Below are 72,089 nucleotides of genomic sequence, written 5' to 3'. Positions count from 1 at the left end.
GGCTTATTAAGTCATCGACATCACATGACAATGACAGGTAGTGGGGGAGGAGCCCGCCCGGTTTGCCGTGCGGTCTAACGCGCTGCTTTCCAGAGGAGAAGGTGTGGCGGTAGCGAACACGAATCCAGCGGGCTGACTCGTATCGAGGTCCGTTGTATTGGCCAGTCTGTGGATGCTTTTTAAGGCGGTTTTCTATCTGCCTCGGCGAATGCTGGCTGGTGCCCCTTATTCCGCCTCAGTTACACTATGGCGGCGATTTCTGTGCAAACACTGTCTCCACGTACGCATACACCATAATTACTCTACCACGCAAACGTTGGGGTTACACTCGTCTGGAATGAGACGTTTCCGGGTAGTCCACCGGGGGCGGAACAGCACAATAGCCCTGGGTTCGGTGTGGGGCTGCGGTGGGGTGAGTGGACTGCTGTAGTCTCTCTTGTGGTTGTTTACCACTGAGGGCTACAGCGGGGACGAAGCCTCTCCGTCGTTTCTAGGTCTCCAGTTCAATACAGTACAATACAATGGGGGAGGACGATGACATGACAGGAGAAGTAACATCAAACTGAGAATTTAGTGTTAATTTTGTTGCCAGAGAAGACTTGAGAGAAATTCTTTTAGAAGAGACAGAGGGTGGTGGAGTACCATTTGCGAATCCAGTTATACTTCTGTTGGCTCATTGTCCTTGTGTTATGTCTTTGACATGGGAAGTCCCTTCTCAGTTGTTAGTGAAAGCGCGTTTCAGCAGTGTGAAAAAGCAGAAGCCTGGTCAGTATTGCAAGGTCAAGGAATTAAAGTGAAGGGTACAATCTTTGGTAGAAGCATAAAAGTGAAGAGCAAACGCAGATAATTTGTAAGTATCAAGGTGTCAAATTAGAAGCGAATATATAGATTGTACCGTCCCTGAATACAGAGATGATTTTAAGTACTAATCTTTTAGTCTCCTAACAGGTGATCTAGAACTTGGGTGGCAGAGAGGAGTGCTCAACATAATGGGTGCAGCGCCGTCGACTGTCGACACTAACAGCAAAAAGTCGACCACAGCAAAGATGCTGCAAGTCAGCACAGCATCCACGAGAGGCCAAATCAAGCGGACCTCAGGTCACACCCCTTGGAGCACCCAGGTGCCATTGCCACTTGGCCTTTTCAAAACAGTCACAGCAAACAAGGCAGTTCTAGTTTTTACGGAATCGGCTCACATAGTGTATCTCTGAATGTTATTGTTGTCGAGTTAGTTCAGCGACTGTTCTCAGGCTGACAAGTGGAATATTTAGTCGTGCACCGACATACAGTTATTAGCAGTATTCACCGTACTACCGTGCGTTACAGGACTGTGTACCTATTCATCCACATCAGTGGGTTGAACTTGTCAGACCACCGTTACCGAGCAGCACAGTTGTTGTTTGGTTGCTACCTTTCCACCATCAAGTATTAAACAACCAAGTACAATTGTAAACTGTCAAACCATGGACGATCCATGAAAATCAAGCTGTACTTCATTTAATAAAGTGTTTGTGTTCCATTTAATTGTGTGTTGATTTCTCTCCTTGGACTATGCACAGCAGTGGCACCAAAGCTGGGCGTCCCCTTCGTTCGCCGTGGCAGTGTTACTCCTTATTTTTTCAGCTTTAATTTTCTGTATTGGTTACAAAAGTGCATAGCCCTGTCTGTCCTTGTTCAAATTTCGGATCTATCATTATCACATATTTTTCAGTTACAGAGGCAATGTATTGATCATCTGCAGGTAACCATGCAATGCATGTTCGCCGATACAGCTCCACAACAATCACAATCTCAACCTTCCCAGTTCAGGCAATGCAACAAGTGGCCCATGTACCAAAGTTTCGTGAGTTTTCAGGCTGAAGACTGGACTGAGTACTTGGCCCACCTTACTGCTCGTTTCCACGCCTAGAATGTTTCGGATAATCAACGTCTTTGCCATTTCTTGTCTACCGTAGATGTGAAACTTTACGAGCTTGCCACAAAACTCCTTCCGGATGTATGTATAGCCGAAGTTGCCCATGATGATTTGTTGGTAAGAATTAGTGAGCATTTTAACTCCCACGTGCATGAGGCAGCTGCAAGATGTAAGTTTTGACGGCTCAAACGCCAGTCAATTCCACCATACAAGGAACTGAATGGTTTTACCAGACCGTGTAAATTTAAGTTTTCATGTGAGTTAAGCTGTAGTGAAAAGATGCGTATAGATGCCATAACTCAAAATACAAGAGACACACGCATTCGTACTGCTATTCTCAAGTTGCCAATTCCATACTTACAAACTGTGTTGCCTGTTATGGAATTTTAGGACAATGTTGATGTTAGCGAACCTGATATGCATGCTCCAGCCACTTTGGTCGTAAAGAGTGCACAAGGTAAGCAATCAGTCCCCCTTCCCATCTCCCCCCCTCCCCCCCCCCCCCTCACGTCACCCCCTGCACAATTCTGGAGTGTGCAGCCTGCCTTTCACTTTTAAAGACACAACAAAAACAATAATTTTTCAAGTGTTGTGTTTGTATGACAGTCCCAACATTTTTGGTATGGACAATTTCGGTTTGCTTGGTTTATCTATACAAGGCAATGTGTTACAAGTGAATGCGGCTCTGCCTCAGGCTAGCATCGATGCATTGTGTTCAAAATACAGCCAGTTGTTTGACAACCGTTTAAGAAAGGCGTCAGGGTTGATGGCGTATGTAACTTTTAAAGAAAATGCATAGCCAAAGTTTTTTTCTTGCACGGCCTGTCCCTCATTCTCTTCAGGACTAGGTTACTAGGAAATTACAGCAACGATGAGATTGTGATGTTAAAAGACCTATTTCCACTAGTCGGTGGGCGTTCCCCACGGTCATTATTACGAAGCAGTCAGGTGAGTTAAGACTATGTGCAGACCACTCTGAATCCATAAACTGTCACTTAATCTTCTCCGTTGCCATACCCGGACGAAATCATGGACAAATGGACAAACTGTGACAAGATCATTGTTTTCCAAAAACTGATTTGCAAGAAGCGTATTTGCTACAGCCATTGTCACTGTGATATGCATCAGGGTCTTTTGCCTTTCCTGCGATCTTTCAGAGGTTTTAGGAGCACCTTGCGTCGAAAGTTTCCTACTGTGCCAATCACTTGGATAATATCACAGTATCTGGCCGGATACCAGCTCTACACTTGCAGAATTTAGAATCGTTGTTCAAAGTGTTGTCAGAAATAGCCTTAAAGTCCAATAGGTCAAAGTGTTCTCTTCTCAATACTGAAATAGACTGTCTTGGATATGTCATTACTGTGCAAGGCCTTCATCCTTCATAGTCTGATTTTTGTGCTATTCGGGAGTTGCTCGCAACCAAGAATTTCAAAAAATTGCAAGCAGTGATGGTCAAATTATCTTACTATATTCACCTTAGTCCTCATGCCGCACAGGTCGCGGCTCCTTTGAATCGATTGTATCGACAAGGAGTTCCTTTTGTATGGTCTAAAGACTGTCAGAACACTTTTCAGCAACTGAAGGATGGCCTATTGAGTGATCATTGCCTCATCGGCTTCGACCCTAATAAACCATTCGTTCTTTTGTGGATGCCTCATCGTAATGTATTGGTGCTCTGTTGTCTCACAAGATATGATCCTCAGACAGGCCAACTGATTTCGCGCCCAAGACTCTGAATAAGGCACAAGACAGTTATAGCGAATTAGAAAAGGAGCTCAGCATTAATCTATGGGGTCACCAAATTTCACTAATATCTTTATGGGAGACGTTTCTATTTGATCGTAAACCATAAGCCATTGACAGCCCTGTTTAGCCCATCAAAGCCTGTTCCACTTCAGGCAGCTCAGAAGTTGCAGTGTTGGGCCCTGTTTTCAAATTATCAATATGAATTAATGAACCAGCCCATGGACAAACATTCAAATGCTGATCTTCTATAGAGGCTACCGTTGAGTTTTGATGCTCCTTTTGACTCGTCTGAAGACTCCTGCTGTCAAGTGGATTCCCAGGGTCTGAACGCTTTGGGGGACTTTCCTGCGAACTTTCGTCGGGTAGCAAGAGGAACTGCATCTGAGTGTGGTTTTGGAATATGTTTGTCAAGGAGCAGTATTAAAGAGATCCAAAACCCACCTCAAGCCGCTTCTATGAGCATCGTATTGCCATCTCTGCACAGATGAGTGTACTGCTTCTCTGTACGAAAATGGCGATGCCTGTGTCATGGTCCCACAGTCCCTGCATTGGGGAGAGTTCAAACTTCTACATCAAGGTCATTTGGGCGTTGTTTGTACTAAACGATTGGTAAAGTGGCAGTGTATATGGCCAGGTATGGACAATCACACTGAACAGACAACTTCTCGGGGTGCATCTTGAGCAGAGGATCCGGCTGCTTCACCTTAATGTAATTCTGACTGGCCCTACCCAGCCTGGCCGTGACAGAATTTGCATTTAGGCTTTTCTGGTCCGTTCTGGACCACAAAAGGGTTGTTTTGTTTGTAGTATCAATGAACTCCATCAAATCAGCAAGCACGGTGTCGGTCGTTACTTCCATATTCTGCATTGAAGTGCTGGAACAGTTCCAACAGTTTCAGTGACAATGGTGTTTAGAAATTTCTTACGGCCTCCTCCCACACACAATCAAATGGCAAGGCATAAAAGCTTGTTTGGACCTTCAAATCTCAGATAGTCAAGATGCTATCTACCCACTCAAGGGACCAAGCCTTCAAGCTGTTCGTGTAGTCATATCTGTCTTTGCCAAGGGATGGCAAATCTCCGGCGGAGCTTCTCCATTGTCGCCGTCATCAAACATTGTTGTTGCATCTGATGCGTCCGCCTCAGTAGAGCTGGGCTCCGCCACATGTATCCAAGCAGTTTATTTTCGAGTGTTTGGCAAGGGTCGTTGGTGGGAGAGCAGTGTGGTCACTGAAGTGCTTTCCCGTTCCACTTACACCGTCCAGAGTCCGACTGGGTTGCACGGGCGACAACAAAAGCAGCTTAATCTTGTTTGTTCTCAAAATTCTGCCGCCCCCTATTTGCTTGCAAGCCCAGTTCGTCGCCAGCGCCTGCAGCAGCCCCTGTCGCCATTATAGTCGTCTCCTCCCGCAGCGCGGTCGACTCCCCTATGGAGATCGGCTTGGAGCCGCCTTCAGCGTCGTAACCGGTCTGGCAGCCAGCAGCACCTGGCCAGGCGCTTCGGAGATCCCTCTTGCTGTCTTCGACGTCCCATCTGCTTCAGCAATACTGCCAGCCTCTACGAACGTCGACTTGTACCTTTTGGCCAGTTTTGCAGTCGGTGTTCCCTACCACGCGCAGGATGAATGCCGGTACGAAGCCAGGAGCATCGCGCTGACTTCAGTATCGGCTCCTATCCCCGGAACTGCATCAGCGTTCCGTCCTCCTCCCCACCGCCGTTCCCAACTTCCATATGCGTGGCCGGTACCTTGGTTGGGGGGGGGGGGGGGGGGCGGCAGCTGAGGGGAGGGGAGCAATACTGTGTCGTCGTTCACAGCAAGCGGTCGACCACTGAAGAGATGCTGCAAATCAGCGGAAAGTCCATAGTGGGGCCAATACGAGCCGGTCTGGGGCCACACCGCTTGCAGTTCCCAGGAATCAACGCCGAGCTTCCTTGTCACAAGACGGCCACAGCAAACGGTGCAGTTCGAGTAGCCTCGCAAAGTGTGTCTGTGCGTCTCAGAGTGTTACCGTCGTCTAGTGTATTCATAGTACTGTTCTCAGGCTGGCAAGTGGAATAGTTAGTTGCGCACCGACATACATTTCTTAGCAGTGTTCATTGTACTACCGTACGTTACAGTACTATGTACTCATTCATCCACAGTAGTGGGGGTGGAATTGTCAGACCACCGTTACTGAGCAGCACAGTTGTTACTTGGCTGCTGCCTTTCGACCACCAAGTATTAAGGGACCAAGTACAATTGTAAACTGACACTGTGGGAGCGATCCATGAAAGTTAAGTTTTTTTATTTAATGGGTGTCTGTGTTTTACTTAATTGTGTACTGATTCGGCTCTTTAGTTCGTACATAATAAGGCGAGTGAAAGAGAGGATCCGGATCCAGTTTGTGCTTTGTGATATGAGAGAAGATTTAGAAACGTATTGTCTAAAGGTTATTACTGAAATTAGATGGCAAACAGGACGGAAAAGAATTGACAGTCGTATGCAGGACCAGGATTCATTACTATCCGAACAGCAACGAGGCAAAACTGTTTCCAATATTGTGAGGGATAATGTTTTTCGTGTTCGAGATGTATCTGAAGCTGAGCTAGCAATGTTGTGCCAAGTATAACTGAAGCATTATAAGGAATTTTCTGAGGCACAAGGCGCAATTCAGAATTTCAATAATAAATTTCGAGTAAAATATTGTCAAAGTTTTTGCAAGCGTTATTCTGTTCATTTAGTGTGCAAGGAAAGGACAGAGGGGAAATCAAAGATATACTAGGAGAAGGGATAAATGGAAGAGCCATAAGATCTCACAATAGTCCTTTACTGGTACTGCCAAAGAGAGATGGTGGATTCCACTTAATTTATCAGAAAAAGATACACCAAAGAGTTTGGACGAACTGTTACAGAAGTTTTACGGGGTAAGAGTGCTATCCTCTATTCATTTGTCAGCTATTTAGTGGAAAATCATGTTATATACTAGATGCAGGCAGTACACAACGTTCCTCTGCTATGGAACGTGCTACCAGTTCAGACGACTTCCTTTCGAGCTCAACGTATCTGTCGCAGCAATTGTTCGTGGTCTTGACACCGTCATTATGGATGAGTTGAAATCGAAAGTCGTTCTGCACATCGATGACATTCTAATGGTAGAGAAGTCACAGTACGTACAGAATGAAGTTCTGTATCGATTGCTAAGCGTCGCTGAACGAGCAGATTTATCAGTCATTTTGGAGAAGACACAGTTTGTAAGGAAAAGTATCGAGTTTTTGGGCCTATAATTTCGTCTGACAGGATCCAACCCAACCCAGATAAGATCGAAGCTGTTAGAGAGTACCCACAGATTAACACTAAGAAAGAGGTGAGAGCTTTCTAAGGGTTAGTAAATTTTTGGAAGCAATTTTTATCTATCTGAGAATTTTGTCGACTCCACAGTTATGTAGACTGACAGCAAAAGGCGAGGCCTGGAATAGGAACGAAGAGGCAGAATCAGAATTTGACAATAATGAGAAAGAATTGATTAACGGGCTAATTTTGGCACACCCAGACCTTATTAATCCGTTCTGTATTATCATTGGATCTTCATGAACCCGTCTCTGAGAAGTGTTGTTCCAAAAATCCGAAGAAGATTAGCCTATGTCCTGGAAGACTGTTTCATTTTCTGTTCACCTCTTCTCCAGGTACGAGTGTACGAGGGTTATTCGGAAAGGAATGTTCGGTTTGTTATGAAACATAAACAATCATGTTGTTGTTGTTGTGGTCTTCAGTCCAGAGACTGGTTTGATGCAGCTCTCCATGGTGCTCTATACTGTGCAAGCTTCTTCATCTCCCAGTACCTACTGCAGCCTACATCCTTCTGAATCTGCTTAGTGTATTCATCTCTTGGTCTCCCTCTACGATTTTTACCCTCCACGCTGCCCTCCGATACTAAATTGGTGATCCCTCGATGTCTCAGAACATGTCCTACCAACCGATCCCTTCTTCTAGTCAAGTTGTGCCACAAGCTCCTCTTCTCCCCAGTTCTATTCAATACCTCCTCATTAGTTATGTGATCTACCCATATAATCTTCAGCATTCTTCTGTAGCACCACATTTCGATATATTTTTAAAAAAACTCTTTTTATCTAATTCCTTAAATATTTATGTATTGTTCTATATATTTTCCATATTTGATCAAACATTTATCACAACTTTCTACAAGCTTTTGTATCCGTAAGTCACAGACGCCTGGTGTCTGTGAGGATAACCAGTCTTTAGCTGCCTCTTTCACCTCGTCACGTGTTACGAAGCACTTGCCGTTGAAGAGCTCCTTTAGGTAGCGGGACAAGTGAAAATCGCTCGGCAGCAAATCTGGACTGTGCGGTGGGTGGTCAGTCTGTTCACACCCAAAAGGATCAGATTTCGGGTGTGAATGGCGGAATGGGTTCTGGTACCGTCATGCAACAATAAAACTCCAGACGACGGAATGCCACATCACTTATTCTGCATTGCACATCGAAATGTAATAGGGGTAGTGCAGTAAGGGGCTGCGTTTATTGTTGTACTTTGCTGCATAAACTCGACTAACAAGGCTCCATGTCTATTCCAAAACACGGTTACCATAACTTTGCGTGTTGAGTTTGTCTGCTTGGCCTTGACTTTGACTGGTGATCTCATGTGATGCCATTTCATGACTAACGTCTACACTCTGAGGTCATTTGAGAAACCCACAACTCTTCCCCTGTGACAATGTTCTCTAAAAATTGATCACCTGCGTTATGATATTGATAGAAGAACAAGAGCACAAACCATTCTTTCCATTTAGCTCTTCTCAGTAAGCAGTCTAGGACCGCAACATTTCAGAGACAATTTTGTGCAAAGTTGTTCTACCCACATTCGGACATTTCAATGGTTAAATTGAAGCTGTATTAAAACTTTTCGTGTACAGCTTTGACCAAATCTTCTGAGATCACTGATGGTTGGCGTGATAGCTATTCATCATGGACTTTTCCCGCCCACCCTTGAGGGCTCTCGCCCATTTACGCACTTCACTGTCAGTCATCGCATTAGAGCCACACACCTCATTTATCTGTCGATGAATTTCTGCTGCTGCAACGTTCCTTTCTGTCAAAAACCTAATCTCTGATCGTATTTCACAGTCGGTGGGCTGATCAGTTGTTTTAAAGATTTTGAACTGCCACTGTAAACAGCACACTGCGACAGACCCAACGTAGATGGCATCATTTGACGAGCTAGGTAGCTAGGTATGCTGGGAGTCTGTGTGCATGTGCATTTCAATGTTCATGTGACATTCGATAAGCTACAGAGATTCTAACCTTACTTTCCGAATAACCATCGTAACTATTCAGGTATTGAGGGAGAAATCTTGGGCATGCCCTTTATTGGATTTTACTTGTTTGGAAGAACAACAAAAGTGTATATGAAGTACCGAGCATAGCGATTCTTCATGATTGCCAAACTCAGTCATGGGAGGTTTGCTCACTGGACGTTCTATTTAGAAGAATTCCGATTTAGTATTGAACATATCCCTGGTAAACAGAACATAATGGCGGATGCAATGTCACGGGCACCCAACAGTTTATAACATTGTAACTAAGGCAATAGACTAAATAATAAGTTCAGTCTTCTTTATCTGAAAAGTGTAGCTTTCCAGAATTTTGTGACAAAATCCCTTGAAAATATTTATCAAGAACAATATAAGTAGTAACATAAATAATAAGACATGTAGTAAGCCCTTTAGCAAGGACATTAAAATGAAGTTGTCTGGAGGAAACCGAACTGGTTTGCGGCAATACTGTTTAGCTAAAGCTGACATGTTGTTGAAGTGACGGGACCTGGGGACTCTAGGTTGTCAGTAGTTATCCCCAAGGAAATAATTGATATGTTAATTAGTATTGCTATTTTATGATACGTACGTCTTGGGGCATACAAATGCCTTTTCTAATTGAGGAAGGCTGTTTATTTTAATGCTATGCTGAAGAGAAGCAGGAACTTACTCATTCTGCAGGGCCTGCCAAAACCATTACCGAAGTGCATTAAAAGGTGCAAGATGCTTGTGACAGTCTATAACAGGATGCTATTGGGCACCTTTATGATCGTTGGCATGCGAGCATACACGCTTGTGTTCCAGCTATATGGGGGTACAGTGTGTATTGATGCGACTGTCGAGGCAGAATTTACAGTGGCATGTCTGCTTCATTTGGTCTAAATTTCTTATCATATGCTCCTACAACGATGAACTAATGAACTCGTCAATAAAATGATTTTATCCTTGAGAATGTTGTATTTTTTCTGCAGTGTATTTAATTTTTGTAATGTAATTTCAGACATCTAAAATGCTTGGCATGATTGAATGAATGGGTGAAAATAGCGATTAGGTATTGATAAATAAAACAATCACGTAATGTGGGACAGTACTCTGTAGCCCAATTACCAACCAGATTAAGTGGGAAATACAAACTGACCATAGTCTACAATAGAGTAATGATAGAGCTACATAAAGGGAAATTATTGCGTGTTTTGCATTATATTATCTCTTAGTGAAACAAGCACTGGCAAATTTATTCATTTGATGAGGGAAGTAGTGAAAGGCTCTTTCTAATCACTAGCTGGGTCGTTACATTGAGATGAACCTCAACTTAAATTGTTTGTTTAAGTTCCTCATCTCTAACAGGATGGGAGTTTGCAAGACAATGAACGTTATCAGAAGGAACTGTGGGAGATCAGCAAGCAAAGTACGAGCATTCTTTATTGCACACTGTGAGAGGAAGAATTCCTAACTTGGAGCTGGCTTTCAGCAGCAGCCCTGAGCTAACCCATGCTGGGGCGAGTCTTTGTGAAGGGAGTTTTGTGTAGGCAGGGACACAACTCTAGTGATGGCCCACACTATGGGTAGGTCACTCCCTGACAATAGAAGATAGTTGCGTATTCCTGTGGTGGTGTGAGGCGACTTCCACAAGGTGCCGAGATATATTCAAATGGCAAGACTAGATGCGAACTTAGATATGTCTCTTTCGCTTGTCTTATAATGAGACATTTTGGATGGGCCAACCTGGTAGCGCTTGGACAGGCGGGGCTGAACGAATCTGTGTTCTCGGTAGATGCTCAGACACGTCTCGGGTTAGATAGTTGAAAGAGAGGCACTCTTTGTAGTTATGAAAAAAGGAAATTCTCTAAGAGAATACAAACTCCATAACAAGCAGGGAACATGCGAGTAGGTTTTGCAAACCGCACCATCACTCTTTCTCCTCGACTTTCTCCAGTAAACGTTCGTGAAAAATTTCCATGTGATCTCAGTACGAGGGGATGAAAGAAAGTTGGCTCCTCCCTGTCCCATAGGCTCGTCTCAGAAATTTAACTTAGAGAGGTACAAACGGAAACAGTGTCTCACCTGATTGACAGATAAACTGCTGTTTATAGGTGATTGGCTAGCAATCTAGCTTACGCATTTTCTTTCTCAGAGACGAAGTGCATCTCATAAAGGAACTAGCAGATTCAATCAGACCCATGAGAGAAATGAGACCCCAGACCATCATTCCTTGTTGGCGGGCGGAGTGGTGGGTGATAATCATGTTGGAAACCCACAGCTATCGGGTCGTCTCAAGACATTTCTTCGTTGGTCATCGGGGCTCAGTTCTAAGGGGGACTCGTCACTTAAGACAATTCTGGTCCAGTCAGTGAGACTCCAGGCCGAAGACGTGTATGGAGAGACCTGGACAGCGGTGGGATACCAAACAGACTGACGCCTACCATCCGGCGCGACGTCCAGGAGTGATGGTCTGGGGTGCCGTTTCTTTTCGTAGCAGGACCCCTTTCGTTGACATCTGCGGCACACTTACAGCATAGCAGTACGTCGACGATATTCTATGCCCAGTTCTGTTTCCCTTCATGATAAGCCATTCTGGGTTTACACTTCAGCAAGATAATGCCCACCCTCACACGTTGAGAGTTTCTACTGCTTATCTTTGTGCTTGCCAAACCCTACCTCGGCCAGCAAGGTCACTGGATCTCTCCCCAACTGAGAACGCTTGGAGCATTGTGGGTTCCGGATTTTGACGACCTAATACTCCAATTGGAGAAATATGGCACGACATCCCTCAAGACGGCATCCAGAAACTCTATTAATACGAAGCCGAATAAATGCTTGCATAATGTCCTGAGGTGGACCAATGCGGTACTGACTTCCTCAATTTGTGAAGCCATTTCTGTTGAGTAAATCATCAAATTTTTCTGTTTATCTGTACAGGTATGTCACATCCATCGATTTTCTTCCCATTCGTATAATACTTTCACGGTGCGTCTGTTTTTATTTATTTTTGTCCGAGAGTGGTATAAGGGTGGGTCAAATGGACAGATGAGAAATAAACATAAAAAACGGACAAGTGCGAGTAGGACTGGCACTCTGAGGGTTCCGTATAAACTTAATTATGTTTATAGATAATAATAATAATAATAACTTTGTGGGCTCGCTGGCCTGGTGCAGGTCGTTCTACTGGACGCCACTTCGGCGATTTACTTGTTCCTAAATTACCCCAGTTATCCAAGTTTTGTGCCTGACGACTCATCACATCGTTGAGAGGTAAAGGCTAAGTTAAAACGAAGACTTAAAAATTCGTGGCCCGACGTAGATTCGCTCCGGGGATCCCTCGGTTTCCAGGAACCCGCTGTACCACTAAACCACCGGGGCCGACATGTACAGGTTTTATACAGGTTTTGATGAGTGATTTTGCGAGTATCAAAATGTGTGACATATATGACTGTATCTTTTGATTGCACTGACTTAGAACATTAGATTTATTAGAGCGTCAAGGAACCGTACACCTTAGTATTTGACATAAATTTCAATTTGATACCTATTTTCTTTCCTGAGGAAAATAAATCTTAACAGACAGATTACAAACGCCAAAAAATATTTTATGTGATATAATTAAAAAATAAACCCTATTCGGTTTTTTCTTTTACTTGTACTGTGAAACCTTACTTCTTGTCAAATTACATGATTCTAGGTCAAAGAGAAGTACATTAAGGGTTTTGGTGAGAGAGTTTGCGAGTATAGAAATGTGTGACATAAGAGAATATATCTTTTGATTGCGCTGACTTAGAAACTTATATTTTCCACACTACCAAGGGACCGTATACCTTAATATGTGACATAAATTTTAACTTCATACATCGTTCTGTTGCAAGACGCTCGCTCACGTGGTGCCAAGGTTGTTTCGACTACGCTGCAGAAGTCTCGCTGAGAAGCTCTTACACATCCACCATAGAGTTGCGATCTCTCCCCAAGTAATTTACATACTTTTGGAGCTCGAAGAAAGATATTCGTGCCCGCCGATTGGCTTCGGACAAAGAGGTGCACGCATGGGTACAATCATGCTTCCATAGGCAACCGCAAACGTTTTCCCATGTAGACATTAGCCGTCTTGTCTCACAGTGGGACAAATTTATGAAGTTATGGGGATTACTTTTGAAATAATGAACAGTTTACTTATTTTTATTCCATCTGTCTTGTTTTCATTTGACTGCTTCTTATACACAAAAGTCGCAACACCAAAAAATAATTAAAGTACAGTACTGGAATTTTCCAAATACCTTTATCTAGGTAACATTCATTTGGTTGAAAACAGAGTTATGACATCATAAGCGGTTCAAGAGATATCTGAAGTGAACACTTTAGCTTAACAGTTCATATATTTCATAGCGATAAAACTGTCTGCATCCCATGAATGCTCATATGTTCTTGTCCAGAACTGAAATGGTGAATTACTTGCTGTGCAGTGGCCAATCAGTCTGCTGTTGTAATGTAAGAAAGCGATTTTGATCATTACCGCCCACACTATGTTTGAAAATCGCAGGCGAACCTAAGTCCTCGTAGTGAACGCCTGACGTGGTGTCCTGTGAAAAGCGCCGTTCCTTGACTACAAGACGAAGGAGTACCTTATGACGCTGGCCCCGGATATATGTACACCGTCATCCGAGTCTTACCCATCCTAGGCCCGACTTTCATTCGACCAATAAATGGTCGTATGTGAGGCTGTACTACTCCAGTCAAGGAGACGACAGAAACGCTTGTTTACCAACCTGACTGGTTCCACTAATTGTGTTGCTTGCCATTTACATTTATAACACTGTAACTGAACTCGCTCCATTATACGTGCCGCGCGGGTTAGCCGTGTGGTCTTAGGCATCTTGCCACGGTTCGCGCGGTTCCCCCCGTCGGAGGTTCGAGTCCTCTCTCGAGCATGGATGTATGTGTGTATGTTGACCTTAGCGTAAGTTAGATTAAGTAGTGTGTAAGCCTAGGGACTGATAACCTCAGCCGGCCGCGGTGGTCTCGCGGTTGTAGGCGCTCAGTCCGGAACCGCGCGACTGCTACGGTCGCAGGTTCAAATCCTGCCTCGGGCATGGATGTGTGTGATGTCCTTAGGTTAGTTAGGTTTAAGTAGTTCTATGTTCTAGGGGACTGATGACCACAGATGTTAAGTCCCATAGTGCTCAGAGCCATTTGAACCATTTGATAACCTCAGCAGTTTCGTCCCATAGGAACTTATCGCAAATTTCTAAATTTTCCCATTATACATACTAATCGAAGCTAATGACCACGCTGTTAAGCTGTCTAATCAAAAATAATTTTCATTCATTCAATAATTATCGCTACATATTACATCCAATAAGCCGAATATTAGAGACGTCGAATATTGTAAACGTGTGTCACAAACTACAGATACGAATCAAAATTAGAAGACATTATCTGAACAGGAAAGATAAGCCACGCTAGACATAAAAAATTTTGGTACCCTGCCAAATAGTTATCTTCATGAACTAGATTATCGGTGCAAAAAAAACTCTTTTTGGTTAAAAAGCGCTAAGAAGAATATGAGTGCAATTTAATACAGGCTTCTGAAAACACCAGCACGTGCAATTGATTGAATCAAAGGACTTCGGGTTTGTATTAATTTCTCGAAGCCAAAATTATCCATTTGAACCTGGTTTGAAAGCCAAATACAGTTTAGCCTCATAATGTGATGAACTCAGTTCGTTGCAAGACTAAGTTTTATCCGAAGGCTGAGTTTGTTGGCAGTTATTCCGCAACTAGTTCATTCGAGTACTCTCACACGTTTTGCCGATTAAATTATGGGAACGAGACGTGCGCGTATGGAAGCGAGGAATGTTAATTGCATGATTAAATTATTCCTTTCATTCGGATACGTTAATAACGAACTGTTTTTTCTAGCCGTTCATGTTAGAACAAACAATTCCGGCTGACAGTCAATGATATGAGACAAAGCCCCCGTGTTAAATAGTGGAAAGAATGTTAATTCATAACGACACGAGTATATTGAGGTTATGAGAGACAGAGCGGTGCTTTTATGAGGCATCATTTTAAATCACACTCAATCAAAGCTACATCTCAAATTAATGAAAGACGCATGAGGTTAAAAGAGTTACAGAAGATCTCACATCATCGGGCAACGGCTAATGAATAGTACAGTGAGAAGCAATGTTATTTGCAATACACTTAACAGCCACGCGTTTAGGATAGGAGGAGAGAATTCAAAATAGCCCTGATCTCATTTCATACTGGACGGTACACGAAAAAGGCGTGTGGTTATGGGATGCCTACATGATCTCAAGCCCCAACGTGACCGCAGGATGCAGCCTCACGTTAACGTATCCAACACTATCTGGCTCTTCGTCGACCAGAGTCGCCTCTAGGGAGCATAAGGATTTCCACAAGCCTCGTATTTTTCTCTTTAAGTATGGTTTTCTTTGAAAGTCTATCCCCACACACCTGAAGACTTGTGGCCAGAGGGAAACCGCATGCCTTTGCATAAATCGGCAAAAGTAACATACACTGCTGGCGACTAGAATTACAACAACGCGAAGGATATGCAAACGATTAGCGTTTCAGCGAAACTGCACAAGATGGGTAGGATTATTGTCACCTAAATTCTGTATATATGAGAAGGTTACACAACGGGTTCCGCATTCAGAAGTCACACTGGATTTTTTTTTTGGTGAGAAGACTGTGTTATGTCTTCGATAAACATCTACCAGCACGTGTCGCAATTCTTCAGCGGCAAGTTCGTGGCGGATCGAGATTGCAGTTTATCGTTCTACGCTGTCGCTCGCATTGGTCGAGATCCCACGAGTGTCGTGTGAATATGGAATAGATGCGGTCAGGAGGGCCATACTCTAGGTCATGCGGAATCTCAACAGGTATGTACTACTAGCGTCTAGGGGACTGATGACCATAGATGTTAAGTCCCATAGTGCTCAGAGCCGTTTGAACCAACCAACTACTGGCGTCTGAGATGACGGACACATCGTTCGCGCGGTCGTCCAGGATACTACAGCCACATCACATACCTTGAGTCAGGAAATGGGTTTGTTCGCAAAAAGACAAGTAACCACACAGACAGTGCGGCGACATTTGGAGCACCAAAGGATGTCAGCGTGACGATCATTGCTGCGGCTTCCTTTGAGGCAGCAACAGAGAGGAGCGCGCCGCCGTTGGTTTCCCTACGAACAGTGGACACAGTAGTGACTCCACGTCGTCTTTACAGACGAATTGCAGGTCTGCTCACAGCAAAACGATGGACGTATCTGTATGTGACGTCTCTAAGGGGAAGGAACGTTGCCAGATTGCTTTCGTCATTGTCATATGCACTGAACATCTGGTATGTTCGTGTGTGCTGCCATTTGGAACGTAACATGACCACCTCTGATCCACAAAGCCAGTACTTTGAACAGCAGGCGTTACAACTCTGTCGTGTTAAGGCCGGTGGCTGTGTATTTTCTTAAGAGTTTCCATGACGTTATTTTCAACAAGTTAACACAGGACCGCATATTGGCCATGCTGCCCTGACATATCGCAATACCGAGATTGTTCCACCGTTTCCTTGGCCAGTATGTTCTTCAGATCTCCCACCCACTGATAACGTCTGGTTATGGGCTGCCGAGAATCTGTGATGCCACCATTCGCCATCCACTACTACTGAAGAACTTTGGTGTAGATTTGCAGGAGCGTGGAATGACACACTTGGATCTGTCATCCGAGCTCGAGTCTAGTCCAGCCGTGTCTAAGTTATTGTTGCTGCCAGAGGTCACAGCTCTGAGTATTAATTTTCGCATCCTGTATAGCTTAAAATCATCTACAAATTTAATCATATTTTCTTCCTACTATACTGCATACGCACAATGAGTAGAGTTTCGCTATTTGCTATCCTTCCTGGTGTTGGTACGTTAATGATAAACAGTGTATAATTACGAGGGTTATTCCAAAAGTAAGGTCCGATTGATTGCCAAATTGAAACCACAGTGAACATCAGAAATGTTTTACTTGTAACAATTAGCTACACCTTTCAGCTACTTCTCTACGTAGTCGCCGTTCTGACTTAGACTTTTGTCATAGCGTTGTACCAACTTTTCAATAGCCTCATCATAGAAGGCAGCCGCCAGTGCTTTCCGCCAATTCTCCACGCTGGCCTACACCTCGTTGTCTGGGTCAAAATGTTGTCTTCAAAGACAGCGGTTCATGTGACCAGAGATGAAACTCAGGGGGAGACAATTGCGGACTGTATTGTGGGTAATCTCACATTTCCATTTGAAAACGATGCAGGAGCATCTTCATTGCCCCTGCAGAATGCGGCTGAGAATTGTCGTGAAGACGAAACAGCACGACAGTTATGTAATGTTGGCTGCATAGCTTCAGGCGAAATTTCTCACCAGGCCCTCGTACTTGGCGGCAGACACTATTTTCTAGACATCTTTACGCACTCACTGCGAGCTCAGAAATGAGAAGAGCGACGTGATGCTAACTGGGGTTATACTAGAGACACTACCCAACACATCTGTGCAAAGCTTTATCGGATTTTCATAGTCGTTTCCATTTCGCGACCGATCGGACCTTACTTTTGGAATAACCCTCGTATAAGGTGCTTGGCTACTTATGTAACTTTGTGCTTTGTTGTAAAAGAATTATAAGGGTATAAATGTGTGCTTAACTATTCACTACGTGTATTTTTCTATTATTTCAGATAGTTGTGTGTGATGCATGATTTTAAAATATCCGACGATATTCTTTGATTCATTGCTGAATTCTCCGTAGTTAATTTCTGAAAGCAGGCTTTTACTATCGTTCGTATTATGATACTTTTTTTTTCCATGTGTGTAAACCGCAAATCACCTTACAGCGAGTGGTGGTGAATCATTTATGTATATGGCGCGACGCGATAAAAAAGTTTCCGTCTGAAGGCGTTGGAGCAGGGTATATGCAACGTAGCTCTGTTCCCATCCGGGTATAGGTATAGGCACCGACACGTATGTAAGGGATTCGTGTAGCATTCATGTCGTATCGACGTGCATGCAGTAGATGCAGAAACATGAATGACGGCGACCGTATTATCAAATGCTCCCAAACAGTGCCTTTGTGCTGTTATTCTTTTCTTGGCTGCCGAAGGGCAAGCATTCATCAGAGAATGGAGAATGTGTATGGGGCAGCATGTCTGTCGATAACCACTTTTATGGGAAGGTTGGCTGGTTGATTTGGGGGAGGGGACCAAACAGCGAGGTCATCGGTCCCATCGGATTACGGAAAGATGGTGAAGGAAGTCAGCCGTGCCTTTTGAAAGGAACCATCCCGGAATTTACGTGAAGCGATTTAGGCTAATCACGGAAAACTTAAATCTGCATGGCCGGACGCGGGTTTGAACCGTCGACCTCCAGAATGCGAGTCCAGTGTGCTTACCACTGCGCCATCTCGCTGGGTTGTGCAATGGTGCGACAAGGACTGCTGCTGCGTGATAATACACATCCTTATATCCCAAATTTCGTAACCCAAAAGTTACGTCAACTGTAATGGGAGACACTCGTGCACCCGCCCTATAGTCCTGATTTTTTGTCAGCGATCATCCCGCCTTCGGACCCTTACAAAAGACCTTGAAAGGTCGACGATTCCTTTCGGACGAGGATGTGCAACTGGCAGGTATGGAATTCTTCGTGGAGCACGACGCAGTTATTTTACCAAACGGGTATTTTCAACCTAGTGCGTTGATGGGATGATTCCCTAAAGGCTTATGGATATTTTGCCTGATTGGCATACCATTTCTGGACTATCCGGACTTCGACCAGAAACTTTTTAATCACGCCTTATATTTGATATTCTATTGGTATTATTTATTCAGAAGATTCTCCAATTCTTCTTTAGACATTTTAATGACTTTCTTGAAGCATTTTACCGAGAGGGAACTATGATGCAGATCTTTAAAACGCAGTGATATTTGTCATTTAAGTTACCTGTGATGTAGACTCTTGCAAAGCATGGCATATGAGATTCCATGCATTGAACTGTTATGTCATTGAGTAGCAAGCAGTAGGAAATTAGAAATTGTTTCAAAACTTATTAACGTCACCATAGACAAAAATCAAGTCATGCCAGAGACAGATACGGAAGCAGGAAGTGACCTGGTATGTCGCAAGTGGATCAGGTTGTTGACACATCACGGCACCTCTGTCGAGTAAGAAAAGCAGACTGCCACAAGAAACCAAAGGAAGTGTGACAAGCATATCCGTTAGCTTGTTCGACATGCTCCAAGAAACTCTATCTCTCCCACAAGAGCACGTAGCAAGGAAATGACACAGCAGTTAACAGTCTGTTAAGTTAATACAGCAGAATAAGGAGGACATGTGCAGTCATTATTAATCGAGGCATGACACAATAGCCTCTTGCTAGTTCCCTTTAAATACTGCAACATTCCAACTCTCGTTATGGATTGATCACTGGGATCGATGGGCTCCACAGTAATAGCACTCCATTCCACGATTGCGATACTGTAGTGAATCTGTGTCCCAGATGCTCCAGCACTTTCTATGAAGTAGCTGATGATGTATTTGAGATGACAGTCATCGCCTGGTGAACTTCATGCTGTTTGCTGCCTACCATCTACTGATGGAGAAACTGACTGTCTTCTGACAATATCACATCACAGGATACTGTCAGCACTGAGTTTCAACACAGAAGCCAGCAACAAGGCTTCTTGGGGTCCATGTTCCTGTTTAACACCCAAGCACCTCCAGGTGCTGAAACCTACCAGGCAATAGAGAGAAGATCAAATGGTTCAAATGGCTCTGAGCACTAAGGGACTTAACATCTGAGGTCATCAGTCTCCTAGAACTTAGAACTACTTAAACCTAACTAACATAAGGACGGCATACACATCCATGCCCAAGACAGGATTCGAACCTGCGACCAAAGCAGTCGCGCGGGTCCAGACTGAAGCGCCTAGAACCGCTCGGCCACACCGGCCGGCAGAGAAGATCAACTGACCCAGATAGTCATTGAGGGTCATTATAGAATTCGCAGTGGGACTGAGGACGCTCCAGCATCCAATGCGATTTCACACTGGGCCTCAGCTGTGTCTGTTCACTGGCAACTAACTGTGGCGCCATGGAAGCTGTCAACTTCCCCTGGTCGTACAGATGCTGAGCTGACTGGCGGGTATCAGCTAGAATCCAACACGCAGCTGAGACTGGTGCAGAAGAACGACGAATTGTAAACATTGTGAATGAATGATTCAACTCTAGTAATGTTTTAATAGCGTGGAAGATGCTTCACAGGTTCCCAACAGCTATGCTTAGTTCTCGCAGAGGTGTCGCCACTCGGCCCCTCTGTAAATTGGTGTCAGAAGTGTGTACTCTAACGCCATCATCATTGGAAGTGTTCGAATCCAACATCTAGAATTCAGAGGCAGTGGTCTGCATTTTCAGTGTTCACACATCGCAGCAGTAACTGCACTGCAGTACGTACAAAAGACATTTGTCTTTCCTTTAGTTGTGATATGGCAGACTTTAGGCGTACTGGTGGAAGTGCTGTGTCCATAGTATTTTTTGTGAAACCTAAGGGACCTGTTGATTTATCAGACTTCATAGAAAACTTGAAAGAAACATATTTGGTACCAGCGATATTTACTATTTGTGGTTTAGCAGGTCATGGTGAACCATGCACTAAATTTGTACACCTACAGTCTTAGACATAAAAACTGACCGCCGGCCGGCCGCCATAGAGACTAATGGCCGAGTGCACCAATCTCGATTAACAGTTAACCGCAGTTAAGTCTATATATAATCCTGTTCAGCGCAATATTCCGGTGCACCAAAATCGATCTAAGTTAAACGAGGGAATCGACCGCCGTTAAATTTAACCGGGGCTCTTTCCCGGTTTTCTCGACATAGCCGCGGTTTTAGAAGCATACGCTATTAAGATGGCGACGCGTTTTGATGTTATGGATGGCATTGAGGAAGATTTGTTATACCTTGACCATTTAAATCGTGACCGAAATCGTGTTGGAGTGATTGTGGAAAGGGGAAACCCTTTTGAAGATTATGGTGACAGGAAGTTTCAAGAGAGATTTCGTCTGTCAAAAGAAACAGTGTGGTGGTTATTAAATCAAGTTAATGATAGGTTAGAATTTCCTATTGATCGGAATAACCCTGTTTCTCCGATAAAAAGACTTTTGATTACTTTAAGGGCATATGCAACAGGTGCATTCAACATTCTTATTGGGGACAACGGTAATGTACATCGTACAACAGCACAATGAATCATCAGTGATGTATCAGACATCATAGCATCACTGCCTCCTCGCTTTATAAAATTTCCTAAAAGAGAAGAAGTGCGCTCTGTGATGTATGGTTTTAGTCAATTGGACCCATTTCCAGGCGTTCTTGGTACCTTTGATTGTACCTATATAAGAATTCAGTCTCCTGGGGGACATAATGCAGAACTTTTCCGCAATAGGAAATCATATTTTTCCTTTAACTGTCAAACCATTTGTGATCACAATTTGTTAATAAGAGATATTGTCGCTCGATGGCCGGGTTCTGTGCACTACAGTACCATATTTCTCAACTGCGCTCGCAGAGCTCAATTTGAAAATGGAGAAATACCACAAGGTCACTTTTTGGGAGATAGTGGTTATGCATGTAGATCCTACTTGTTAACTCCACTTTTAAATCCGCAAAATGAAGCAGAGCATCGATATAACAGGTCTCATATTAAAACTAGAAACACTGTTGAGAGAAAATATGGTATGTGGAAGAGAAGATTTCCCATATTATCTGTAGGAATAAGATGTAATCCACAGAAAGCAAACCGAGCGAGGTGGCGCAGTGGTTAGCACACTGGACTCGCATTCGGGAGGACGACGGTTCAATCCCGTCTCCGGCCATCCTGATTTAGGTTTTCCGTGATTTCCCTAAATCGTTTCAGGCAAATTCCGGGATGGTTCCATTGAAAGGGCACGGCCGATTTCCTTCCCAATCCTTCCCTAACCCGAGCTTGCGCTCCGTCTCTAATGACCTCGTTGTCGACGAGACGTTAAACACTAACCACCACCACCACAGAAAGCAATGTCAATAATTGTGGATACGGCTGTCTTGCATAATATTGCGAGGAGTACAAGCAGTGAAGAACCACCAGAAGATCCTAAAATTTCTCGACTTTTAAATAAGTTACGTGATGAGAGAGGCCCCAACATTGAAGACAACGAACCAGTGCTACCTGGACAGCAGATGTATCGTGATGATACATTACCTGGAAGAGCAGTTCGCCATGCCATAATTAATGAACATTTCCGATAATCTAACATAAATTCAGACATTGTTCGTAATGAAAAATTATGATTATAGTTATGGGATTTCGCCGTATTTTCAATTTTTCAGATTATTTCAGCATGTAATCTATTTTGTTTCTGCTATCTAGCGGACATAAAAGTACTCACTGAACTGAGTGTGTGATGCGAAATTTGAGGTTTTGGCGTGCCCGGGACAGGATGTGCTGCCTACAGACAATTACCCAGCTGCTGCTTTTCTGAGATATTTTTTTAGTGTGGAACTGTGGATAATTCATTATTAAAGATATATTTCTTGCATCACATTGGTTGTGAAAGCAATGCAGTACTCTGTTATTTATATACTTGTTCAGTTTCTGGGTATGTACTTAAATTTGAGAACAAATGACTCCATTACATTTAGAAAGTGTGAGAGTAAAAGCGAGTGGAATAAAATATATTGGATATTTCTGTATTATGTTCACTATAGATCCTAAACATCTCTTAAATTTTCTACTGTAACAACAAATATGCGAATGTCCAACAGTTTTGCAGTATTAAAAGAGCACATTCTTTATTATTAGAACCTTTCAGTTTAGAGATTATTTTACTGCACTTCTGCTCAGTATTAATGCAGTCTTATCAACTAGATTAGCTTAAACTTATGAATATGCAGTAAACACATAGACACAAAATAAATAATCATTTGTGTAATAACATAAAATGTCAGTTTGGGATTGTTTATTTGTTAAATTGTTTCCATATTAATCACTACTCTTTGTTTACAATATGATTTTCTTCAAACATAGGTGTGTGTGTGGCTATAAGGTTGTGCAAAGAATTGAATTACGTTGTTAATTCTAGTCAGTCATGCGTGTAGCAGCACTTTACACAATATTATGTACAACTGCATGGTATAAAAAAATACATGAAATTGAAGACAAATTTGTGTTTAGAAATTGCCACCAAAAACAAGTTCTCATTGCTACAAAAGGCAATGGAATTTTGTCAGCAATGTCTAATACTTTGGGGATCAGTGCAAGAGCAATAATTAGTTTAGGAGTGTGCTACTTCAGAAGATATGAAAGCAGAACCGTAATGCTGTGGGTTGACAGTACGAAGAGTCATACTTTAAGTTATTACTGAGGAAAACTCCCTCCCTCACTCTGTCACTGATACTGATGCATTTTTTTCACATATTTAATGCTCACCTGCACAGAAGGGAATTCCTTGTCATTGCATAGTGCCACAGAAAAATGCCTCGCTACAAATACAGTTGTGGCAGAAGTTATGGGTTGCCATGATAAACATTAGCAGGTGCAGAGTATTGCTAAGAAAGCCACACAAGCTATGATTACTATAGCAGAAAACAGCGACCCATCATAGGAATGCATTTCTGAAAATATCTTGCTACAAATTTTGTTATGATAAAAGTTATGGGCTGACATTATAAACATTAACAGGTGCAGAGTATTGCATGAAAAATGGCACACACAAAATTATGATTTGGAGCACTTTCCCTCATAATTTAATATGTTAGGATATTTCTGAAATAAATATTGCAAAACATGATAACATTGGGTCTCATGTATATAACTGTTACAGCACATATGTTCATTCCAAAGTTAGAGTAACAAGTATGCTTTATTACTATTATTTTGTTTCACTAACAGTCTACCTCATTGTTAAGTCATTTAAGTAGAAACTGGTACCTGACGTTATGGCTGCAGGCCTGCAACTGACATGTAGCTTACTTGTGTAAACCGCAGTGTTGCTAATCTGTTTTTATATATGAAGTAATTCAAAATTTAAGTGATTGGATGAAACTTAGTCCAGACCAAATAAGCTGTAAGCAGATATTAGACAGACAACAACTAGGATAGTAGCAGTATCACTAACAGGACAAACACAGAGAAACAATTTGAACTGTGAGACAACTTTAATACATTAGACAGAATACAACACAGCACAAAAAATTACAAAAATTCACTGTCACAGGAAAAAAAGTCACGTGTCACTGGCATTTTTCTTCTTCCAGTATTTTAGTTTTTCTTTCAGGGCCAGAGTCTTTAAATTTTTAATCCTCAGCTCCTTTTGGTGCTCTGCCTTCATCATGTGTAATTGGGCCTCCAGTAGTTCCACTCTCTTCTTGCACACATTTTCGATTACTGTCCCCGAACCTAATGGCTTTGGTTTTGCAGGCATCCTGCGACGATGCCATGTATTTTTCGGCGTGCAAATGATTTCATTGGGTTGATCAGGAGACTGTGGAACAGATTGCAGCTGGGTGACATCCACCAGAACATTCTTTGGTGTCTCTTTACTTTGTAGTACGACAGGTGTGTGGGAAGTGCTAGGTTGTGTGCACTCTGCTAACTCGACAACTGAAGCAGGTGGCGTGTTCTCACTGCACTGCACTGCACTGCACTCCATGTTGACAACATCCACAATCATGCTAACCTGTGCATCGGAATCGTATGCATTTGTTAACGGTTTCATTGAGGAACCAACAATTTCTAATAGTTCAGCCCGATCATGGATCTTGGTTTTTTGGGTAGGCTTCCCCCACCTGTTTTATACACTTCCACCTTTTCTTCTGCAAGGTCTTTTCGAAGTCTTCTTTTCATGTTTTCACAACAGGTTTTCAGCTTGTCACAGGATCTTTTTGTCACACCTGAAATTAAATAAATGTTGTAGTTTGTAGTACCATAAATTAATTCTTATATTATTTACATTCATATGTCGATTTTTCATTCTGAGGCTCTTAACTTATAACTGCAATAAAAATCTAAGATCTGTATATGGCTTTTGTTTACATATTAGTTCATTAAAAAGAAAGTGGTATAGGCATATATGAAGAATACGGCAGAGGGCTAAGTGAGAAACGTATGTTCACAATTTTCAACATAAAAGCTTCCGTTAGTCACATAATATTTAGTTAACAGTAGCACGGCATTGGATTTTAAATTTAAAACTAACAAAACAATTCCAACCGTAAATGTACATAGTACTATCACGTATTTCAGTGGTACGCCAGTAACAGTTTCAAATTTCAAACTAAAAGCCAGTGTGCCGTATCCTACGCTTACGATGACCCTAGAAAAGTTATTTATTTATGAGTAAACTTACCAGGAGTAGAATTAAATTGCGCCTCCACATGGGACCACTTTGCCTGTTTTTCTTTTAAGCTGCAGCCGTCGGTTTTTGTTATTTTCAAGAACGGATGCAATTTCACCTACCAGTTCAAGAAGTACATCTATCTCGAACTTCGAGAAATTCGATGTTCTTCTTTTAATCTCCATTATTCTCCAAAAAAGAAACCAACAGATCAGAAATAGGTACCGAGGTACGTACACACACTTCTGCTTGTCGACGGAAAAAAAACAGCAAAGATAGAATGTGGCACCAGCGATTATCTGTGCAATTTCATGTTTACTAACATCTTTGCGTCGCCAGGGCACGTTCCATTACAATGTAGAGAGTTTACCGCGGTCAAATGCACAGTTGGCTGACGACGGTTTGCTGACCAGCGATTAACGTAGGTGCACTGCAGAAACATTTTAAACGCGATTTACTTTTAACCACGATTGCGGGACCTTGGTTATCATGCTTTTTGACCGGGGTTGGTGCACTCGGCCATAAGTCCGAGTCGTTCACTTAAGGTGGCCAATAAAACTGACCGCCCGTGACAACTCTAAGTCGGGCCATCTGCACAATCTGGCAACACTGTAAGACGCGGAAGCGTTAGGAGGACGTGTTGTCTACTTCCGAGATGTTGTCGGGTTGTGTGAGCCTGTGGTCTAGTGGTAATCGTCATGCATTCTAAACTTATAGTCACCTGTTCGTTCCAACTGTGTTTAATTTTTTTACCACATTTCGGCCCTAGTCTGATTTAACATCGAAGATAATTCGCTTCACATTCTACCCACCGGCAATAACAAGTACTTCCAGAAACAATTCCGCAGGACAGCTCGTGGCTGCGTCGCGATCATAACAGCTTACGCTCGAGCGTTTCCTCGCGTTCCAAGCAGCTACCGGCCACCGGCCAGACGCCACCCGCCGCCTGAAATCCGGCGCCGCCCATGTGAAAGCAGCGCGACGCTGTCAGTGTATATATCAACTGTCATTATCGAATTTGAAGTGCTAGTTATCATCTTGCAGCTAAGCATTGGATTTTTCGTACTTGAAAATCATGAACTACGGTTAAGCATTGTAAAATTGAGTTGCAAGTGGAAATAGGTGTAACATCTGCAACACAGTATTTACTTTTGGTATAACAGAGGGGTGAATGTAGAGGAGGCAGCTAGGAAGATCTCAACTGTGTGTGGAGTGAGTGCTTTTGGGAAAAATACGCCAGATCGTTCTGGCATGAATGATTTTCCACATTAAGGACGTCTCGACTACTGATATATGTGTGGGATGACCATTTAACCATCATATGACATTTGCATTCAACAGGCAAAGGTCAGAAGTCTGGTGTAGAAGTACTGCATGCTCTAATTCGAAACAACAAAATCAACGGAGTGACTACTACTGAACGTTATCAGGTCGCTCATTGAGCATTGCTATGCAGTACTGTTACTGGTGACGTGTTATGATGCCTTTATCGTTAACTTCCTAAGAAGAAATGAAAGGCTGAGCCCCACTAAAAGACGTAAACTCGAGCAAAGGGTAGTGTGAACATAATATTTTACATCTTATAGCTCTAAAAGTGTGTTTTGGGCTACGAAATCTGTCCCAAGGAGTGTGTGCATCACAGCTGGAATTTGTTGCCAACAGCTGAGACACGTTTCGGTCGCAGTGTAAGAAAATCGAACAACAAAACTACACCACCTGTGCTACTGCATGATAACGCACTCTGTTGATTTGAGAAACAAAACTATCCAGGAGATTGATAGGAAAGTCGTTTCTCAGGCACTTGTATTGATAGGGAAGTCCTTTCTCAAGCACTTGTCCCTCTAGTCATATACCCGTAAAATTTTACCTTTGCCACTCTTGATCGATCAACCGTAAAGGCAATTCATTTCTAGATGAAAATACTTTTAAAACTACACTGATTTAATGACATCGTTAGAACCAGTAGGTTTTTACGGGCGTAGAATTTGTAAACTACTTTAGCATTGTCAGATTGTTTTAGATATCGTGAAAGAAAATTCTGCTACTGATTAATTTCTCCTTGATGATTACTGTTGCGTTCAGTAAACTAATGAAAAACGCAATTAAAATATTCACTATACTAATACAATTTAAATTCAGCTTACTACAGACACATCACGACGGTAGTCTATCTTAATAAAGCATTAAGTATCTGTAAGTCGATTGAGCCTATTTTAACACGATTTAGTTGGATATTACCGTCTTTTGACTTCGAAAAGTTCTGTATTTACTTCATTTCCTGTATCATTCGCAAGTATTATGAAAATGTGGCAGTTCATAGACAAAATTATGTATTCACACCAACAAAAAATATGTCGGCAGAAAACAAAGTTGGCATTATGAATTTGGCAGTACCGTAAGGTTTTCGCTCTGACACTAAGGGTTACTGAAAGTAGCAAGACGAATTTTGCTCGAGCGTTGTCTTTCGATTCCCTTATTGAGTTTGCATCTGCCTGCTTGTAGCTCTGCTACAAAAGAATTAAAAACCCATCCTTCAGTGAATCTCGAAAGGCGAACAACGGGAGCGTGCACCTGACAGGCAAGAACGTTACCTAGGAGCTAGCGAACAGGTGCGCTGTCTTTGGCGTACTTATTGGCTGAGTAGCCCCTATGGCAGATAAATCGCATCAAAAGCGTTAACTGATATCTTTATGTCACATCTCAAGAGAAAATCACTCACAGTATGAAATGACACGATAATATCAAGTGAATTTAGCAGGATAGTTCTGTGCCATCAAGGAAGTAACTCGTCGGTCACAGAGTTGCCAAACATATTCTGCACTGTTGCCAAGTTTCAGTTATACTGCCAGGAAGGATACCAGCTGATGTGTTCTGTGAGTGACCTTGGAAGTGACTATAGCTGCGTCTCAAAGCTGCGGATGGCAAGGGCCGCAAGATCCTCATTATATTTCAATGAGTCTTATTCGCATCTCTGTAACTAGGTTTAGGGGCTAGAGTGCAATTACTTGTAATACATCGATGCACTGAATGCAAACTAAATGTCATAAATTAATAACTGCGACAATTATTAGTGTTTTACTGTCTTAATCGGACCGAAACCTTGAAAGCGTATTCACCAGTCACGATTCACAATTTTGGAGCTTCTCCAGTGGTTGAGTTAGCAATGTATCTTTGCTGTACAATATTGTTATTGAGATCACTGGCCGGCCGCTGGTGGCCGAGCGGTTCTGGCGCTACAGTCTGGAACCGCGCGACCGCTACGGTCGCAGGTTCGAATCCTGCCTCGGGCATGGCTGTGTGTGTTGTCCTTAGGTTAGTTAGGTTTAAGTAGTTCTAAGTTCTAGGGGACTTATGACCTCAGCAGTTGAGTCCCATAGTGCTGAGAGTCATTTGAACCATTTTTTTTGAGATCACTGTCACTGGCACATCCGCCAGAAGACAGGCATGGCCTGTTGTCAGCTTTTCTGACGGATATTGTGCCTTTGCTCGAAACGTGAAGTCTTAAGGTGAATTCGAACATTCTATATGGCGAAAATTTAATGTTTCTATTCTTCCAGCTCTATCATTCAAAAAACAGTTACAATAAGTGGCAGAAAAGCGCCTGTGAACCAACAATTAATAATGCAGTCTTAATTAATGGAATCTGACAAATTCCATCTGTCATCTGATAATTGTGAAAAACAACTTTTTTTCATCTGCACAACACTGCAGTATGAACTCAAGGGTTTCATAGGATTCCTATACTTAATTTCGTTGTGATCGTTTTCAATGACAGTAGGGGAGGACCAAAACCATCTGACTTGAAACATACTTTTCCAGCGTGATTTGAATGTCTGGCTACAGTTGCAGTAGCACGTCCAGTGAGGTATCAAGAATGTGAGCAATCACTCATTGCTGTAGTATTGGCTAGGGCAGAAAGAAGCAGGTTTCCAACAAAGTAAACGATGAGAGACACTGACGCTGTCATTTATTAAACGGGAATTGTTCAGAAAATTACAACTATATCTAGTGAAATGAGTAGGTTGATGCAGGTCCAGTCCGGCACTATCACATTTTCCGAATAGCACTTAAGATGATGATGATGATGATGATGGTGTGTGTGTGTGTGTGTGTGTGTGTGTGTGTGTGTGTGTGTGTGTGTGTGTGTGTCTGTGTGTGTTTGTGTGTGTCTGTTCTTTCGGACATTTCCGAAAGAACATACACTACGAATCGAAATAGACAGCCTTGTTAATCAATTAAATATGGAAGGACAGATGTCCAGGCTGTCATGGGCGTTAAAATAGAACAACGGTGTCGGATGAAAATTTGTACCTGGCCAGGTTCGAACCCGGATTCGTAGTGTCTTTTCTTTAGGACATGTCCGAAAGAACAGACACCACACACATATCCATGTGTTTCAGGACGAATAGTGCATATTTTAGCAGGTGGTAGTACAGACGAATTCCATAAAAAAATTCCATATAGATGCGTCCACTTTTTATTGAGTACAGAAATACAGCTGTTAGTGCGTAACCCTAACAAACTCAAAGCAAAGGCAAATGAGGATGTTCAAAGTTGACTTTCAAAAATTTCCCAACCAACTTCAATGCACATTTGACTTCTCTTGATAACACCATGTGTAGCTCTTCTGAGATCGTCTTTGCGATCTTTTACGAGGGCTGAATTATTTATAATCCGAATGATCAAATCGGCTCTAAGGTTAACTTTTTCTTTGTAGACTTCGCTTTTAACCATCCCCGTAGGCAAAAATACAGAGAGATAAAGCCTGGGGACCTTGAAGGCCAAGAAAAGTGCCCATATCTACTGATCCATCTTCAGGGAAATGTTAGGTTTGGATAATGTGTCACCTGACGACTAGAATGTGCAGGAGCCCAGTCATGCTGGAGGAACATACGCATTCTTGTAGCCAAATGAACCTCTTCCAATAACACTGGAAGCTCATTTTCAAGGAGGTTTAGACAACTGGGTCCTGTAAGGACTAAAATACGAAGCGAAAATGCGTTGAACCCAGCTATATGTACGCCATAAAAATTGGACATATGTTATATGGTATTTTTCCTGAGATTTATCTATACTGTCACCTCCTACAATATTTACTATTCTTCCTGAAACATCCTGTATAATTATTCGGGTCTCGGCGAGTCATCGAAAGTTTTCAGTGCTAGACGCACGTCATCGTCCGAACCCTCGCGGGAATACAGTGTTGGCGCGAACGAGTGGCATAATGGACGACGGGGAAGGGGGGGGGAGGTGCTAATGTGGTATGCGGCAAAGATGGGAATTCGCGTCTGACGAGGAGCTTGTGTAGATAGGTGCTGCAGAGAGGTTGGCTGCTGTATCCCGACAGTGCCCACCGTCGGAGGTTAGAGTCGTCCCTCCGGCATGGGTGTGTCTGTTGTCCATAGCGTAAGTTAGTTTAAGATAGATTAAGTAGTGACTAAGCTTAGGGACCAATGACCTAAGCAGCTTGGTCCCATAAGATCTTACCACAAATTTACAAAATTTTAAATCCAAAATACTGCATCTCGGTTCTTACAATAGTGCAATAGGTGCGCACTGGTTAGATGTAACTGAAGAGACTCCAACTCGGAATGTGGTTAAGGGCAAATCCCGAGCGCATGACTACGAACAATTGGGAGCGGAAACTTAATGTCATCGGAACCTTGTTGAAGGGCCACGACATGCGATCGTTAGACCGACTGCAGAAAGTTCAGTTTATAAATACATATATACTTAGCAAAATATATCATGTCTCAGCAGTCTTACCGATACCGCAGGTCACCGCACATAAAATACTAGCTGTAGCCTCTTGCTATATGGGGAAACAAAATATCTTCAAAGTATCCTTCCACACGGCATCTTTGCAGAGGCAAAACGGAGAACTTGGAATTAAAGACGTGCTTTTAAACTAATACATGCCACTAAGACAGGCATCACGAAACTTTTGTTCCTGTCGTTAGATCCTGGGGACAGGAACGCTCCTGTTAATGTAGCACATATAGATGCCAGCCTAGATTACGTCCGAAACTACTATGGTGATTGGAGCTGTATAAGACTTCCACCAGCACAAACCAACACTAGAACTGTCAATGATTATATTACCAGACATCGTCTTCACAACCCAATTCCGTTAAATTAACCTACTAAAAACTGGATGAATGTCTGTAAAACTATCAACAATAAAATTCTACCAACTAGAGTCAGTGCCGTATGGCACGATGTTGCAAACGAAACCATACCCACAGCGGAACGATTATGAAAAATCAAATTGAGACAATCTCAATACTGCGATTAATGTCGGCTTGTAGAAACTGTAGCGCATATCTTCTTATGTGGAAATAGAATCAGAATTTGGAACTGGACTAAGAAGAAATTAGCACTATCAGCAGAACCGCAGAAAGTCGTATACCGATAACTGAAGCTTTACAACCTGACTGGAAATGTTACCCGTCCGCAAAGAATAACAGTTATTCGTGGCTTCTGAGACAGTTTGTGTTTTACGTCTTAACAAACAAAACTTTGACCTTAGAAGAGTACATGTTTTACATTGCAGAAGATTATTTTAAGCTGAAGAAGAATAACAAATATAAGGAACTGATTCAAAATTTTTTTATCAATTGCTTTATGTGGGCTACAAAGAAGTGGACAGTTTTATTGATTAGAAGCAGAATACTATTCATTCACTTTTTTTTTATTCCTGGAATCTTGTATTTTGTTGGCTCTAAAATCAAAACTGTTCTAATTTGGCAAAACCCCTCCGGCTCCGAAATTTCTTTCATTTGTTGAAAAATATATGGCTTCCTTACAGACCTCATATGCATCCAGTGCATAATAACTTAAACTGTGACTATATTTCTGAATGAATGTTTGTTATGTTTTTTTCCGTCACCCTTTTCACTGTTATAAGTTATGTTCTACAAGGAACTCACGCCATTGGAGGCGTCAATCTGTAATTTATTTTACCTTAATTACTTTTTCAATTCTGTTCTACAATTTAAGGCATATATGGGAACAAACATGGAATACATGGGAATAATGCAGCTACTCAGCGACAGGCATGGGGGAGGCGTTGTGGCCAGGCCTCGGATCTTCGACCCCTGCCCTCTTTGCCTCCGCCTACCTGGTGTTGAAATTCTCAAACTTAAAAAAAAAAAGAAAAAAAGTGCAGTGGTCAGCACGTCTGTCTAATAAGCAGGAGGTACAGGTTCAAAGCCCAGTCGGTCACAAATTTTCATCTGCCGTCGTTGCTGTATTTCAACGAGCTGTGACAGTGTGGACGTCGGTCCTTCGATATTTAAGATGCAATTGTTTTTTGAGGCAATATAGGTGATTTGCGAACATTTGTCTTGCGTGAATGTAACGGGAATTCAACGGCATACCGCCTTTAGTCATTGCTTTGTGACGGCGCTAACCCATGTCATATACATGCGAATCAGATTGTAGTGCATATTTAGCCAAATAACGAATGGTCAGTATACAAGTATTTACGAACAGCAGAAGCAGGATTGCAGCGAACTGATCACTTAACCAAGTGCGACATGGAGTACCTGGGTAATAGGTCACTCCAGCTGCATAGCTGAGGGTAATATTTGTTAAGCAATTCACTGCAGAATTAATGTAATTCCCGCACGATGACCTCTGTAGTCATACTGTATCATTAGCAGCTCGCGAATGGAGTACTATGTTCGTTAAATCGGATTACTCAAGCTGATGCCAAATAAAGAGAAGCGACGACGACGCAACACTATCTTTACTTAAGTAGGTAGTCAGCGCTAAATTATGTGCTCCACCATTAACGTTACTGTAAGCAGTTTGACAACAACACCACCACAACTACTGACAACCTGTACCATTATCATCACACAGTTGTAACTTGCAGTGATTACAAGTTGCTGATGTTTGTCAAGAATAGCAGAAAGCGCCTCATGAATGTGAAGTTCCATTTGCATTACGCCTAGGACGGAGAGAATCCTAAATAACAGAAATAGGTCACCTAGCGAAGAGAAGAGTCCACGTATTGTCTCAAGTTCTTGCAGTTTGATATTAATGCAGTCCCCGATGGTTTCACACTAACGACTTCTTTTGGTTATCGGAATACTCATATGGGAATTATTAAAGTGTAATTGCTAGAACCCTCAACTAACTTAATAACACCTCATTCTGGATTGAATACGACTCGGAAAGCGACGTTAATTTGACGTTTCCGTCCATCTCCTGACGTCTTACCGGATGAAGTCTGAAGTACATGCACAGTTATGTTGCCTGCCGCATGGATTCTGTGAAGTGCTGTGGCAGCTGGCAGTCGTTGCTGAATACAGACATGTGCAAATATCCTCACTGCTCTAGGGGAACTCGTCTTTGTTACATTTTTTCCATACCGTAATTAGCACAATAACATAAAGCTTATTCTGCTGAAGAACTTGATGCCCACAAGTCCTTAAGTAAGAATCTCCGAGCGGGAGTAATGCATGAAGGGAAACAGATTGTTGGACAAAAGAATGGACAGTTCCCTGCCTTTTGCGTTTCCGATAGCGCTTACGATAAGAATCTGGTGTCATATTATGCTTCAGAACCCTAAACTTTTTATATTTTTACTTCATACTAAAACAAAAGCTATTATATGAGAAGAGAAAATGACATATGCTTCTCAGGAACTTTAGTTTTTCGTGTTTATTTTCTCACTTCATACTAAAACAAGGGCGTTGATATGAGAAGAGGAAATGAAATATACGTTTCTAAGACATAATATTTCCTTGTGTGCTACTACTGCGTACATGAAAGACCTGCAGTTAATTTTGCCGACCAGAGTGGCCGAGCGGTTCTAGGCGCTACAGTCTGGAACCACGCGACCGCTACGGTCGCAGGTTCGAATCCTGCCTCGCGCATGGATGTGTGTGATGTCTTTGGGTTAGTTAGGTTTAGTCTGCAGCTCGTGGTCGTGCGGTAGCGTTCTCGCTTCCCGCGCGTGGGTTCCCGGGTTCGATTCCCGGCGGGGTCAGGGATTTTCTCTGCCTCGTGATGACTGGGTGTTGTGTGATGTCTTTAGGTTAGTTATCTTTAAGTAGTTCTAAGTTCTAGGGGACTGATGACCATAGATGTTAAGTCCCATAGTGCTCAGAGCCATTTTTTGCAGTTAATTTTAGTATGTTAGATAAATTTTGATATCACCTCACATTCCTTTGTGAAAAGGTTCCTATTTTCTTGGGATTCAAATAGAGTGGACATTTCATCACTGGTTAATATTCTGATGACGAATGACATGATACCCGTTGGAATTGCTCCATGGCACCTGTGAGGAGAGTCTCACGTTGGTTACTATAAGAACACGCAGGCAGTGATGTCCGCTCACTGCAGTCAGAGCCAAGGTGATTTCTTTCTGTTTATGGCGAAGCGTCTGCTGCAGTGTCCACGCTCAGCCAACATAATCAAATCGCGGCGGTATTGGGCACTGCTAAACCTTGCACTTGTCACGAGCCTCGACAACAAGAGCGCACTGTCTCTGCTAACGATACTGTGGAGTTAATACATCTTACTTACTCAACGTGAGATGCAGGACGTGGGTTGGGTAAAAATTCAGTTTGTAACTTCCCATCGCATTAAAAAACTTTACAGTCATATTTGATGCAATATTTATTGTTGGTTGTCTCTCTAATGTTAACATTATTGATTCAGATTGTGCGTGATGACGAAAACACACACACACACACACACACACACACACACACACACACACACACAACTACACACACACACACACACACACACACACACACAACCAGTCATTGATTCCAGTGAGGGTGACGACTACTGTGTGTTGAACAACACATGCACCAATCAAGGAGACTGAAAGTAAATAGACTTGTATGCTAAAGAACTGCGACAAAGCAAAGCTTGACCGATTATCAGATAATTGTCCACATGGATTTGTGGACGAGTATACTTTTAGTAAACAACGCACCTACCATCATTACATAAGATTTCTCGAAGGCGTAGGAGGATAGATTTCATTAAGTCGTCGATAGTGTAGCGTGATGGTTTATTTCCCGCTATACGTTTTCTATATTCGTCCAAAAGTCGCTTGCATTTATAGGTCCACATGGCAATAACCTTGTTACCTCTGCCCACATAGTCTCTATGTGGTTGATGTTCGGTGATCGTGGAACAAACGTCAACAGCTTTATCCTCTCTTGGTCCTGAAACCAATCTTGCACTGCTTTACTATGGTGGATTGAGCTCTGCTCCTGTAAATAAAATGTTATCTCGTTACTTCGTATATTTATATTTAAATAACGCATTTGTAATAAGCACATTGTATTATTATTTTCCATAGTGTTTAAGAATTCAGGCCCTGTCATAGTTAAGTGATCTAGATTCAACAGTCCGATTAAGAATGTGGTTTACCCAGTCTATCATATGATGAGAGCCGTAGTCGGATATCCACATTAAGACTGACCGGCTGAATCCGATTAGAACGATCTGGTATCGAAAAGAAATTACAGAAATCGGATAATATGAACGTCTGTATTGCAACAATGCTGCGCACATAAATTCCTTTGATGAAGTAACAGGTAGCAACTGTCTAAGAAAAAGTGAGAAATATGTTTACTAGCAGCAGTGTAACGTAATCATAACCCATATTTATGTTATGGAAATATTGAATCGAACAATACACATCTATTTCAGTGGTGGGAAGATACACCATATCGGATTTGCTGATGACAGAATGATAATAATAATAATAATAATAATAATCCCATGTGGTGGATAGGGGAAAGCATCCCCCATATGAGTGGTACCGAGGAAATCAAATACTTGGGGTGAACCAAATACTAACACAATCCTGAACGGCTACTCAACTCGTTGAACCCAAAATGCAGACACGTCTGAGTGAAGATCACCCCTACTCTGGTCACTGTCTTTAGCTCAATGAGCTCGGATGAAAATATTTGCTTTCAAAGGCTTCAGCACCCTCTGCTCCTGTTCGGTCCTGGTATCACCCAGGCCAAACCAATGAAACACAAGAAAACATGAACTGTGCAAGCAAAGTCAACTTTACCCAGGTGGTACACAACCCGCCCGACGACAGGCGGCAGCTGGATTTTCGGATTCTAGGGAGTCCAGGCTAGCACGGCAGAGAATATCGAAGATCTCTGGTAAATTTCCCTACAAGCAGAAAACGTGTATTTGAAAACTAAACATCGATACATTGATCCAAACACGAAAACTAAATAATCTCACATAAGAAATCGACGGACAAAACATTCTCATCCTTGCTCTTCAATAACCACGACTAACTGACAATGAAACCTTGCATTACCGAAACCACTGCATCTTCAAGAGCAAAATACAACAAAAGGTAGCGAAAGGCGCGCCAATCTTCGACATTGCACTTCTCGAACACAGATCTACCATCAACTATGTCAAAGAAATCACACCCATCAAAAATCGATTTATGACTATGCTCATTCAGAGCCCCAGTAAAAAAAATGTACATGCCCCACCATCATCGAAAATAAGAAATAAACCAAAAATGTCGAAAAATTCTGGAACACACTCGAAAAAACTATGAGCAAAATTCACCAAGATGACGTGGAAATACTAATGGGAGACTTCAGCTCTCTATTAGGGACAGAAAAAACCTATATAAAAATCATTGGTACAAATTCAACACACCTAAACACTTACACCAACGGCACACGTCTAACTGACATTTGTCAACAATTCAACCTCTAAAGGATGTCTACCCACTTTAGGAAAAATCCAGTTCCCAGGTAACATTCTTGGCTACCAGGTGCAAGCTGCATTCGTTCGCCTTTCGAGACTCGCTGAAAGCCAGATTTTTAATTCTTTTGTAGCAGAGCTACAAGCAGGTAGATACAAACTCAATAAGGGAATCGAAAGACAACGCTCGAGCAAAATTCGTCTTGCTACTTTCAGTAACCCTTAGTGTCAGAGCGAAAACCTTACGGTACTGCCAAATTCATAATGCCACTTTTGTTTTCTGCTGACATCTTTTTTGTTGTTGTGAATACATAATTTTATCCATGAACTGCCACATTTTCATAATACTTGCGAATGATGCAGGAAATGAAGTAAATGCAGATCTTTTCGAAGTCAAAAGACAGTAATATCCAACTAAATCGCGTTAAAATAGGCTCAATCGACTTACAGATACTTAATGCTTTATTAAGATTTACTACCGTCGTGATGTGTCTGTAGTAAGCTGAATTTAAATTGTATTAGTATAGTGAATATTTTAATTGCGTTTTTCATTAGTTTACTGAACGCAACAGTAATCATCAAGGAGAAATTAATCGGCAGCAGAATTTTCTTTCACGATATCTAAAACAATCTGACAATGCTAAAGTAGTTTACAAATTCTACGCCCGTAGAAACCTACTGGTTCTAACGATGTCATTAAACCAGTGTAGTTTTAAGAGTATTTTCATCAAGAAATGAATTGCCTTTACGGTTGATAGATCAAGAGCGGGAAAGGTAAAATTTTACGGGTATATGACTAGAGGGACAAGTGCTTGAGAAAGGACTTCCCTATCAATACAAGTGCCTGAGAAACGACTTTCCTACCAATCTCCTGGATAGTTTTGTTTCTCAAATCAACAGAGTGCGTTATCATGCAGTAGCACAGGTGATGTAGTTTTGTTGCTCGATGTTCTTACACTGCGACCGAATCGTGTCTCAGATGTTGGCAACAAATTCTAGCTGTGATGCACACACTCCTTGGGACAGAATTCGTAGCCCAAAACACACTTTTGGAGCTATAAGATGTAAAATATTATGTTCACACTACCCTTTGCTCGAGTTTACGTCTTTTAGTGGGGCTCAGCCTTTCATTTCTTCTTAGGAAGTTAACGATAAAGGCATCATAACACGTCACCAGTAACAGTACTGCATAGCAATGCTCAATGAGTGACCTGATGACTTTCAATAATAGTCACTCCGTTGATTTTTGTTGTTTCGAATTAGAGCATGCAGTACTCCTACACCAGACTTCAGCACGTTGCCTGTTGACTGCAAATGTCATATGATGGTTAAATGGTAATCCATCACATACGGTATATCAGTAGTCGAGACTTCCTTAATGTGGAAAATCATTCATGCCAGAACTATCTGGCGTATTTTTCCCAAAAGCACTCACTCCACACACAGTTCAATTCTTTCTAGTTGCCTCCTCTGCATTCACCCCTCTGTTATATCAAAATTAAATATTGTGTTGCAGATGTTACACCTATTTCCACTTGCGACTCAATTTTACAATGCTTAACCATAGTTCATGATTTTTCAAGTATGCAAAATCCAACGCTTAACTGCAAGATGATAACTAGCAATTCAAATTCGAAAATGACAGTTGATATATACACTGACATTGTCGTGCTGCTTTCACATGGGCGGCGCCGGATTTCAGGCGGCGGGTGGCGTCTGGCCGGTGGCCGGTAGCTGCTTGGAACGCGAGGAAACGCTCGAGCGTAAACCTGTTATGATCGCGACGGAGCCACGAGCTATCCTGCTGGATTGTTTCTGGAAGTACTTGTTATTGCCGGTGGGTAGAACGTGAAGCGAATTATCTTCGATGTTCAATCAGACTCATAACTTTAGACGAGGACCAAAATGTAGTAACAAAATTACAGTTAGACGCGAACAGGCAACTATAAGTTTAGAATGCACGACGATTACCACTAGACCACAGGCTCACACAACCCAACAACATCTCGGAAGTAGACAACACATCCTCCTAACACTTCCGCATCTAACAGTGTTGCCAGATTTTGCAGATAGCCGGACTTAAGGGTTGTCAGGGGTGGTCAGTTTTATTGGCCACCTAAAGTGAACGACTCGGACTTAGTCTCTGTGGCGGCCGGCCGGCGGTCAGTTTTTATGTCTAAGACTGAACCTTGTTCCACTCTTGGATGGTATGCTCATGCAGCACACGAGTGTAGTGAGTGTCATGCGCGATTATCAGGCAAAAGATGTAGTTGAATATAGTTTCCTACGTTGTAAGCTGTAATTTTCTTGTTTGGTATATGTTACTCTGTTGGAAGCATGTATTTTCACAATAAGTATAAGATAGTAGCAACCTACACAAAAATGCTAGGCACAAGGTCAGCTACTATTGATGATAGTATAGCCACTCTGACGGAGCAAGTGTCACAATTATTAAAGGAAAATATTCAAGAAAAGATACCCTTGATGAAGAGATGGCTCAATTAGAATCTCAGCGGGCTGTGTAAGAGCCACCGCCAGGTTCAAGTGAATTTAAGTCGCCAGTAGCAACGCCCCACTTTTCAGAGGATCCTTCAGTAGCTAACCTAATCAGATCGTTCTCCGGAAAAACAACAGAAGACGTAACGGTATTCGTTAACGATGTACTGACTACAGCCGGAATGAGCAATTAGTCATATGAAACTACTCTACAGATAGCCAGTTTATGTCTTACAGGTGAAGCCAAGACATATATTATGTATCACGAAATGTTGAGCAAGGCAAGTATATTAGAACAATTAGCGAACAGTTTGTGTGAGAGATACTATAAGTAGAATAGTGCTAGGTGTTTTTAGATAAAAGTTGAGTGGGTTGATACAGAAGGCAAATGAGACTGTGGAGACATTTTCTGATGGAATCCGTAAGACAAATACGATAACATAAGAGTTGAGAGGAAGTCAAGAAGTGGATCGTGTCATGCTCACGGAGGCAGAGCTCTCGATGTGTTTTTGCAAGGAATTCCTGTGCAGTCTTCGTGAAGAGTACGAATGTAGAATCCGAAGGATTTGGCTGCAGCATTACGTGTTGGAACGCATTTGCAGGAAACAGATATTGCTACACGAGAACGAATGGTAAGCGAATATTTTTCTCTGAAAAGGATTGTTATCGTTGTGGAAGGAAAGGGATTTGAAGGCACCATACGATCAACTGCATTGTCTCAGATGTTGGCGTTTTGGCCACAAGGCAAATAAGTGGGGGAACAGAAGGCAGGGTAATGGAAATAAACAAAGAAAAACTTTAAGCACAAAAGGAGGCGTTTCAGCCATAGGAATACATTCCCAGTAAGTCACAGTACCGCAGACATTAATGCAGAGTCGGACTGCTGTTTGATGGGCTTTGTAAATGGCAAGGAATGTAAATTTTTGGTCGACACCGGAGCACATGTATCTGTAATTAGTTTATACCTCATGGGTAGGAAAAGACTAGAGACTCCCAGGTATAAGCTGCGAGGAGTGGGCACTAATGATCTGGTGTCGTTGGGGACAACACAGCTCATTTCTAGCATAGGAGCTATAGACTTTTGTGAGCACGAGGAAGTGCCAACTGTAGGACAAGGGTATTACGCGATTTTCGGACTTGATTTCCTGGATAGGCATCATGCAAAAATTAATCTTGCACAGCACACAGTTGAACTTGGTGATAACTTGTTTCCGATTGAGTCCAACAGCTGTAAATGTTTCAATGTCGCAAGGTATATCGATTTCTAAACTATCACCCAATGAACTGCGTACACATACATTAAAGTTAACTGCGTATGACAAAGTACTTGATGGTACAGGGTAGTTGATTTGGGTATCTGTAGATGCCACAGAAGAAATTATGTGTGGTTGAGCCACTGCAGAATAATGAGTATTAGATGAAATGCATAGTTTACACGAAGAAGTGTTGCGTATATAACAAACGTTAATGGAGAACTGACGATTCTGGAAAGCTTGATAACTCTGGGACAGATGAAGTCAATCACCTAAAGGATTAGTTATAGCGAGTTTAGAGATACCCAAGGATGAAGATATCGATGGATCACGAGATGATCCATCGAGCCTTGAGCAGCCGTTGGCGAAGTATCAGTGCAGCAGCAGTGCAGTAGCGAGTCGCATATTTAGCTTTCATATTTGTTTTGTAGTTTGATTCTTAATTTCTTTCCGAGTGATTGTGCGCTTGCATATTTAATTACATAAAATCCTTGCGTATTCTCGTATTTGAGAGGAGTAATATTGATTTCTGTAGAGTATAAATTCGCGGAGTCGTTAGATATTAGCAGTAGGATGGATGGGTTGTGTGCGTGCTGTGTGCGGGCGCAGGAGGTACTGGCCGCGGTTCGCGAGCAGCTGAGCGTGCTGTTGGCCACGGTCAGCCGCCTTCGGGCTGCGGTGTCCGGACAGTTGCGACGCCGGACATTTGCCACGGTTTTACCTGCTCCGAAGGGTTGGGTCCCCCTCCCCTCCTCCTACTCCTCACCCGCCCGCCCAGTTTGCTTTCGAAGCTCCTAAAATGACCATCAGTATGGAAGTTATTACAACGAACAAGGGCAGGCCTCCTGCTCATTAGAAAGCTTACGCGTATCTTAAACAGAGCGAATCTAAAGAAGGTTTTGTTATATGGATGTGCTTACGCCGAAAAGCGGATCATTGCAAGGGAAAGCTGCTTTCGAGGAACGGAGAAGTGTTGAGCGTATTAGAACATCTCTGTGGACCACCTGACGATGCAGCTCTGAAAGTGAGAAAGCAAGTGGAAAGAGCGAAGAGAAGGTCTCGGGAAGAAACTACACAGTTTTCGAAGATATACGCGGATGAAATGGGAAATCTACATAATAAAGTTTATGACTTTGTTACAGTGATGCCTAATTCAGAATCTATGCGTCGTCGATGGAGTCAAGAGTGGGGGAACCAACAAGCGCCTAAGAACTCTTATGAAATTGATCTTCATGAAGATCTATTAAAAATGGGAGATGGCAGTAGTTCTCTTCTGGAAGACGATAGATTAGAGGTGAGAATAATGATTTTTAGTGGAAGCAAAGGAAAAGAAAGTTTAAAAACATGTTCCCATTTTTTTATGGATGGAACATTTAGAGATGCAGCAAGCAGTTTGCACAGATCTACACCATACACGTAGACTTAGGAGGCCCGATTAAAGAAACAAACATTCTTCCTACTGTATTTGCACTGCTCCCTAATAAGAAGAAAGACACGTATGTTCGTCTGTTTCGTCGGATAAAACAGGCAGTCTCTGAGTGGTGTCCTAAATAAGTAAAGGTGAACTTTGAGGCAGCTGCGATACCGGCCATTCGTCAAGTTTTTCCCACAACTGAAATAAATGGATTCTATTTCCATATGAAGAAGAGTTTATGGAGAAGAATTCGACTTCTCGGTCTAACTGAGGAGTACCGCTAGAACGAGGATTTAAGACTTCACGTCAGCATGTGTGCAGCGCTGGCAGTTGTAAAACCGGAGGACATAAGCAATGGATGGATTGAGATTCATGCAGAAGCTCCTGATAACGGAATGTTCTCTCAATTTTTTGGCTACTTTGTGGATAACTGGCTAGAGAATGAGGATATCGCAATAGAAATGTGGGACTAATACGGGAAAAGGCACCGAACGACTAATGCTGTTGAAGGGTGGCACAACAAAGTACATATTATTATTGGAAACCCTCACCCTAAAATCAACTATTTGGTGGAGTGCTTGAAAAAGGAAGCACAGCTCACAAACTGCACGTACGTGAAATTAGAAATGAATCTTGACGGTAAGAAGAGGATGAAGTACTTGAAGCTGGACGACGGGATAGAGAAAATCGTAAAGAATTATGAAGAGACCGGCAACATTAGGCCTTGCTTGAAGGCCATTGCCCATATTCAGACACTGGACTAAAATACGTTAAAAATAATGTATTAAAAACTATGAAGACCACTTAGTCCTCGCAGGTTGCTGAGATAAAATTATTAAAACATTGAAGCAGCATTGTCGGAGCTAATATTAAGTTGTAATTGTAAATAGAGTGTACATTAGTTCAGCGTGATTAGGCTGATTTTACACACGCCAGAATGGTAGATGGTCATTTATCATTTTCACGGTCCAAAGCCTGTGCAAAGTGTGATGCGAATCAACCTTTATTGTAAAAATTAAAAAGTGTTTCAAGCCTCACAAAAGTATCCCTGTTGTTGTCACGTTAAGATAACTTTTTTCTACCTTCCAATATTATGGCCTTACTATTAAATAATTGTGAGGTCTAAAATAATTTTCTGAAGCTTCAGAATCGCAACTATCACCTAAAATATCATGGTTCGTTAAACTTACAGTATACGCTTTCGTAAAAGAAAATGGGAGCTGAACCTTTGAATTGCACCTAAAATTGACATCGCAAAACTGATCTGATGCTAAGGTTGACAATTTTGGCACCTCAAATATTTTTTATTTAAGTTTAGCTGCAAACATTTATAGTAGATGTAAATCTACTTAAGTACATTTAGATATAGTCCTTTAAAAATTAAAATTTCTTACTAAATTGTTGATTCTCTTTAAACAGGTCAGTAAAAGCAAGGCGCTTACTACTGAAAATTAATTGTTACTAAAGAACATCAGAAATAAATGTATTAAACCTACTTTTCTTATACATTAGAGACTTTTTGAAAAGATATTTGATCATTTCCTCTGTCACTGACAGTGTAATTTCAGTTGCTTTGCAACACCAGAGACATCTACTTCTAAATTATGTTTGCAGCTGATCTCATTTCGTATTCTGGAATATTTACTTCGTCTTCTTTGGTGGAGGAATTTCGGAAAATGCATTTACTAACTCCACTTTAGTGGCACTGTCATCAATAACACTACCGTCGCTGTTGCGCAGTAAAGGTACTTACTGAGCCTTTCCGCTGGTTTACTTAACATGGAAACAGTAACCCTTTGGATTTTCCGCCACATTTGTAGAGCGAGTTTCGTTGTGGAAACTATTAAAGGCATCTGGCATTGAAATACGCACCAAATTTCGAGCCTCAGTAAAACTTCACCAATCTTGGAGATTTTGCGTTCGTCTAAATTATACGTGCCTTTTGCGGTGCTCCTGCAACAGCTTTCTGTCGTGTTTTGTGTACCATGGGGGATCAGTTCCGTCTCTTATTAATTTATTTGGTATGAATATCTCGAGTGCTGTTGATACTATTTCTTTGAACTCAAACCACATGTGGTCTTCATTTACATAGTTTGGAAGGATTGGAGACTCTCTTAGAAAGACGTCACCCGAATTTTTAGCTGCTTTTATAAATAGATATATTTCGCGTTTAGTTTTGGTGAATTTCTTTGTTGCGAAAGTGAGCGCCTCTACGACTGTGTGTTCACTAATCCCTGTATCCGTCGTGATGCTCAGGATTATTTGTGGCTGAGAGGTCAAGTGTGTTTTCGTAACCATTTACAATTTGAATGGCCTCGTCAACTAATTGTTAAAAATAATTTAAAAAAGCATTTAGAACAATTACGGAAGTTGTTTTCTATTTACAATAGGGTATGAAAATGTATTTTTGTCAACATGCGGAAGGTAGATTGAAGTAACTGCAGCCGGCCGCGGTGGTCTAGCGGTTCTAGGCGCTCAGTCCGGAGCCGCGCGACTGCTACGGTCGCAGGTTCGAATCCTGCCTCGGGCATGGATGTGTGTGATGTCCTTAGGTTAGTTAGGTTTAAGTAGTTCTAAGTTCGAGGGGACTGATGACCGTAGATGTTAAGTCTCATAGTGCTCAGAACCACGTGAACCACCACGTGAAGTAACTGCCAACTATAATTGTATGAGTAGGGTACCTATTTGTGATGAGACTCAAGTTTTCTTTTCTTTGAACTGTTCAGCAACTGTTTCATCTGAGACAGGGGGTCGGTAAAAGGAGCCAGTTATTAATTTATTCCGGTTGTCGAATATAACCTCTGCCCATACTAAGTCACAGGAACTATCTGCTTCAAAGTCGATTGTGAGCTTACATTATTTTTCCTTAAGTTACCCTTCTTGTTTCTGTTGTAGTGCAGATAATCACAATTAAGGCTTTTCCCTCCAGAACCTAAGATGCTTTCTCTTTGACCCTGTAAGTACCAGAGCTGAACAATGTAGAACAACAACGTACGTTACAAGCGTAGCATCCTGTATTACTTCATTTCCTTATTTCTCACATTTTAAAATTGTCAGTCGACTTTAGATGACATGTCAATCATAGATGTTCTTATCGCTATTTTTTTCAGTTATGTTTTGAACATGGTCCCGCTACACTTTATTAACTAATGTTTTTAGTGAGTAAATTAATATGGAGTATGTCGTTCTTCTTTTCAAACATTCACAATCCCATTTATTCTTACCCTATTGTCTTTTGGGTATGCAGTTGTAGCAATTAAAGTAGGCACAAATGCAGTGATAAAAAAGAAATGATTAACGTACATTTGCATTCTCGTTTCATCGTTCTTTTCTTGTTGCTCCCATGCCGACTGGACTGCTTCTACCGCAATCAGTAAGTGTGAAAGGAAGCTACCGTACAGACAGAGGAATCTACACTCCTGGAAATGGAAAAAAGAACACATTGACACCGGTGTGTCAGACCCACCATACTTGCTCCGGACTCTGCGAGAGGGCTGTACAAGCAATGATCACACGCACGGCACAGCGGACACACCAGGAACCGCGGTGTTGGCCGTCGAATGGCGCTAGCTGCGCAGCATTTGTGCACCGCCGCCGTCAGTGTCAGCCAGTTTGCCGTGGCATACGGAGCTCCATCGCAGTCTTTAACACTGGCAGCATGCCGCGACAGCGTGGACGTGAACCGTATGTGCAGTTGACGGACTTTGAGCGAGGGCGTATAGTGGGCATGCGGGAGGCCGGGTGGACGTACCGCCGAATTGCTCAACACGTGGGGCGTGAGGTCTCCACAGTACATCGATGTTGTCGCCAGTGGTCGGCGGAAGGTGCACGTGCCCGTCGATCTGCGACCGGACCGCAGCGACGCACGGATGCACGCCAAGACCGTAGGATCATACGCAGTGCCGTAGGGGACCGCACCGCCACTTCCCAGCAAATTAGGGACACTGTTGCTCCTGGGGTATCGGCGAGGACCATTCGCAACCGTCTCCATGAAGCTGGGCTACGGTCCCGCACACCGTTAGGCCTTCTTCCGCTCACGCCCCAACATCGTGCAGCCCGCCTCCTGCGGTGTCGCGACAGGCGTGAATGGAGGGACGAATGGAGACGTGTCGTCTTCAGCGATGAGAGTCGCTTCTGCCTTGGTGCCAATAATGGTCGCATGAGTGTTTGGCGCCGTGCAGGTGAGCGCCACAATCAGGACTGCATACGACCGAGGCACACAGGGCCAACACCCGGCATCATGGTGTGGGGAGCGATCTCCTACACTGGCCGTACACCACTGGTGATCGTCGAGGGGACACTGAATAGTGCACGGTGCATCCAAACCGTCATCGAACCCATCGTTCTACCATTCCTAGACCGGCAAGGGAACTTGCTGTTCCAACAGGACAATGCACGTCCGCATGTATCCCGTGCCACCCAACGTGCTCTAGAAGGTGTAAGTCAACTACCCTGGCCAGCAAGATCTCCAGATCTGTCCCCCATTGAGCATGTTTGGGACTGGATGAAGCGTCGTCTCACGCGGTCTGCATGTCCAGCACGAACGCTGGTCCAACTGAGGCGCCAGGTGGAAATGGCATGGCAAGCCGTTCCACAGGACTACATCCAGCATCTCTACGATCGTCTCCATGGGAGAATAGCAGCCTGCATTGCTGCGAAAGGTGGATATACACTGTACTAGTGCCGACATTGTGCATGCTCTGTTGCCTGTGTCTATGTGCCTGTGGTTCTGTCAGTGTGATCATGTGATGTATCTGACCCCAGGAATGTGTCAATAAAGTTTCCCCTTCCTGGGACAATGAATTCACGGTGTTCTTATTTCAATTTCCAGGAGTGTATATTTATACTTGGCAGAACTCATTACATACTGACATAATCGTCGGTATTGCTTTTGTTTCCCAAAAGTTATAAATATTTCGATTTCGGAAAAGAAGCTCTGTATTTGGCCAAGATGTCGAAGAAGAAGGTCCCTTACGTACTGGTTGTATCGAGTAAGATGTGGTGACGGCGGTTTGTAAGCGGACAGAGGTAGTGCGGGGAAGGGCGTCCCTTACCTGAGGGATCGCTACCTGGCGAAGGGGCAAGTGTGGCAAATGTCCGGTGTGGCAAATGTCCGGCATTCTCAGGCTACTGCCTCGAGGTGCAGCGACGGCGGAGGGTCTGGCGCGTCGCTTGAGACACCCCAAGTGTCGCTTGCTGCGTCCGCTGGCACAGCCGCCGAGGCACCTTCTGGGGTACCCAGCGCGTTGCGGCGGCCCTCACCTCAGGGTGAGTGGCGGACTGCAACGCGTTCGCGTCGCTCGAGGCGGAGGGCCAATGTGGAGGCTGGCCAGCTGGCCTCCCCCGTTCATCCTGTCAGTGGGCAGGTGGTCGCTCCTTCAGCAGGGCCCGAGCAGGCACACGGGGGCAAAGGCTTGCTGGTTATTGGGAGCTCCAACGTTAGGCGGGTGATGGAGCCCCTTAGGAGATTAGACACCGTAGGAGGTGTCTACTGAGGTCGAAGTTGAGTGTGATTTTGAAGTTATTTGGACACGCTTAACAGGGCTAGGGGAAATAAAGTTAATTGTGGGGTGTTATTACCGGCCACCAGGTTCCACCGTGACAGTTCTAGAATCATTCAAGGGGAGTGTACCTTCTGTATCGCAGAAGTACCCGGATCATGGTATATTAGTCGGAGGCGACTTCAACCTACCTAGTATAGACTGGGATGTCTATGGATTCATTACAGGTGGTACAGACAAGCCGTCGTGTGAATTACTTTTGAACACATTATCCGAAAGCTGTCTTGAGCAGCTAAATCGACAGCCAACGCGTAATGGAAATATTTTAGATCTGGTAGGCACGAACAGACCAGACCTCATCGACGGTGTCAGTGTTGAGACAGTGATTAGTGATCATGATGTTGTCATTATGACTATGGTTACGAAAGTTAAAAAGTCGGTCAAGAAGGCTAGGAGAGCATTCTTACTAGAAAGAGCTGATAAGCAGTTGTTAGCATCCGACTTAATTAATGAATCGACTTCATTTACTTCCTGTACGATGGACGTGGAAGAATTATGGGCAAATTTTAAGCACATTGTAAATCACGCATTGGACAAATATGTGCCGAAAAAGGGGGGGTTACGGACGGAAAAGACCCACCGTGGTTTAACAGCGCAATTCGGGGAATGCTCAGGAAGCAAAGGCAGTTGCACTCTCGGTACAAGAAAGATCGGGAGAATGAGGACAGGCAAAAGTTAGTAGAGATTCGTGCTGCTGTAAAAAGAGCGATGCGCGAACCATTCAACCACTACCACCGTCATACCTTAGCAAAAGATCTCGCTGAAATCCCAAGGAAATTCTGATCTTACGTAAAATCGGTAAGCGGGTCGAAGGCTTCCATCCAGTCACTCACTGATCAGTCTGGCCTGGCAACGGAAGACAGCAAAACGAAAGCTGCAATTTTAAATTTAGCATTTGAGAAATCTTTCACGCAAGAGGATCGTACAAACATACCGCCGTTTGAATCTCGTACAGATTCCCGTAAGGAGGACATAGTGATAGACATCCCTGGGGTTGTGAAGCAGCTGAATGGGCTGAAAATAAATAAATCGACAGGTCCTGATGGGATTCCAATTCGGTTTTACAGAGAATACTCTACTGCATTGGCTTCTTACTTAGATTGCATTTATCGCGAATCTCTTGCTCAAGTCCCGAGCGACTGGGAAAAAGCGCAGGTGACGCCTGTATATAAGAAGGGTAGAAGGAGGGATCCTCAAAATTACAAACCAATATCCTTAACATCGGTTTGTTGCAGGATTCTCGAACATATTCTCAGTTCGAATATAATGAATGTCCTTGAGACAGAGAAGTTGCTGTCCATGCAGCAGCACGGCTTTAGAAAGCATCGCTCCTGCGAAACGCAACTCGCCCTTTTTTCACATGATATCTTGCGAACCATGGATGAAAGGTATCACACAGATGCCATATTCCTTGACTTCCGGAAAGCGTTTGACTCGGTGCCCCACTGCGGACTCCTAAGGTACAAGCATATGGGATTGGTTCCCAAGTATGTGAGTGGCTCGAAGACTTCTTAAGTAATAGAACCCAGTACGTTGTCCTCGATGGTGAGTGCTCATCGGAGGTGAGGTTATAACCTGGAGTGCTCCATGGAAGTGTGGTAGGTCCGCTGTTGTTTTCTACCTACATAAATGATCTTTTGGATATTGTGGATAGCAATGTGCGGCTGTTTGCTGATGATGCTGTGGTGTACGGGAAGATGTCGTCGTTGAGTGACTGTAGGAGGATACAGGATGACTTGGACAGGATTTGTGATTGGTGTAAAGAATGGCAGCTAACTCTAAATATAGATAAACGTAAATTAATGCAGATGAATAGGAAAAAGAATCCTGCAGTGTTTGAATACTCCATTAGTACAGTAGCACTTGACACAGTCACGTCGATTAAATATTTGGGCGTGAAATTGCAGAGCGATATGAAGTGGGACAAGCATGTAATGGCAGTTCTGGGGAAAGCGGATAGTCGTGTTCGGTTCACTGGTAGAATTTTGGGAAGATGTGGTTCATCTGTAAAGGGGACCGCTTATAAAACAATAATACGACCTATTCTTGAGTACTGCTCGAGCGTTTGGGATCCCTATCAGGACGGATTGAGGGAGGACATAGAAGCAATTCAGAGGCGGGCTGCTGGATTTGTTACTGGTAGGTTTGATCATCACGCGAGTGTTACGGAAATGCTTCAGGAACTCGGGTGGGAGTCTCTAGAGGAATGGAGGCGTTCTTTTCGTGAATCGCTACTGAGGAAATTTAGAGAACCAGCATTTGAGGCTGACTGCAGTACAGTTTTACTGCCGCCAACCTATATATCGGGAAAAGACCACAAAGATAAGATAAGAGAGGTTAGGGCTCTTACAGAGGCATATAGGCAGTCATTTTTCAGTTCTGTTTGGGAGGGGAACAGGGAGAGAAGATGCTAGTTGTGGTACGTGGTACCCTTCACCACGCACAGTATGGTGGATTGCGGAGTATGTATGTAGATGTAGATGAATCAAACGAAATGTCAGGGTGTCTGTACTACATGCCAAGGCTCGTCACATGAAAGATAGTGACCGGGAAGCCATGGAAACTTTGTTGTTAGGATATTTAATTTATTCAGTTCAGATGATCCACTACCATCAACTCCTATCACACAACATCTGATACCAACAGGCAATAGTCACCAGTGTATAGGAAACAATGCAAACTAGCAAAATATCTACAGCCACTAGCAGACGAATTTATAGAGCAACAATTACGTGAGGATATAATTGAGGGTAGCAGAAACTCGTGTTCCCGGAAATCACAGATACATTGGACAACCAAGGAATGTGTAAATATGTTTTAACGATTGATTTTAGAAGTGGTTATCACCAACTGGAGGTGTTTCCCGTCGACAGATCCAAAACAACTTTCACAACACATTCAGGTCATTATCAGAATAAAAGAATGCCGTTCAAATTGGAAAATGCTGTGTCTGTATGATGTAATCGTGTGTTCAAGAACTATAAAAGATCATGTTATATGCCTGAACGAAATATTTAGTGGGTCGAAGGCAGCACTCCTTACACTCTGGAGAAATGCCATTTTTCTCAGACACAAGTAAGTTATCTTGGGTTTATAATCACGCAAGATGGAGTGAGGACGGATCCTCGTTTTACTTCTGCTGTACATAATTTTCCGACACCACAAACTAGTAAACAATTACAGCCAATTATTGGATTATGCATTTATTATCTCAAGTTCGTGAAGCGATACACTGAAATTGCACAAATGTTAACTAAGTTACTACGAAAAGATGTAAGTTTTCAGTGTAGAAACTCAAATAGATCGTAATATCAGATCTTTTGTTAACATTGTCTGACTTTGAACAGGAATTCATACTTTCATGTGATACCCCTAACAATGTTTTGGGTTGTATTTTTTGTTGGAATGTTGTTGAGAAAGAACATCTGGTGGCATATGCCTCCATTCAACTGAATAAGGCTGAAACTAATTATTCGACAACTGAAAAAGAAATTTTACCCATTATTTAGGGAATCTCATATTTTAGTTGCTATTTGCACAATCAGAAATTCAAAATGATTACAGAACACACATGATTAAAAGGACTCTTAGGGTTGAAAGATCCATTACATCGATTAACAAGATAGGTATTAAAACTAAGTGAGCTCAACTACGAAGTAAATTCCTAGACCAGGACTCAAACATATTAATGCTGATACCCTAAGCAGGAAGATAGCAGTTTTAGAAGGAGTAAGTGGAAGCCAGAAAGATTGGATAAAGGCATAATAAGCTGACAGTGAGTTTCAATTGTTTCGAGCACAACCTCAGTTTGAAACACAAGAAAGCTTGCTATACAGATCTGAAAAACGTGGATCTCACATACTAGTTCCTTTAGCACTGAGAATGGAAATATTACACCAAGCTCAGAACCATGTATTATCAGGTGATAGAGGGAAATGAATAACTGATAGACGTGTACCTGAGATATTTTGATGGAAAACTCATTGCAATGTTGTACCTCAGTATATAAGAAACTACACCCATGTTCACAAAGAACAGATTGGAGTCATCAAAAAATTCAGTTACAGAGAGTAACCAAAACTGACAAGCTATTTTCTATGCTAGTATTGGATGATTGGATGTCTTAGGACCTTTTAATAGACCACAAGTGGTTAGTAAATATGTTCTTACGATGGTGGATAATTTTTCACCGTATTTAGTTATGGTAGGCATCCCAGATCTGAAAACGAGTACAGAATCATAGGCAACTGTAGTCAACTGGGTAGTGAAATTTGGCATTCCAGCAACTATTATAGTGGACCAGGGAACTAGCTTTTTATTGGAACTAATGAAACAGTTATGTCACTTATTGAAAATTAAGAAGTTACGTACCAGCCAATTTTAGACTAATGGACTGACAGAACGTGTTCACTGTACTTTATCCAAAATGTTAAGACATTATGTAAATGTACATCATTCAGATTGGGACTTATATTTAAATTTTGTTATTGGTGCACATGATTCCGTAGTTTATACTGGAAGTGACCTCTTGCCGTACAGGTTGATGTATAGTTGGGAAATGCTGCCGTCTTTTGATGCAGTTCAACCTAAAGTGGGTTTACAGGATGAAACAGTGAAGAATTTTGAGAAGAAATTGAAAGAAATTTGGCAAATGGTGAAGCGAACCAACACAAAAGCATTAGAGAAACAAGAACGTATTGGGCAACAGATGAGTAAACTGCCACAATGCAGAATAGGGCAGTGGGTATTAGTAGTTAATCCACGTACCCCAAGGGCAAAACGAAATAGTATTCAACAGCATACTATGGATCTTACGAAGTTATCAAAATAACTTCGCCAGTGAACGTAAATTTACTGTTGCCTGTACAGTCCATGCAAGTGGAGTAAAACCATTTAGAGGTGAGCTTGATGCATTGTCTTGTGATAGATTCCTTCAACCATTGCGGAAAAAGAAGAATTACCAAGGAAAAAGTGCATCAGGGAAATATAGCTTAAGCACTTAGGTATAGTAAATAGCCTAAATTTAATGTGAAATTCACATATTTTACTTATTAGTTACTGAGGTTAGTCTTAATTTGCTGTACTTTATAAAGGTGGGAGGGATTGAGGATATTTTCTTTCCTCTCAGGTAGCGTACCAATAGGTTACCTGGAAAACTTTTTCAGAGCGTAGTACTACTGCACCACTGCAGAGGAGATATGATACATTAAATGAAATTTTATTTTCTAGGCTATATGATGTTCTACTAGCAAGTCACAGGTGGACAATCACGTTTACATTCAATATTTTGGAAGTAAGGAGTGACGCATCAGGACTACAGGATAGGTTCACAACGTAAAAAAAGTAAGCAGAGAAAGAAAAATTATTGGAAGATATGCAGAACGAGTATCGAGAATTAAAACTCTCGTATGAGACACTGAGGACTAAGTTGCCATAATTATAAGAAGTAGTACCACAAACGCTACCGATAAAACGTAAGAAACGACGTTGGTTAGATGCAGGAAGGAAACTATTAAAAACTGTCTTTGGAACAGTAGATAACGAAGATATCAAAAGTTTACACAGCACAACTGAGATGGTACAAGAACTAGTGGAAGATACAAAAGCAAAAGTAGATTGGCACACAACAGGCATAGGAAACATGGAGCAGGGATAACCAGTGTTACTAAATTAATACAGAACTTAATAACAACATTAGAACAATATGTGCAGAACACCAGGAATGTCTTAAACATTGAGGTAGAGAAACTACAAATATTTTTAAGCACAATAGATGAGAAGTGATAATAGCTACATTGTTATGAACCTTAACAGACAGCTTAGATGATGGAAGGATTCAGGTCCAAACTTTTAATGAAGCAATCCATCACGTTACTCATGGACAATTGAGTGCAACATAATGAAAGCCACAGAAAATTTGATCGCATTACAAAAAGCACAAGGAGACTTTGACAGGGATTCAATTATACGTACCCTGACATGGAGAAAGGTGGGTGTACGTAATGCACTCAGGAACGTTGTCGAACGTGATCGTTTTGGTGGTGTAGGTGTTATCGTGTGGGAAGACATAACACAGCATGGGCGCGCTGACCTCCAGATCTTTGAACACGGTACACTTATCGGTCAACGTTATTGGGACACTGTACCCCTTCCCCATCGGGGAATAAAATGGCAAGAAATCTCACTGCATTATAGAAATATCATCCAGTAACATAAATTTTAGAGAGATTTTAATTTGTTCTGCAAAATATCCTCTGTGCAATGTCACTTTCAAGTAAGGTCATTTACATACAAATAATTATTGGTATCCTCTATTTTTTTTAAGCAAGGAGATGTACTCAAAATCTGTTATTAGTGTATCCAGAGCTGTTTGATGTTGCCGAGAATTCCATCCTACAATTCGATGTAAATTGAAATATTGTGGAATCAAGAGAATAATTCATTTTAGATCTAGGTAATAATAGCAGATGTTTTTTTCTGGGGCCGGCCGTGGTGGCCGAGCGGTTCTAAGCGCTTCAGTCTGGAACCGCGCGACTGCTACGGTCGCAGGTTCGAACCCTACCTCGGGCATGGATGTGTGTGATGTCCTTAGGTTAGTTAGGTTTAAGTAGTTCTAAGTTCTAGGGGACTGATGACCTCAGATGTTAAGTCCCATAGTGCTCAGAGCCATTTGAACCATTTCTTTCTGGGATCAAGAAACGGTGCTGCAGGTTTTTAATCTAGGTATAAGGCTGTTCTATATGATAGTAATTATGGGAAAAAAATGGGCTCTTCGTTAGTGAGAAAATCAACTTAGGAGCCATTGCAGTCATCAAGCTGATTGGAAATGGAGTCCAATTCAAGTCTATACGATAAGTGACATTTCTTTTTAATGTTCAGTGAGTAATAAAATTGTATTACAGCCTCACTATGTAATCTCTGGGTCACTTGACGTGGGCGAATCAATTACGCTGTTACGAACAGACGCTACGTAGGCTATTTGATGCAATTGACATGGGTGAATTAACTGCACTGCTACGAACAGACGCCAAGTAGGCTATTTGATTGAAAGTGCACCAGATATTTTAGGGCAGATAGTGGTAAGTCTCAAAGGTAGTGACTCCCTGGCGACGCATTCTCTGGGCGACAACTAGCGATTGTATCTGATAAACCACCACTCACTTGGGATGAATGCCACAGCGTTCAGAACTTCGGAAACCTGTCCCATGCCACCACGCTTTACCACACAATCTCGCGATAGAAACACGTAATCGCTGGCAGACGTCGGCATCACGCATTTTGTGAGCGGTTTGAGTGGGTGGCTGGTTGTCAACCTGTCACATGACTCATGCAACATGTTTGATCAACCTATGGGACAACAGCAGTTATCAAAATAAGATTCTGTGACCAGAATCAGACCAACAGTAGAATAAGGTCACTCTCTTCCGTGAAAGAGTTGAATCAGGGCGATGCTGTGACTTCTGCTCCAGCTTACAGTTGTGTTTCTGCAAGTCTCTGACTCGCAAATTTTCCACAGATGTTGAGTATGGCGGAGACACTGAATCGTGGCGGCCACAGAGTAGAATTCGCTATACCATGGAACATGGCTGATAATTAATAAGTGTGCTGTTTCCATGTGACATAAATTATGTGATATTTATTAAATATGGTAGTGTGTAACATAAGTATTTGTTTTGCGAAAAACCGAATGTTGCTTACTTGAAACAAAACAAAGCGCAAACAACTACTTGTACGGAAGTAATACAAGAGTGACATTTTTTCATTATAAGGCGATAAAGTTATAAATGAAGGCGAAAATTTTATATTTTTATTAGTGAAGATAGTGTAAAGGCTTTCTTTTGAATGTCAAATTTAGGATCTTGAGCGTAAACTAACTGCTGCTACCTTCAGTTCTATTTTCGTTGGATTGTCTTATTTAATTATTGGTTTATTTCACTTTATTGTGCCATGCAGCGCTATCATTACCTGATAGAGCAACCCCATTTATTGACACAACTGGTGCTGTGGTCAGTGATTGAGTTGTAATGTTGGAGGATCCAGCTCAGTCTGTTAAAACGTTCAGAATGCGAATCGTCCTAATCTGCAATGAACTGACCTGACAAATTTGTTTGTAGAACAACTCGAGTTGTAGTGAATAAGAGAGTAAGGAAAAGCTGTATAGTTATCTAGGAAACTCACGAGGTACATCGATAGCCTGGCCCACAAACTAATAAAAGGATAAATCAATACCGCAAACTGATACACAGCAGAAGTTGGCGCGTGAAATTAAAGTCAATATAACACATTACGAAATGGGCACGAAACTAAAGGCTGGTCCGTAAATGTTAAACCACCCTCATAAAACAAAGTAGCTGGACAAACCAAAGGTTATAGTCAAATACTATGAGGAAGGAGAGGGGAAATACCTATGAGGCTAAGTGACCAACATGGAGAGAGTTCTGGAAGCCACTACCTTAAACGCAATTCGTAATTTTCGAATGGAAATGCTATCACATGCCGTATCAGGCAGAGATAATCACACGAGCAAACGACATCCTGTTTCATTTGTGTATAGCTTTACTCATCCTGGAGATAGGTGGGATTTTGTACAGAATAGGACAAATCCTGGTGATAACACATAAGATTTTGGGATGTTCAAAAAATAGCTCTGAGCACTATGGGACTTAACCGCTGTGGTCATCAGTCCCCTGGAACTTAGAACTACTTAAACCTAACTAACCTAAGGATATCACACCCATCCATGCCCGAGGCAGGATTCGAACCTGCGACCGTAACTGTCGCGCGGTTCCAGACTGTAGCGCCTAGAAGCTCTCGGCCACTCCGGCCGGCTTTCGGGATGTGCTCGACTGGTTGTCCAGCACATTTTAACGTCGTCGTTATCCATTTCGTCCTCCCTCGTGGACTTTAACCCACCCATGCACTGGAATGCGAGCATCTACATGTACATCTATAAAACTAAGACGTATTTCACAATTAAGTGATGTGACTATAGCTAACGATTACTGCTAGTGTAGTTGCTCTCCCTAGCAGCATTCCATATGAGAAAACCAGTTGCGTCTTTACCTGCGGTTACTTGCACATTAGTTACTTAGGATATGCACCGCTCCGTTTAAGAAAAACGGCTCAATGTGGTCATATGGTGGAGCCACACACATCTGCTTTCATGCCCCACAGCTAATTCGCTGGAAATGATAACCTGTAGCGATGATCCTGCAGTCAAAAAGTCTATGCACTGGCTAGCATCGCGAATTAATAAAATACACAAAAGTACAAAATAAAAGTTAAATGAATAATTTAACAACGAGAGTTCTATCTAATCTCTGTAATTGATGTAGACGACACAGTACCATATTGAATAATGTTTATTCAAGAAAGGACATCTCAATAAATGAGAAATGGTCCTACGATATTCAGTTAAAATACGGACAGAAAACATCCTTATCAAATGCAGTGAAGTTACGTTGAGAGCTTTATGAAAATCGTGAGAAAATCCCCAAACTAAACAGTCATCAAAGATACGCGGAAACTAAGTCCATTTTGTAATCATAGTACGAGAACTATTCATCTGCGCAAAATAGTTTGGAGTTCAACACGATGATTCACAAACTGACACATGAGATACAAAGAACAGAAACTCATACTCCCTATATCCTCATTTCCGTAATACAGGCAGAAAAAGTTAGAGTGCTACATTGGACCACATTCAGACCTCTCGAGATATAAGTCCCTTCAGAAGTTAAAGTATGGTAGTGTCCGTTCACTGCCCAATATCAGTCGCGTACACGATCAAATACCACTCATTACTGCAGGCTGGTCTGCCTCTTTCAAGCACGAACATCAGAGTGTCCAAAACCTCTCCCTTGAGCTCTTTATTCGAAAAGTTCCAGTCTCCACTTGACTCTCATACTGTTCTGCTACCATTTGCTTTTCCATTGGCTGAAGGTCGTCCCCAACAAAAATCCATTGTTCTTGAGCTCTACAGAATTTTTTTGACTCAACATGACCACTTTCCACACTAAACCGAAGTATTAAAACAATATTTAAATAAATAGATGTTGTAACGTCCCCTTAGAAAAATTTATGAATGACTGTGCTGATAAACCTCTTACATTGTTTGCTTTTCTAACAGCTGAGCAAAACTGAACGTACTGAGACATTCACTAAAGTGGCACACAATATTTTTAGCGCAACGCAATCTGACTTTCAGTAATCCCTGCAAAAGAATGGCCCTGACTAACAATAACCTATACCTTTCATGAATTCTTACCTCACAAAAATTGTCGTTACTCGAACTACTGCAATACAGCGAGCGCCAATACTGCCAGCTAAATAAAATATTCTAACTACTGAAGGCACTAACTACTGATAGGCATAGTTAGGAAATGAAAGATTTTGATAGAGAACAAACAATGTATTTACCTTAATAGTGTTCAAAAGTCATAATATATACATATCAGTTCATGACATCCAATCTTACAAATTTACTGTCTCTGTCCAGATCATCCGCTCTCAAAACTCCGCCATCTCACTCCCCACATCCACCACTGCTGGCGGCTCACCTCCAACTGCGCAACGCTACGCGCTGTTAACAGCCAACTGCCCAACACTACAATAGCGACTATTTCAACAATGCCCACCAGCCACAGACTGCACACAGCACAGTCAGTGATTTTCATATAGAGCGCTACATGGCGTTACCAACATGAAAACCCAAACAGCCTGCTTACAATGTTACAAACATCCAGTGACACTCAGCTTATTCACAATACTTACAAATAAAGATTTATTCATTAATAAAAAAGTCTGAATTGCTTTACAAGTGCGCCTACGTTAAATGAAAACGGATTGTTCCTACATAATGTTTAAACAATTATTTATATCTGCTTAACACATCTTTTGGCATTGGTGGTGTCAGCTAGCACATATGGTTGACCACATCTTAAATTATCAATTGTAATTAATATTTCAGTAAAGTTACTTGCAAAATAGTAAACTTTCCATTAAATACATACACAACATGACAAAATATCAGGTATTTATGCGGTATTCCTTTGCTGTGCAATTGTGGAGGATACAATGTTCCAAAAAACATTTGCATAATGAAGAAATACAAAAAACGTAATAAATCAAGAACTAAAGTGGATACAGATACGTAGATTTCTGAGGTGACAGCTGTAGTGCAACGCTATCACCTGATATGTTGTATGTTGAAAGTGCATGAAGCGTTTAAAAGTTGTTCAGTCAAAGATTCATTGTGAAACTGTTTATTCACCGTGAAGTATTAACTTCTGCAGTTTTAAAGATATTGAAACATTCTTGTGCCACTGGATGGCCTTATTTTTCTGAGATCGCAGACGTATTCAGATTTACTTGAATAATTAACTGTGAATTATTATAGATTCTTGATGAGCTGTTGGAAGCCATCTTTCAACTTGTCTTACACTCTGCCATTTCTTGAAGTGCTGTCTCCTGCACATAAGCCACGTGAGCAACAGCCGTCCAAATTCACAGCTTTGGCAGTTACGCATTCCCTGCGACGCTGCTCGTGTTTGTACCTGAACTCGCCCGTACCGGACACCTAGCCGAGAGAAGAACGAACACTTAAATCTTTCCGTGAGAGCTTTGATTTCTCTTACTTTATTACAATGATCTTACACGAGGAAAAAATAGTAAGCAACCTCCGCTAGGATCTTGCTATGAGTAGAGGTGCAGGATTCCTGACTTTGCTCTGGTTTCGCTCATTCCCTGAGTATGGGACTATTTATTAATTATTACAATGTTCATTTCTCCTTACGCAGGTGGGTGCCAAAAAATATTTTCACATTCCGACGAGAAAGTTGGTGACTGAAATTTCGTGAAAATATCCTACCGCAACCAAAAACGTCTTTGTTTTAATGATTATGATTCCCAGCTAGCTTATCATACCTAGCTTATCATATCCGTGACACTCTCACGCCTATTTCGCAATAATAGAAAACGAGCTGCACTTCGGAAATTTTAGAAGTCCTCCATGAATCTTACGTAAAGCGGATCCCACACCACGCAGCAGTACTGGAGAAGAGAACGGACGAGAGTAGCATAGACCTGTTGAATCTTCTAAATGTTCGACCAATAAATACAATCTTTGGTTAGCTTTCCCCACAACACTATCTGTTTCAGTTTTCCAATTTAAGATATTCGTCATTGTAATTCGTAAATATTTAGTTGAATTGACAGCCTTTATCTTTGTGTGATTTATTGTGTAGCCGAAATTTATGGGATTCCTTTTAGTATTCATGTGCATGACCTCGCTTTCCATGATTTAGAGCCAATTTCTACTTTTTGCACCATACAGATATCTTGTATAAATCATTTTGGACTTTGATTTAATCATCTGATGACTTAATGAGACGGTAAATGTTGGCATCATCAGGAAACAATCTGCTCAGATTGCCTCCCAAATTGTTTATGTAGATTAGGAACAGCTGTTGGCCTAACACACTTCCCTGTGGAACACCAGATATCAATTCTGTTTCACTCGATGACTTTCGTCAATTACTACGAACTGTGATCTTATGACACGAAATCACGATTCCAGTCGCACAACTCTCCATAGGCACGCAATTTGATTAGAAGTCGCTTGTAAAGAACGGTGTCAAAAACCTTCTGTAAATCTAAAAATATGGAATCAATTTAATATCCCCAGTCGATACTAATCGTTACTTCATTGTGAATAAAGAGCTAGTTGTTTTCCACAAGAATGATATTTTCTGAATTCGTGCCATTCGTCAGTAAATATCCGGCCGAGGAGATCGAGTGGTTCTAGGCGCTACAGTCTGGAACCGTGCGACCTCTACGGTCGCAGGTTCGAATCCTGCCTCGGGCATGGATTTGTGTGATGTCCTTAGGTTAGTTAGTTTTAAGTAGTTCTAAGTTCTAGGGGAGTGATGACGTCAGAAGTTAAGTCCCATAGTGCTCAGAGCCATTTGAATCATTTTGTCAGTAAACAATTTTCTTCGAGGTAAGTCATAATGTTCGAACACAGTACACGTTCCAAAACCCTACTGCAAATCGACTTTAGTGGTATGGATATGAAATTCAGCGGATTATTCCTATTTCCTTTCTTGGGTATTGGTGTGACCTGTGTATCTTTCCAGTCTTTAGGTACGGATCTTTTGTCTTGTAAGCAGTTGTACATGACTGCAAAATATGGTGTTATTTTATCAGCATATTCCAAAGGTACCTAATTGGTATATAATCTGGACTGCGAAACTTGCCTTTATCAAGTGATTGAAGCTCCTTTGCTACACCGAGTATATCTACTTCTAAGTTACTCATGTTGTGAGCTGTTCTTGATTCGAATTAAGGAATATTTACTTCGTCTTGTTTGGCGAAGGACGCTTTCCTTTTATAGGTCTCTTCAGAACAGTCACGTTGCAGATTCCAGCAATAATCTGCCATCATATGCCTGTCCCATCTTCCTTTATATCTTTCCTCTATTCCTTTCATATCTTGATGGAACCGCTCTCCTTGTTCCTCACTGAAATCACCTAGATTACGAGGAAATCGATCCAAGTGGCTGTGAAGGAAGTGCAATTTTATGCTCATGTTAGCTCCTAAGTTTTGAAAGTTAGTGAGCATGTTTTTGACCAGTTCCTCGTAATTGGGAGCTTTATGATTGCCCAAAAAACATTTTACAACAGCGACAAAATTGTTCCAGGCCGATGCTTCAGTGACAGTCATGACACTTGTAAAATTGGTATCGTTGATGAGCCTGCGAATTTGAGGACCATCAAATATTCCTGCCTTAAGTTTTTCACTACTGAGTCCAGGGAACGTATTGCAGATGTATGTGAAGCAATTACCATTTCTGTCTAAAGCTTTGGTGAATTGCTTCATTAGTCCTAACTTAATATGTAATGGTGGAAGAACAATCTTGTCCCTACTAACCAGAGGTTCATTAATGATGTTTGCTTCACCAACAGCCATATGTTCCCTTGGAGGCCATGTTTTCTGCTTCCAATGTTCGTGCTTTGCCCTACTATCCCACATGCAGATAAAACATGGGTGCTTTGTGTATCCACTTTGTTGTCCAAGCAAGAAGTTCACCATTTTCAAATCAACACAAATCAGCCACTGGTGCTGCATATACTGAATTTTCTGCAAAACCATCTTGATGTTAGCATATGCTTCACAAAGTTTTGTTGAGTGGGCAATTGGAATAGATGCGTAACGATTGCCATTGTGTAGGAGAACACATTTTAAACTTCTAGTGGAACTGTCTATGAAGAGACGCCAGTCCTCTGGTCTATATTCCGGCAGCCCCAATTCAAGTAAAAGTCCAGATATATTGCTGCAATACACTATAACCTCTTCTTGGTTGAAGTATGGAAGAAGGTTTTCTTCTCTCGTCCGGTAAGCTGTTATTTTAACACTTGGATGAAGACAGTTCTTTTCCTTAAGCCTGGATGCTAAGAGTTCTGATGCTTGCTTTGAAAGATTGAGTTCTCGTATCAAGTCACTGAGCTCCTTCTGGTCGAACTGCTGGGGTTGTGTCTCACGTCCTTCGTATTCCGAACCACTACTTGTACATTCCTCGCCGTGCACATCGTCATCTGATGATGTTAGCGTGGGTAATGTTGTGAAGGTTGGTACAGGAACATCGTTGCTGTGCACCACCGGACTTCTTGCTGACTCCAAATCGGGATATTCCCACTTTCGTTTTTTGAACCTATTAAAACCTTTCACATTAACAATGCAAAAATAGCAATCATCTGTATGGTTCTTCTGCTCTCGCCATACCATAGGCACTCCGAAGTTTAAGCTTTTCCTTTTTCGTTTTGTCCACTGCCGTAAGCACTCCACACAGCATTTACAAACTTTATGGGGTGCCCACGCCTTGTCTTGATCTCCAAGTTTAATTCTTAAATATGCCAGATACGCTTCCTTCACAAAAGGAGTGATATTCTTCCTGTTCTTTTGAAGAACGTATTCACCACAAATGTAGCAGAACTCATCTGGATGGTTCACGCAAAGACGGCGTGAAGAACTCATGTTTTCCTAAAACAAAATTGCACAAATACTACATATTATGCAGAACTTTCTTGTATTTGCATGTCAATCACATCCAACAAACATCATTAATTGTTTTGTGTGAAATGAATACTCACCTCTTATTTGCTACGTCACGATGAAAAGGTTCTATCTCCTTGAAGCTGCACTGCACATGTGTGTGACTTTCGACCATCGCCATTTTTCTTGTTTACACTGAACGCTACCTATCGGCTGTTGCGGGGATTACCTCGGCCAACAAATGAATGTCGAGTACCGCCGAATTCAAATCTGCACAACCCTCAATATCTTCAACACACGCACCACACAACAGGACTGAACACATGCTGACAGTGTGATGTTTGCATGATGTAATCCTCAACCACACAGATGCACTCCCTGAGCACAATTGTTTAATAAAGACAGTACAATATCACTAATTAAAAAACAGGTAGCAAATACATTACACCATATATGGACCCTGCAGTCGATATTATCCACATGAAACTCTCATTTCCACAAATAACCTATATCTCAAAAACCAGAACCAATTTGGAAAAAGTACAAATATACTCGGAATGAGTATCATAACAATATCCCATTTTCGTTCAAATTTCCCTGGCAACGAAAAAAAAAATTTATTTTGTAGAGCTGTGTAATTATTAGTCTGCTAATGACGCAAATGACATAAATACTGATGTAACATTGTTCAGCATCACCAACAGAAATATCTATACTTATATCCATTACATTATATATAAGATAAGGAAACGATGCACCACGAAGGAATTATCCGAACAGGACTGAAACCGTTAGATGTGATGTATATGTACAGACAAACAAATAATTAAAATTTCAGAAAAAATTTGATGATTTGCCCTTATGCAGGCAGTTAATCGGCTGCACATTGATTGGTAGAGCTGTTGGATGTCCCCTGAGGGATATTGCGCAATATTCTGCCCAATTGGCGCGTTAGATTGTCAAAATCCCGAGCTGGTTGGAGGGCCCTGCCCATAATGCTCCAAACATTCTCAGTTGGGAAGAGATTCGGCGACCTTGGTGGACAAGGTAGGATTTGGAAAGTACGAAGGCAAGCAGTAGAAATTCTCACCGTGTGCGGTAAGGAGGTTGGGCATCATATTGCTGAAATGGGTGTTCAGGATGACTTGCCATTAAGGATTAGAAAACGAGGCGTAGAATATCGTACACGTGACGATGCGCTGTAAGGGTTTGCGGATGACAACGAAAGGGGCCCTGCTTTGAAAAGAAATGGCACCACGGACCATCACTCCTGGTTGTGTAGGCCGTATGATGGACGACACTCAGGTTGGTATCCCACTGCCGTCCGGGGCGTCTCCAGACACGTCTTCAACCTGGAATCTCATTGACTGGAGTAGAATTGTCTGCAGAGATGAGTCGAACTGAGCCCCGATGAACGGCGAAGAATTGTCTGCAAAAACCCAATTGAGAACGTTCGGGGCATTATGGACAGGCCCTCCAACTAGCTAGGGATTTTGACGATATAACGATCCAAATGGACAGAATTGGGCACGGTATCCGACAGGAGGACATCCAACCACTCTCTCAATCAATGACAAGTCGAATAACTGCTTACGTAAGGGCTAGAGGTGGACCATCGCTCTACTGACTCTTTCTCTTGAACAAATCATCCAATTTTTCTGAAACGGTAATGGTTTGCTTGTCTGTACAACTATATCACTTCTACCGATTTCCGTCCCATTCGGATACATCCTTCGTGATGCGTCGTTGTTTATTTTTTAATCTTAGAGTACATGCAGAGTGTCCACAAATAAATGTCCAGTTTCAGAATGTTGTAGAAAGAGAGCCACTGCTATGAATGACATCAAATTTGAACAAAACATTGACCAATAGATGGCGCTGTAAGCGTCAAAATATGCGTACCAACAGACGCATAGCACACGCCTGTTCCTCAGTTTGCTTCCGAAAGGCCCAAAATGACGGTCTCCACGAAGGATCGCTCGGTGCTGGTAAAGCTCTTTTAGTGACTGTGCGCCAGTAGCCCTGCAGAAGTCAGGACAGTTATGGGTACGAAAAAAGTCATTGGTCCGATGCCTGCTAAGGGTCTGGAGAAAATGATTACAAAATTCGAGAAGACTCGCGAGTTCAGTGTGGCACAGGGAGGAAAACAGTTTATCCAACGTCTGCCGACGATGTGGCCACAGCATTGCAGGAGGGGTCGAGCGGTGGTATGCAAATATGCAGCGCATAGGAAATACTTTTTTCTGGCTCTGTAAGTAGCTTTTATATCTTTAAACTATTTGGAATGTAACACTATTTGCAACCTCACATCTACAGACTCTGTGGTTATTTCAGTTAATTATTACCAGCGTAAAACGCAACGTAACACCATTGTTAGCTCGCCAGCTGCTGCAAGATTGCCAATGCTTGCTACTAAGTAGTGTTATGTTAGAGATGTCTTGCATCTGACAACGCTGGGTTAACCGCCAAGACGTGCAGTTCCTGAAATAAAACCTTGCGTATGCAGAATTATATTTTAGTCAACATTCGCGTACTTCAAAGCACAGTCCATAGTAGTTGATAGTATCATTTAAAAATATTGCATGTGGTGTATGAAACTGATGTTATGGCTACGTAGTTGAGAAATTTACGTTTCAAATAAGCATTAGAGACTAGAGTTATGCAACAGCACCAAAAAATGAAAGAGAAAACTGTTTGTCAATGATAAATGCACCACTTCGACGACGGTCGTCTCATAATACGGAAACATATATTGTGAAGAATTTTAGTCCATACTATATAATTCTGTGAATATTGGTAGGAGAATAAAGGTTCTTATATTACGAATGGAAACCCTGAATCTATTGTATTTAAATATGCAGTCCTATTAGAGTTACTGACATTTTTGAGTCTTGTGGCTCATTGGCCAAATGTGGCTGTGACCGGACATATAATAGGTTATGCGTTGCCTACACAGAAATTTAGTATTTTTCTGTGTATCTCTGGATATAATAATGGCCCCAGCACAAATATAGAAACAACGTTTTACATTGCCTAACCCAATCGCCTCTGAAGTCGACATCGCCATTGCATCGCTATGTGTTGGCGCTCACGTCGGAAATAACCCTTCAGAATCGTGTTTGTGAGGAAAATATGTACCCCAAGTATTTGACCGGCAATGGAAGAAGACATGCTGGCGTAAAGTTCCTGATCACCTCTTTCTGCGTCAATGCCCTGGGTTAAATTGAAACCCTCTCTGCAGTATCTCATGAAGTGAGCTTCGGACTTCAGCTGGGAATGTTAAGCCTGGAGCCCTCACAGTTTCTCTTTCGTACTTTACAAACTTCTCATAATTTGTCCTCTATACCTTGCGGGACTATCACTTCTGGAAGAAAGGATACTGCGGAAAAGTAGCTTAGTAACCGTTGTGTTGAGGACAACTATCTCTCACTCAGAAAAGATGAGACTTATACTTTTCAGAACAGCATCGCTTTAACTGTATGGCAACAAGCCACGGAATTACGTACGTGGAACTATACAGAGCGACAGGTAGAAGGATTCTCTGCCACTGATGACGCTCAGACCTGCAACTGGGTTGAACATAAAGAGTGCCTTATTTATTTCAGGCAACTAATTAGAGGCACGGAGCGTCAGCGTCGTCGTGCACCGACAACTACTCAGCGTCGTTAGTAGCTCCGAGATCGTTAATCTTGCCGGCCTGACAGGAATGGCTTTGTGCTGATAGCAGCAGGCAGCTGTGGCTGCGGCTCACATTTCAACGTTTTGTTACGGCCTGCTTCCTGCCGTGCCGGCTACGGCTGGCCGATAGGGCGACCAGCTATCTTCAGGACAGCGTCTCTTACCAAGCGACTAGACTGTACAACAACAACAAAAATGTAACTGTAGTTTGACAGTCGTTTGAATCCCTCCTTTACGGCGAAGTAGGTTCGCCAAAACACCACAGTTTGTAGAAACATAAAAAAAAACGCTGAATAACATCATGCATTGTCTGCCATTGAACCCATCATTGTGAGGACAGCTGGTGAGGCACTCCAATTAGTGGGTCCGGTTTCCGAAGCTGACATTAAAGAGAGAAATGAGAGTGCTGACCACATGCAGCGGCAGTAATGCCGATAAGTGGCACCTCATTCAGAGGACAAAACAGTTATCCGCAACAGGCCTCAGCAACTGCAGCGCCAGGCAGTTAAGTTTGTAAGTAGTCTTCATTGATAGAACATGTAATTATGGCAGACTTCTGGTTTATCTCAGCGTTCTTTGTTAGAAATCAGCGACAGGCTTGAATTACTGAATGTGAAATTTATGCAAGGTTTGAGATCTAGACGAGTCGGGCTCGAAATGTTCTTCACTACCCAAACAAGATTTTATGAAATTCGTCTTCCTACTGCAACGTAACTGAAGGCGCTCGTAAATAGCTCTTCTACAAAGCTACTGTTATTTGCTTTCAAACTATAAATCTTAATCGTATGGTTGATTTTCGTAGACATTTTTCCTCAGTTACTGCTTCAATGTTGTTTAACTTGTAGATACAAATAACTATTGCTCGTATTTGTCAATTGAATTTTATAGCTAATTTGAGTATTAAATTAAGCTTAAGTTGCTTCCATGAAACACAACGTATCTGAATCCAAACACCTCAAAACATAACATTTATAGTTACACAAATAATTATATTAGAAATGACATACTGAAATACGTGAAGCTGCTGTATAATTAATGTTTAACTGTACGACTGGTTTCAGTCAGGGACTGTTTTCCAGTATCTACCATTCAACGTTACGGATATAGAACAGCTGTCATACAAAAATAAAGTTTGAAAATTAAAGTAAAATACAAGCAATACCGAGAAATTTGTTAATAGCTGGTGTTACTTAACTATGTCATAAAATAAACGTCAAAACATAATATTTATAATAATATTATAATAATCAGTGCCTTTGTAGACCACATTAGGTGTCTAACATGAATATTTGAAAAATTTTCGGTTAAAAACCAAAACGAAAATTCTGCAAGACAAAGTGCTCAACAGTTGTTCCTACATACCAGATAAATAGCATTAACCTTAACATTTTCTTATACTAAAAATACTGGGGTACCCAAATGCACGTTCCCACTCGGTGTACCTGGGGAAATGGTAGCACAGATTCATAAGATTCATTCATAAAAACTACTTTTACTCGATATTAAAACGAGATAGCTATCGGCAAAACGGTGTTCAGGACAAGGAATAACAATTCTCAGTAAATAAATAAAGGTAATACATAATATTCCTAAACTTTTTTCGTTTATTTAACGACTTTCGCTCTTCGAGGCTATTGAATCTCGCTGTTTTTCTAAACGTATAGTAAGTGAAAGTCACAACAACCACATTTCCTCTATTTGGTAAACAAAGGGCGACATCTTAACCTGTTGAAAAGCAATGAAATTAATAAACATATGGTAGGCAGTCTGTACTTGCATTTCAGTCGGTAAATAGACTGCAGAAACGCGAGCATCAGATCAGTTCCACACAATGAAGAACAGGTACAGCTAATCAACAGTGGGACGATCGAGGACGCCTGATAAGTTAGTTAGTTTATGTTCCATGGATCATTTTGAGCTATAGATCGTAATGATGTGGAACGAATCATTTTAGATTCACATCACAAATTAATTTGTGCATATGGTTACATTCTGAACATTTATAAAAGGAGTAGAAAGAGTTGTCAAGGAGAAACTTTCTAATTTTGTTTTCAAATTTTACTTTTGTGTCTGTCAGACATTTTATACCAATGGCTAAGTGACCAAAAATTTTTGTTGCAGCACTGTGCACTCCTTTTTGTGGAGTAACGAACGTCATTTTTCCTCCTGGTATTGTAATTATGTACATGATTGTTCCTTTCGAAGTGTAATAGATTATTCACAACAACTTCATAAGGGAATAAGTATACTGTGGACCAGTACTCAGAACACCCAGCTCCTTAAACAGACGTTTACAAGATCACTGTGGGTGAGCATCACGTATTATTCTTACAGCACGTTTTTGTGCAATGCAGACTTTCTTTCTTAAAGATGAGTTACCCCAAAACATTAATGCATATGATATTACTAAATGAAAATATGCAAAACATGTCAATTTACTAATTTGTCTCTCTCAGAGATTCGCAATGATTCTAAATGCAAATTTGGCTGAATAACGTTTTTTTAGGAGTTCCAAAACCCGCTTTTCCGAAATTTAAATATCTCATCAGTATGGACACCCAAGAAATTTGAAGTTTCCGACCCTCTTTCCTTGAGATGTATCATACTTATCATTGGTGTAGTACCACTAGGTGTTAAAAACTGAATATGTTGTGACTTTTTTAAATATGAGAGTGAAACAATTCGCGGAAAACAAGTTAATGGTAGGGAAACCTCAGGAACCTCCGTTTCTCGAGAAGGCTACGCAGACAATGGCGTGACCAGGTGTAAGAAAATCTGACACGATCTAACTCAGGACAGAGAATGATGGACAGACTTGATTAGGACGACCAAAAGTCACTCGGCCTAACAGCGTCCCCAGGAGGAGAGCTTTTAACTGTGCCTTTTCATAAGAAATGAAATTGCAGTGCATTAAATGAAGGTTGCTAAGACAAACGAACAAGTGGGAGGACAGAAATTTATGCCGAAACAAGCCGGTTTCAAGAGGGATAAATTATTTACGAGTCAAGTATTTAATCTTAACCAATAAACAGAAGTTGAGTGTGAGCCAAAAATAGTAACATTTGTGATTATCTTTAACCCAACAGAATTCTACTTAATAAACTTTAACAAAGAATGTCACTCTTACTGAAGCAAGACCCATCTTACTTAGTAACAGGAAACTCTGTGTCGACTTTCAGCAAAAGGGCAGCAGATGGACGGATTAGACGAACGATTGAAGTAGAGGAAGTGTACTCTCCCCCTTGTCGTTTAATGTATGTAGTAATAAAAAACCTTGTCCTCAAAACACCTAATCTCTTTCTTTACGCTAACTGCCTTATCTTGGCGGAACAATCCAAAAAATTTGAATGTGCAGAGGGTATTCTAGAAGACGCTATTAAAAGTCTTTAGAATTTCTACAAAGACAATGAGCTGATCCTCAGTCCATACAAGAGGCAGGGGAAAGTATTTCACAAGCTGGGAGGAGATTTCGCATACATTACCACATTTTATTGGAATAATGTTACCTAATTTCTGGTACACTGACTTTTCACACACACACACACACACACACACACACACACACACACACACACACACACATATATATACACTTGAAAAATGACCCAAGGCCGAAATCAATATCGTACAGTGGGATAAACAGTGTGTAGTCAAATTGAAGTGGATTAACTTTCATTTAAACAGTATTACATGACTGTGGTAACAGAATTCGGAAAGATTACTATTTAGCTTACTTCGCTAACAGCTAGATATTTAATGTCACTAGCTAAATGATCAATTTTGGTAGCAATATTATCCGTATCATTCTGAGCTAAAGTAATTTTTAATTAAGAGTAATGATGTTTTCTCTTCTGGTACTGTATTAGTGGATGCCATCATTCTTTCTGAACTCTAATAAATAATTTACAACAAATTTCACAAGAAAAAATAATTACTGTGATGCAGTATTTATAATATTAATCTCTTTAAACAGATGACAGAGGATGAGAAGCATAAATTATTCTTACGATAAGTGTTTGTATAGTAAAAGGTGGATTACCCCAGAATAAAGTTCTATGTGACCTTACTGAGTGAAAAGGATCGAAGTCATTTAATTGAATTATTTGTCTCTCTTCAAGGCTTCACTAACACGGTGTGCAAAAGTGCATGAACTGAGCTCTTAACGCAGCTCTGAAATGTCTACCAATGTAAATGCTCATCAATATGTACAGCCAAAAAAGTTAGTCATCCAGCCTTGCATACTAACTTTTGCTCTTGCTTTATATTTATGAGTTGCCTCGTGTCCTCTGATGTGCAGAATTATATGTTCACTTTTGGTAACGTAAAGAGAGAGATCATTTGCAGAAAACCATTGAGCAGTCCTAACCACATTGTTTACAATTTCTTCTGTTGCTCGATGTCTGTAGAGTTTGATTATAATACTAGTGACATCTACAAAAAGAATTAATTCTGCTTCATATGTATTAATTGCAAAATCATTAAGATGTATGTGAAACAACAGAGTACCCTAAATCGAATCTTAGGGAACTCCAGTAACTATTTTCCCCCATTAGTAAAACATCGCCTGTCTGCAGCTGATGAATTAAGACGAACAGCGTTCCTTATTCTTTTTGTTAGGTTTCAAGCCGGTGTCTGTAAGGTGTACCATTAATTCCATAAGCCTTAGTTTTTGTGATTCAGTGTTGCTCTTTACACGAACAAATACCATGGGTAAGTGAAAGAAAATACGTTCATCAACTTACATATACTGCAAACTACTGTGAAGTGCATGGCAGAGGGTACGACATATTAGGTTTTCTTTCTGTTCCAGTTGCGTCTCAAGGGGGGGGGGGGAGGGGGGGGGGGGAGAATGACTGCTTAAATACTTCTTCGTATGTTGCTATTACTCGAATTTTGCGTTAACGGTCCCGATGGCAGCGGTACGAAGCGGCTGAAGGATATGTTTAGATTCTTCACTTAATACTGCCTCCTGAAATTTTGTGAGTGGGTTTTCGTGTGATAATTCGCGGTTTAAAGAGTCTGCCAATTCAGACTTTTCAATATTTCCATAATTCTCTCCCTTTAGTAAAAGAAACCAGTGACCCCTCTCGGCACCTTCTTTGCATACGTTCAATATCCCCTTGCTAGACCAGTTCGTTATGGGTCCTACTCGTGTGAGCAATATTCTAAGATGATTTGCAAGCAGTTTCATTTGTACGCTGAATGAATTTTACCAGAATTATGCCAAACTACCGAAATCTGCCACCTGTCTTATACCCAACTTAGCCTAAGTGATCATTTCATTTCATATTCCTGCAGATTGTTTTTACCAGACAAATATATGAGCTGATTGATTTCAGTTATGATACGCTGACATGGTATTCATAAGATACTACTTTTCTGCATTATATGACATTCGAAATATTGCATTTCTGAGCAGGTAATGCAAGTTGCCAGTCTGTGCACCACTTTGAAATTTTATCAAGATCTGACAGAATATTTGAGCAGCTTTTTTCAGGTAGCACTTCATTATGGATAACTGCATCATCTACAAAATCTGAGGTTG

This window comes from Schistocerca piceifrons, chromosome X (genome assembly GCF_021461385.2).
Source record: "Schistocerca piceifrons isolate TAMUIC-IGC-003096 chromosome X, iqSchPice1.1, whole genome shotgun sequence".
Classification (NCBI taxonomy): Eukaryota; Metazoa; Arthropoda; class Insecta; order Orthoptera; family Acrididae; genus Schistocerca; species Schistocerca piceifrons.
This window is presented reverse-complemented; position numbering follows the sequence as displayed.